The sequence below is a fragment of the Balaenoptera physalus genome, assembly GCF_965194825.1.
Source record: "Balaenoptera physalus genome assembly, chromosome: 14".
NCBI classification, from domain to species: Eukaryota; Metazoa; Chordata; class Mammalia; order Artiodactyla; family Balaenopteridae; genus Balaenoptera; species Balaenoptera physalus.
This window is the reverse complement of record NC_138893.1, coordinates 19,099,151-19,171,239: the sequence shown is the minus strand read 5'-3', so window position 1 is coordinate 19,171,239 and position 72,089 is coordinate 19,099,151.

Sequence of the window (72,089 nt, the reverse complement as noted above, 5' to 3'; positions counted from 1 at the left end):
CTACCCGAAGCCCTGACACTCACTGGTCCTTAATTAGGCCCTGATGCTCTAAGTAACTAAGGTCTTGACACTATCCCTAGGTCATTTCCTGACACTATCCCTAGATCTTAACCTAACCTTCTCTTTAGCTAATGTCGAGATTAGCTAAAGAGATTCTTTAGAACGAGATTCTTTCATCTTCTGAATATGGTTTTCTTAAAAACATAATTTGTATAGTGTTACTAACTTTAAACAAAATGTACCCAACTGCTGTGGAATATTCCTGCATAGGAGCGTGCATGGTTCACTTCTGCATCTGCTTGTGGTGGAGTTCAAGTTGCTTTCAGCTGTAGATCCTCTTATGCTAGCTAAACCTGTGATTCTGTCCCTAAATGAGGCCCTGAATTTAGGTCCGAGGCCGTGAACCTGTCCCTAACTGAGGCCTGGAGGCTCGTCCTAACGCAGGTCCTGACACTGTCCCTAACTAAGGCCCTGACACTACACCTAACTCAGTCACTGACACTGTACCTAAGAAAGGCTCTGATGCTAGTCCTAACTTAGGCCTGACACTGCCTCTAACTAAGGCCCTGCTGCCGTCAATATCTGAACACCTGACATTATCCGGAGCTAATATCCTGACCCATGTCTTACCAAGGTCCTGAAACTTTCCCAAAGTAAGCCCTGACGCTGTCCCTAAGTGAGACCTTGAGGCTGTCCCTAACAGAGGCCCTGATAATATCTTTCACGAAGACCCTAATGCTGATCCTACAGAGGCCTTTCTGCTGCTCCTAAGTCATGCCCTGATACTGTCCCTTACTCAGGCCCCAAAGATAGGCCTCACTTAGGCCCTGTTGCTGTACCTTAGTTAGGCTCTGACGCCGTCCGTACATCAAGCCCTGGCACTGGTCCTGATTAAGGCCCTCACGCTGCTGCTAACTAAGGTCCTGATGCTCTCAATGACTAAGGTCTTCTCGTTATCCCTTGGTCATTTCCTTTCACTATCTCTGGCCTGGAACCTGACTCTGTCCCGAGAGAATCTCCTGCATCTTATGCTGACTGAAACCCTAATGCTCTCCCTAACTAAGGCCCTGACTACTCCTAACTAAGGCCATGACACTGTCTCTAACAAAGGCCCAGAATCTGTCCCTAATATAGGCCCTGCTGCCAGCAATAACTAAAATCCTGACACTCTCCTGAGATAATATCCTGACCCATTTCTAACCAAGGTCTTGACACTCTCCCTAAGAAAGCCCTGTCGCTGTCTTTAAGTGAAGACCTGAGGCTGTCCGTAACTCAGGCCCTGAAGCTTTCCCTAACTGAGGCCTTGACGCTGTGACTAACTAGGGCTCTGGTCATCTTTAACTAAGAGCCTAAAGCTGATCCAACAAAGGCACTGATGCTGCTCCTAAGTCACTCCCTGACAGTCTCCCCAGCTGAGGGCCTGACATTAGGCCTCACTCAGACCCTGTCGCTCTCCCTAAGTCAGGCCCTGATACTGTCCCTACCTGAAGCCCTAACACTGGTTCTGAATAAGGCCCTGATATTCTCCGTAACAAAGGTCTTCACACTATCCTTAGGTCATTTCCTGACAAGATTCCTCGCCTCTACCCCAACCCTGTCCCGAGCTAATATCCTACCTCTTATGCTAACTAAAGACCTTATGCTGTGCCTGCCTCAGGCACTGAATTTAGTCCCAAGACCGCTAGACTGTCCCTCACTAGGCTCCATGCCCTTATCGTCACAATGTTCCGTGACCACTGTCATCACAATGCTCCACGCCCTTATCATCAAAATGCCCCATGACCCCTGTCATCACAATGCTCCATGACCCCTGTCATCACAATGCTCCATAGAGCTTTTCATCACAATCCTCCATGACCACTTTCATCACAATGCTCCATGACCATTTTCATCACAATGCTCCATGACCACTTTCATCACAATGCCCCATGAACTCTGTCATCACAATGCTCCATGGCCCTTGTCATCACAATTCTCCATGACCCCTGTCATCACAATTCTCCATGGCCCATGTCATCACAGTGCTCCATGGCGCTTGTCATCACAATGATCCAGAGCCTTAGTTCCTGAGTTGGGAGTAGTATCATTGCCTCAATTAGGGAAAATGTCAGTGACTGAGTTGGGAGTAGTGTGAGGGTCCTTGTTAGGGACACTGTCAGTGCCTGAGTTAGGTGTAGTGTCAGGGTTTTAGTTACGTACACTGTCATTGCCTGAGTTGGGAATAGTGTCAGGGCCTTAGTTAGGGACTGTGTCATTGCCTGAGTTAGGAGTAGTGTCAGGGCCTTAGTTAGGAGTAGCATCAGTGCCTTCGTTAGGTATTGTATCAGCGCCTCACTTAGGAATAGATTCAGGGCCTTATTTTGGGACAGTGTCAGTGCCTGAGTTAGGAGTTTTGTCGGCCTTATTTAGGGATCTTTTCAGGGCCTGAGTTAGGAGTAATGTCAGGGCCTTCCTGAGGTATTGTATCAGTGCCTGAGTTAGGAATAGTGTCAAGGCCTTAGTTAGGGACATTGCCAGGGCATGCTTTAGGAGTAGTGTTAGGGTGTGAGTTATGAACAGTGTCAGGGCCTTAGTTAGTGACAGTGTCAGTTCCTCAGTTAGGAGTAGAGTCAGGGCCTAAGTTAGGGACAGTGCCAGTGCTGAGTTCGTAGAAGTATCAGGGCCTTAGCTAGAGACAGTGTCAGGGCCTGAGTTAGGAGTAGTGTCAGAGGCTTTGTTAGGGACAGTGTCAGTGCCTGAGTTAAGAGTAGCGTCACAGCTTTAGTTAGGGCCAGTGTCAGGGCCTTAGTTAAGACCAGTGTCAGGGCCTATGATAGGAATCAGATCAGGGCCTGTGTTACGAGTAGCGTCAGGGCCTTAGTTAAGGACAGTGTCAGGGCCTGAGTCCTGACTTATTCCTAACTTTCCTCACTAAGGATTTTTGACACTACTGCTAATTCAGGTCCTGATAATATCCCTTACTAAGGCCCTGACGCTTTCCCTGGCTAAGGCCCTGAACGTCTCCTAAGTCAGGCCCTGATACTGTCCCTAACAATGGCCCTGACACTACACCTAACTTAGGCCCCGAAATGATACCTAACAAAGGCTCTGTTGCCAGTCCAAACTAAAGCCCTAAAATTGGTCTTAAATAAGGCCTTGACACTAATCCTAACTCAGGCCCTAACACTGTCCCTAGCTAAGGCCCTGACAGTACGCCTAACTCAGGCCCTCATACGATTCCTAACAATGGCTCTGATGCTAGTCCAAACTAAGGCCCTGAAATTGGTCCTAAATAGGGCCTTGACACGAATCGTAACTCAGGCCCTAGCACTGTCCCTAACTAGGTCTCTGACAGTACACCTAACTCAGACCCTGACACTGGCCCTAAGCAAGGCCCTGACACTACCCCTAACTCAGTCCCTTACACTGTACCTAACAAAGTCACTGATGTTAGGCCTAACTCAGGCCCTGAAACCGTCTGTAACTAAGGCCCTGCTGCCATCAGTATGTAAAGTCCTGACATTATCCTGAGCTAATATCCTGACCTATGTCTTTCCAAGATCGTGAAACTGTCCCAAAGTAAGCCCTGACACTGTCCCTAAGTGAAGACCTGAGGCTGTCCCTAACTCAGGCCCTGAAGCTTTCCTTAACTGAAGCCTTGAAGCTGTGACTATCTCAGGACCTGATCATGTACTTCACGAAGACCTTAATGCTGATCCAGCAAAGACGCTGATGCTGCTCCAAAGTCATGCCCTGACAGTGTGCCCAGCAAAGGGCCTGACGCTAGGCCTCACTCAGGCCCTGTCGCTCTCCCGAAGTCAGGCCCTGACACTGTCACTAACTAAGGCCCTGACTCTACTCCTAACTCAGTCCCGTACATTGTACCTAACAAAGGCTCTGATGCTAGTCGTAACTCAGGGCCTGACACTGTCTCTAACTAAGGGCTGCTGCCATCAATATCTAAAGTCCTGACATTATCCGGAGCTAATATCCTGACCCATGTCTTACCAAGGTCCTGAAACTATCCCAAAGTAAGCCCTGACGCTGTCCCTAAGTGAGGCCCTGCAGCTTTCCCTAACTAACTCAGGCCTTGATGCTGTGACTAACTCAGACCCTGGTCATGTCTTTAACTAAGACCCTAAGGCTGATCCAACAGAAGCCCTGAGGCTGCTCCTCAGTCATGCCCTGACAGTGTCCCCAGCTAAGAGTCTGATGCTAGGCCTCACTCAGACCCTATCGCTCTCCCTAAGTCAGGCTCTGATGCTGTCCCTACCTGAAGCCCTAACACGGGTTCTGAATAAGGCCCTGAGAGTCTCAGTAACAAAGGTCTTCACACTATCCTTAGGTCATTTCCTGACACTATCCCTACATGTTAAACTGACACTGTCACTAGCTAATGTCCTGCCTCTTATGCTAACTGAAGCCCTTAGGTTATGCCTGCCTCAGGCACTGAATTTAGTCCCAAGACCGTGAAACTGTCCCGAACTAAGGCCTAGATGCTCGTCCTACATCTGGCCCTGACACTGTCCCTAACTAAGGCCCTAACACTATTGCTAACCGAGGACCTGACACTGGACCTATCAGGGGCCCGCTACTCCTAACTAACGCCTTGACACTGTCCCTTACTTAGGCCCTGCTACCATCAATATCTAAAGTCCGAACATTATCCTGAGCTAATATCCCAACTCGTCTCTTACCAAGGTCCTGAAACTCTCCCTAAGGAAGCCCTGATGCTCTCCCTAAGTGAGGCCTTGAGGCTGTCCCTAACAGGGGCCCTGATAATATCTTTAACATAGACCCTGAGGCTGATCCTACCGTGGCTCTTATGTTGCTCCTAAGTCATGCCCTGACACTGTCCCTAGCTAAGGCCCGGACGCTAGGCCTCACTCAGGCCCTGTCGCTCTCCCTAAGTCAGGCTCTGACGCTGTCCCTACCCGAAGCCCTGACACTCACTGGTCCTTAATTAGGCCCTGATGCTCTAAGTAACTAAGGTCTTGACACTATCCCTAGGTCATTTCCTGACACTATCCCTAGATCTTAACCTAACCTTCTCTTTAGCTAATGTCGAGATTAGCTAAAGAGATTCTTTAGAACGAGATTCTTTCATCTTCTGAATATGGTTTTCTTAAAAACATAATTTGTATAGTGTTACTAACTTTAAACAAAATGTACTCAACTGCTGTGGAATATTCCTGCATAGGAGCGTGCATGGTTCACTTCTGCATCTGCTTGTGGTGGTGTTCAAGTTGCTTTCAGCTGTAGATCCTCTTATGCTAGCTAAACCTGTGATTCTGTCCCTAAATGAGGCCCTGAATTTAGGTCCGAGGCCGTGAACCTGTCCCTAACTGAGGCCTGGAGGCTCGTCCTAACGCAGGTCCTGACACTGTCCCTAACTAAGGCCCTGACACTACACCTAACTCAGTCACTGACACTGTACCTAAGAAAGGCTCTGATGCTAGTCCTAACTTAGGCCTGACACTGCCTCTAACTAAGGCCCTGCTGCCGTCAATATCTGAACACCTGACATTATCCGGAGCTAATATCCTGACCCATGTCTTACCAAGGTCCTGAAACTTTCCCAAAATAAGCCCTGACGCTGTCCCTAAGTGAGACCTTGAGGCTGTCCCTAACAGAGGCCCTGATAATATCTTTAACGAAGACCCTAATGCTCATCCTACAGAGGCCTTTCTGCTGCTCCTAAGTCATGCCCTGATACTGTCCCTTACTCAGGCCCCAAAGATAGGCCTCACTTAGGCCCTGTTGCTGTACCTTAGTTAGGCTCTGACGCCGTCCGTACATCAAGCCCTGGCACTGCTCCTGATTAAGGCCCTCACGCTGCTGCTAACTAAGGTCCTGATGCTCTCAATGACTAAGGTCTTCTCGTTATCCCTTGGTCATTTCCTTTCACTATCTCTGGCCTAGAACCTGACTCTGTCCCGAGAGAATCTCCTGCATCTTATGCTGACTGAAACCCTAATGCTCTCCCTAACTAAGGCCCTGACTACTCCTAACTAAGGCCATGACACTGTCTCTAACAAAGGCCCAGAATCTGTCCCTAATATAGGCCCTGCTGCCAGCAATAACTAAAATCCTGACACTCTCCTGAGATAATATCCTGACCCATTTCTAACCAAGGTCTTGACACTCTCCCTAAGAAAGCCCTGTCGCTGTCTTTAAGTGAAGACCTGAGGCTGTCCGTAACTCAGGCCCTGAAGCTTTCCCTAACTGAGGCCTTGACGCTGTGACTAACTAGGGCTCTGGTCATCTTTAACTAAGAGCCTAAAGCTGATCCAACAAAGGCACTGATGCTGCTCCTAAGTCACTCCCTGACAGTGTCCCCAGCTGAGGGCCTGACATTAGGCCTCACTCAGACCCTGTCGCTCTCCCTAAGTCAGGCCCTGATACTGTCCCTACCTGAAGCCCTAACACTGGTTCTGAATAAGGCCCTGATATTCTCCGTAACAAAGGTCTTCACACTATCCTTAGGTCATTTCCTGACAAGATTCCTCGCCTCTACCCCAACCCTGTCCCGAGCTAATATCCTACCTCTTATGCTAACTAAAGACCTTATGCTGTGCCTGCCTCAGGCACTGAATTTAGTCCCAAGACCGCTAGACTGTCCCTCACTAGGCTCCATGCCCTTATCGTCACAATGTTCCGTGACCACTGTCATCACAATGCTCCACGCCCTTATCATCAAAATGCCCCATGACCCCTGTCATCACAATGCTCCATGACCCCTGTCATCACAATGCTCCATAGCGCTTTTCATCACAATCCTCCATGACCACTTTCATCACAATGCTCCATGACCATTTTCATCACAATGCTCCATGACCACTTTCATCACAATGCCCCATGAACTCTGTCATCACAATGCTCCATGGCCCTTGTCATCACAATTCTCCATGTCCCCTGTCATCACAATTCTCCATGGCCCATGTCATCACAGTGCTCCATGGCGCTTGTCATCACAATGATCCAGAGCCTTAGTTCCTGAGTTGGGAGTAGTATCATTGCCTCAATTAGGGAAAATGTCAGTGACTGAGTTGGGAGTAGTGTGAGGGCCCTTGTTAGGGACACTGTCAGTGCCTGAGTTAGGTGTAGTGTCAGGGTTTTAGTTACGTACACTGTCAGTGCCTGAGTTGGGAATAGTGTCAGGGCCTTAGTTAGGGACTGTGTCATTGCCTGAGTTAGGAGTAGTGTCAGGGCCTTAGTTAGGAGTAGCATCAGTGTCTTCGTTAGGTATTGTATCAGCGCCTCAGTCAGGAATAGATTCAGGGCCTTATTTTGGGACAGTGTCAGTGCCTGAGTTAAGAGTTTTGTCGGCGTTATTTAGGGACCTTTTCAGGGCCTGAGTTAGGAGTAATGTCAGGGCCTTCCTGAGGTATTGTATCAGTGCCTGAGTTAGGAATAGTGTCAAGGCCTTAGTTAGGGACATTGCCAGGGCATGCTTTAGGAGTAGTGTTAGGGTGTGAGTTATGAACAGTGTCAGGGCCTTAGTTAGTGACAGTGTCAGTTCCTCAGTTAGGAGTAGAGTCAGGGCCTAAGTTAGGGACAGTGCCAGTGCTGAGTTCGTAGAAGTATCAGGGCCTTAGCTAGAGACAGTGTCAGGGCCTGAGTTAGGAGTAGTGTCAGAGGCTTTGTTAGGGACAGTGTCAGTGCCTGAGTTAAGAGTAGCGTCACAGCTTTAGTTAGGGCCAGTGTCAGGGCCTTAGTTAAGACCAGTGTCAGGGCCTATGAGAGGAATCAGATCAGGGCCTGTGTTACGAGTAGTGTCAGGGCCTTAGTTAAGGACAGTGTCAGGGCCTGAGTCCTGACTTATTCCTAACTTTCCTCACTAAGGATTTTTGACACTACTGCTAATTCAGGTCCTGATAATATCCCTTACTAAGGCCCTGACGCTTTCCCTGGCTAAGGCCCTGAACGTCTCCTAAGTCAGGCCCTGATACTGTCCCTAACAATGGCCCTGACACTACACCTAACTTAGGCCCCGAAATGATACCTAACAAAGGCTCTGTTGCTAGTCCAAACTAAAGCCCTAAAATTGGTCTTAAATAAGGCCTTGACACTAATCCTAACTCAGGCCCTAACACTGTCCCTAGCTAAGGCCCTGACAGTACGCCTAACTCAGGCCCTCATACGATTCCTAACAATGGCTCTGATGCTAGTCCAAACTAAGGCCCTGAAATTGGTCCTAAATAGGGCCTTGACACGAATCGTAACTCAGGCCCTAGCACTGTCCCTAACTAGGTCTCTGACAGTACACCTAACTCAGACCCTGACACTGGCCCTAAGCAAGGCCCTGACACTACTCCTAACTCAGTCCCTTACACTGTACCTAACAAAGTCACTGATGTTAGGCCTAACTCAGGCCCTGAAACCGTCTGTAACTAAGGCCCTGCTGCCATCAGTATGTAAAGTCCTGACATTATCCTGAGCTAATATCCTGACCTATGTCTTTCCAAGGTCGTGAAACTGTCCCAAAGTAAGCCCTGACACTGTCCCTAAGTGAAGACCTGAGGCTGTCCCTAACTCAGGCCCTGAAGCTTTCCTTAACTGAAGCCTTGAAGCTGTGACTATCTCAGGCCCTGATCATGTACTTCACGAAGACCTTAATGCTGATCCAGCAAAGACGCTGATGCTGCTCCAAAGTCATGCCCTGACAGTGTGCCCAGCAAAGGGCCTGACGCTAGGCCTCACTCAGGCCCTGTCGCTCTCCCGAAGTCAGGCCCTGACACTGTCACTAACTAAGGCCCTGACTCTACTCCTAACTCAGTCCCGTACATTGTACCTAACAAAGGCTCTGATGCTAGTCGTAACTCAGGGCCTGACACTGTCTCTAACTAAGGGCTGCTGCCATCAATATCTAAAGTCCTGACATTATCCGGAGCTAATATCCTGACCCATGTCTTACCAAGGTCCTGAAACTGTCCCAAAGTAAGCCCTGACGCTGTCCCTAAGTGAGGCCCTGCAGCTTTCCCTAACTAACTCAGGCCTTGATGCTGTGACTAACTCAGACCCTGGTCATGTCTTTAACTAAGACCCTAAGGCTGATCCAACAGAAGCCCTGAGGCTGCTCCTCAGTCATGCCCTGACAGTGTCCCCAGCTAAGAGTCTGATGCTAGGCCTCACTCAGACCCTATCGCTCTCCCTAAGTCAGGCTCTGATGCTGTCCCTACCTGAAGCCCTAACACGGGTTCTGAATAAGGCCCTGAGAGTCTCAGTAACAAAGGTCTTCACACTATCCTTAGGTCATTTCCTGACACTATCCCTACATGTTAAACTGACACTGTCACTAGCTAATGTCCTGCCTCTTATGCTAACTGAAGCCCTTAGGTTGTGCCTGCCTCAGGCACTGAATTTAGTCCCAAGACCGTGAAACTGTACCGAACTAAGGCCTAGATGCTCGTCCTACATCTGGCCCTGACACTGTCCCTAACTAAGGCCCTAACACTATTGCTAACCGAGGACCTGACACTGGACCTATCAGGGGCCCGCTACTCCTAACTAACGCCTTGACACTGTCCCTTACTTAGGCCCTGCTACCATCAATATCTAAAGTCCGAACATTATCCTGAGCTAATATCCTAACTCGTCTCTTACCAAGGTCCTGAAACTCTCCCTAAGGAAGCCCTGATGCTCTCCCTAAGTGAGGCCTTGAGGCTGTCCCTAACAGAGGCCCTGATAATATCTTTAACATAGACCCTGAGGCTGATCCTACCGTGGCTCTTATGTTGCTCCTAAGTCATGCCCTGACACTGTCCCTAGCTAAGGCCCTGACGCTAGGCCTCACTCAGGCCCTGTCGCTCTCCCTAAGTCAGGCTCTGACGCTGTCCCTACCCGAAGCCCTGACACTCACTGGTCCTTAATTAGGCCCTGATGCTCTAAGTAACTAAGGTCTTGACACTATCCCTAGGTCATTTCCTGACACTATCCCTAGATCTTAACCTAACCTTCTCTTTAGCTAATGTCGAGATTAGCTAAAGAGATTCTTTAGAACGAGATTCTTTCATCTTCTGAATATGGTTTTCTTAAAAACATAATTTGTATAGTGTTACTAACTTTAAACAAAATGTACCCAACTGCTGTGGAATATTCCTGCATAGGAGCGTGCATGGTTCACTTCTGCATCTGCTTGTGGTGGAGTTCAAGTTGCTTTCAGCTGTAGATCCTCTTATGCTAGCTAAACCTGTGATTCTGTCCCTAAATGAGGCCCTGAATTTAGGTCCGAGGCCGTGAACCTGTCCCTAACTGAGGCCTGGAGGCTCGTCCTAACGCAGGTCCTGACACTGTCCCTAACTAAGGCCCTGACACTACACCTAACTCAGTCACTGACACTGTACCTAAGAAAGGCTCTGATGCTAGTCCTAACTTAGGCCTGACACTGCCTCTAACTAAGGCCCTGCTGCCGTCAATATCTGAACACCTGACATTATCCGGAGCTAATATCCTGACCCATGTCTTACCAAGGTCCTGAAACTTTCCCAAAGTAAGCCCTGACGCTGTCCCTAAGTGAGACCTTGAGGCTGTCCCTAACAGAGGCCCTGATAATATCTTTCACGAAGACCCTAATGCTGATCCTACAGAGGCCTTTCTGCTGCTCCTAAGTCATGCCCTGATACTGTCCCTTACTCAGGCCCCAAAGATAGGCCTCACTTAGGCCCTGTTGCTGTACCTTAGTTAGGCTCTGACGCCGTCCGTACATCAAGCCCTGGCACTGGTCCTGATTAAGGCCCTCACGCTGCTGCTAACTAAGGTCCTGATGCTCTCAATGACTAAGGTCTTCTCGTTATCCCTTGGTCATTTCCTTTCACTATCTCTGGCCTGGAACCTGACTCTGTCCCGAGAGAATCTCCTGCATCTTATGCTGACTGAAACCCTAATGCTCTCCCTAACTAAGGCCCTGACTACTCCTAACTAAGGCCATGACACTGTCTCTAACAAAGGCCCAGAATCTGTCCCTAATATAGGCCCTGCTGCCAGCAATAACTAAAATCCTGACACTCTCCTGAGATAATATCCTGACCCATTTCTAACCAAGGTCTTGACACTCTCCCTAAGAAAGCCCTGTCGCTGTCTTTAAGTGAAGACCTGAGGCTGTCCGTAACTCAGGCCCTGAAGCTTTCCCTAACTGAGGCCTTGACGCTGTGACTAACTAGGGCTCTGGTCATCTTTAACTAAGAGCCTAAAGCTGATCCAACAAAGGCACTGATGCTGCTCCTAAGTCACTCCCTGACAGTCTCCCCAGCTGAGGGCCTGACATTAGGCCTCACTCAGACCCTGTCGCTCTCCCTAAGTCAGGCCCTGATACTGTCCCTACCTGAAGCCCTAACACTGGTTCTGAATAAGGCCCTGATATTCTCCGTAACAAAGGTCTTCACACTATCCTTAGGTCATTTCCTGACAAGATTCCTCGCCTCTACCCCAACCCTGTCCCGAGCTAATATCCTACCTCTTATGCTAACTAAAGACCTTATGCTGTGCCTGCCTCAGGCACTGAATTTAGTCCCAAGACCGCTAGACTGTCCCTCACTAGGCTCCATGCCCTTATCGTCACAATGTTCCGTGACCACTGTCATCACAATGCTCCACGCCCTTATCATCAAAATGCCCCATGACCCCTGTCATCACAATGCTCCATGACCCCTGTCATCACAATGCTCCATAGAGCTTTTCATCACAATCCTCCATGACCACTTTCATCACAATGCTCCATGACCATTTTCATCACAATGCTCCATGACCACTTTCATCACAATGCCCCATGAACTCTGTCATCACAATGCTCCATGGCCCTTGTCATCACAATTCTCCATGACCCCTGTCATCACAATTCTCCATGGCCCATGTCATCACAGTGCTCCATGGCGCTTGTCATCACAATGATCCAGAGCCTTAGTTCCTGAGTTGGGAGTAGTATCATTGCCTCAATTAGGGAAAATGTCAGTGACTGAGTTGGGAGTAGTGTGAGGGTCCTTGTTAGGGACACTGTCAGTGCCTGAGTTAGGTGTAGTGTCAGGGTTTTAGTTACGTACACTGTCAGTGCCTGAGTTGGGAATAGTGTCAGGGCCTTAGTTAGGGACTGTGTCATTGCCTGAGTTAGGAGTAGTGTCAGGGCCTTAGTTAGGAGTAGCATCAGTGCCTTCGTTAGGTATTGTATCAGCGCCTCACTTAGGAATAGATTCAGGGCCTTATTTTGGGACAGTGTCAGTGCCTGAGTTAGGAGTTTTGTCGGCCTTATTTAGGGATCTTTTCAGGGCCTGAGTTAGGAGTAATGTCAGGGCCTTCCTGAGGTATTGTATCAGTGCCTGAGTTAGGAATAGTGTCAAGGCCTTAGTTAGGGACATTGCCAGGGCATGCTTTAGGAGTAGTGTTAGGGTGTGAGTTATGAACAGTGTCAGGGCCTTAGTTAGTGACAGTGTCAGTTCCTCAGTTAGGAGTAGAGTCAGGGCCTAAGTTAGGGACAGTGCCAGTGCTGAGTTCGTAGAAGTATCAGGGCCTTAGCTAGAGACAGTGTCAGGGCCTGAGTTAGGAGTAGTGTCAGAGGCTTTGTTAGGGACAGTGTCAGTGCCTGAGTTAAGAGTAGCGTCACAGCTTTAGTTAGGGCCAGTGTCAGGGCCTTAGTTAAGACCAGTGTCAGGGCCTATGATAGGAATCAGATCAGGGCCTGTGTTACGAGTAGTGTCAGGGCCTTAGTTAAGGACAGTGTCAGGGCCTGAGTCCTGACTTATTCCTAACTTTCCTCACTAAGGATTTTTGACACTACTGCTAATTCAGGTCCTGATAATATCCCTTACTAAGGCCCTGACGCTTTCCCTGGCTAAGGCCCTGAACGTCTCCTAAGTCAGGCCCTGATACTGTCCCTAACAATGGCCCTGACACTACACCTAACTTAGGCCCCGAAATGATACCTAACAAAGGCTCTGTTGCTAGTCCAAACTAAAGCCCTAAAATTGGTCTTAAATAAGGCCTTGACACTAATCCTAACTCAGGCCCTAACACTGTCCCTAGCTAAGGCCCTGACAGTACGCCTAACTCAGGCCCTCATACGATTCCTAACAATGGCTCTGATGCTAGTCCAAACTAAGGCCCTGAAATTGGTCCTAAATAGGGCCTTGACACGAATCGTAACTCAGGCCCTAGCACTGTCCCTAACTAGGTCTCTGACAGTACACCTAACTCAGACCCTGACACTGGCCCTAAGCAAGGCCCTGACACTACTCCTAACTCAGTCCCTTACACTGTACCTAACAAAGTCACTGATGTTAGGCCTAACTCAGGCCCTGAAACCGTCTGTAACTAAGGCCCTGCTGCCATCAGTATGTAAAGTCCTGACATTATCCTGAGCTAATATCCTGACCTATGTCTTTCCAAGATCGTGAAACTGTCCCAAAGTAAGCCCTGACACTGTCCCTAAGTGAAGACCTGAGGCTGTCCCTAACTCAGGCCCTGAAGCTTTCCTTAACTGAAGCCTTGAAGCTGTGACTATCTCAGGACCTGATCATGTACTTCACGAAGACCTTAATGCTGATCCAGCAAAGACGCTGATGCTGCTCCAAAGTCATGCCCTGACAGTGTGCCCAGCAAAGGGCCTGACGCTAGGCCTCACTCAGGCCCTGTCGCTCTCCCGAAGTCAGGCCCTGACACTGTCACTAACTAAGGCCCTGACTCTACTCCTAACTCAGTCCCGTACATTGTACCTAACAAAGGCTCTGATGCTAGTCGTAACTCAGGGCCTGACACTGTCTCTAACTAAGGGCTGCTGCCATCAATATCTAAAGTCCTGACATTATCCGGAGCTAATATCCTGACCCATGTCTTACCAAGGTCCTGAAACTGTCCCAAAGTAAGCCCTGACGCTGTCCCTAAGTGAGGCCCTGCAGCTTTCCCTAACTAACTCAGGCCTTGATGCTGTGACTAACTCAGACCCTGGTCATGTCTTTAACTAAGACCCTAAGGCTGATCCAACAGAAGCCCTGAGGCTGCTCCTCAGTCATGCCCTGACAGTGTCCCCAGCTAAGAGTCTGATGCTAGGCCTCACTCAGACCCTATCGCTCTCCCTAAGTCAGGCTCTGATGCTGTCCCTACCTGAAGCCCTAACACGGGTTCTGAATAAGGCCCTGAGAGTCTCAGTAACAAAGGTCTTCACACTATCCTTAGGTCATTTCCTGACACTATCCCTACATGTTAAACTGACACTGTCACTAGCTAATGTCCTGCCTCTTATGCTAACTGAAGCCCTTAGGTTGTGCCTGCCTCAGGCACTGAATTTAGTCCCAAGACCGTGAAACTGTCCCGAACTAAGGCCTAGATGCTCGTCCTACATCTGGCCCTGACACTGTCCCTAACTAAGGCCCTAACACTATTGCTAACCGAGGACCTGACACTGGACCTATCAGGGGCCCGCTACTCCTAACTAACGCCTTGACACTGTCCCTTACTTAGGCCCTGCTACCATCAATATCTAAAGTCCGAACATTATCCTGAGCTAATATCCCAACTCGTCTCTTACCAAGGTCCTGAAACTCTCCCTAAGGAAGCCCTGATGCTCTCCCTAAGTGAGGCCTTGAGGCTGTCCCTAACAGGGGCCCTGATAATATCTTTAACATAGACCCTGAGGCTGATCCTACCGTGGCTCTTATGTTGCTCCTAAGTCATGCCCTGACACTGTCCCTAGCTAAGGCCCGGACGCTAGGCCTCACTCAGGCCCTGTCGCTCTCCCTAAGTCAGGCTCTGACGCTGTCCCTACCCGAAGCCCTGACACTCACTGGTCCTTAATTAGGCCCTGATGCTCTAAGTAACTAAGGTCTTGACACTATCCCTAGGTCATTTCCTGACACTATCCCTAGATCTTAACCTAACCTTCTCTTTAGCTAATGTCGAGATTAGCTAAAGAGATTCTTTAGAACGAGATTCTTTCATCTTCTGAATATGGTTTTCTTAAAAACATAATTTGTATAGTGTTACTAACTTTAAACAAAATGTACTCAACTGCTGTGGAATATTCCTGCATAGGAGCGTGCATGGTTCACTTCTGCATCTGCTTGTGGTGGTGTTCAAGTTGCTTTCAGCTGTAGATCCTCTTATGCTAGCTAAACCTGTGATTCTGTCCCTAAATGAGGCCCTGAATTTAGGTCCGAGGCCGTGAACCTGTCCCTAACTGAGGCCTGGAGGCTCGTCCTAACGCAGGTCCTGACACTGTCCCTAACTAAGGCCCTGACACTACACCTAACTCAGTCACTGACACTGTACCTAAGAAAGGCTCTGATGCTAGTCCTAACTTAGGCCTGACACTGCCTCTAACTAAGGCCCTGCTGCCGTCAATATCTGAACACCTGACATTATCCGGAGCTAATATCCTGACCCATGTCTTACCAAGGTCCTGAAACTTTCCCAAAATAAGCCCTGACGCTGTCCCTAAGTGAGACCTTGAGGCTGTCCCTAACAGAGGCCCTGATAATATCTTTAACGAAGACCCTAATGCTCATCCTACAGAGGCCTTTCTGCTGCTCCTAAGTCATGCCCTGATACTGTCCCTTACTCAGGCCCCAAAATAGGCCTCACTTAGGCCCTGTTGCTGTACCTTAGTTAGGCTCTGACGCCGTCCGTACATCAAGCCCTGGCACTGCTCCTGATTAAGGCCCTCACGCTGCTGCTAACTAAGGTCCTGATGCTCTCAATGACTAAGGTCTTCTCGTTATCCTTGGTCATTTCCTTTCACTATCTCTGGCCTAGAACCTGACTCTGTCCCGAGAGAATCTCCTGCATCTTATGCTGACTGAAACCCTAATGCTCTCCCTAACTAAGGCCCTGACCTACTCCTAACTAAGGCCATGACACTGTCTCTAACAAAGGCCCAGAATCTGTCCCTAATATAGGCCCTGCTGCCAGCAATAACTAAAATCCTGACACTCTCCTGAGATAATATCCTGACCCATTTCTAACCAAGGTCTTGACACTCTCCCTAAGAAAGCCCTGTCGCTGTCTTTAAGTGAAGACCTGAGGCTGTCCGTAACTCAGGCCCTGAAGCTTTCCCTAACTGAGGCCTTGACGCTGTGACTAACTAGGGCTCTGGTCATCTTTAACTAAGAGCCTAAAGCTGATCCAACAAAGGCACTGATGCTGCTCCTAAGTCACTCCCTGACAGTCTCCCCAGCTGAGGGCCTGACATTAGGCCTCACTCAGACCCTGTCGCTCTCCCTAAGTCAGGCCCTGATACTGTCCCTACCTGAAGCCCTAACACTGGTTCTGAATAAGGCCCTGATATTCTCCGTAACAAAGGTCTTCACACTATCCTTAGGTCATTTCCTGACAAGATTCCTCGCCTCTACCCCAACCCTGTCCCGAGCTAATATCCTACCTCTTATGCTAACTAAAGACCTTATGCTGTGCCTGCCTCAGGCACTGAATTTAGTCCCAAGACCGCTAGACTGTCCCTCACTAGGCTCCATGCCCTTATCGTCACAATGTTCCGTGACCACTGTCATCACAATGCTCCACGCCCTTATCATCAAAATGCCCCATGACCCCTGTCATCACAATGCTCCATGACCCCTGTCATCACAATGCTCCATAGCGCTTTTCATCACAATCCTCCATGACCACTTTCATCACAATGCTCCATGACCATTTTCATCACAATGCTCCATGACCACTTTCATCACAATGCCCCATGAACTCTGTCATCACAATGCTCCATGGCCCTTGTCATCACAATTCTCCATGTCCCCTGTCATCACAATTCTCCATGGCCCATGTCATCACAGTGCTCCATGGCGCTTGTCATCACAATGATCCAGAGCCTTAGTTCCTGAGTTGGGAGTAGTATCATTGCCTCAATTAGGGAAAATGTCAGTGACTGAGTTGGGAGTAGTGTGAGGGCCCTTGTTAGGGACACTGTCAGTGCCTGAGTTAGGTGTAGTGTCAGGGTTTTAGTTACGTACACTGTCAGTGCCTGAGTTGGGAATAGTGTCAGGGCCTTAGTTAGGGACTGTGTCATTGCCTGAGTTAGGAGTAGTGTCAGGGCCTTAGTTAGGAGTAGCATCAGTGTCTTCGTTAGGTATTGTATCAGCGCCTCAGTCAGGAATAGATTCAGGGCCTTATTTTGGGACAGTGTCAGTGCCTGAGTTAAGAGTTTTGTCGGCGTTATTTAGGGACCTTTTCAGGGCCTGAGTTAGGAGTAATGTCAGGGCCTTCCTGAGGTATTGTATCAGTGCCTGAGTTAGGAATAGTGTCAAGGCCTTAGTTAGGGACATTGCCAGGGCATGCTTTAGGAGTAGTGTTAGGGTGTGAGTTATGAACAGTGTCAGGGCCTTAGTTAGTGACAGTGTCAGTTCCTCAGTTAGGAGTAGAGTCAGGGCCTAAGTTAGGGACAGTGCCAGTGCTGAGTTCGTAGAAGTATCAGGGCCTTAGCTAGAGACAGTGTCAGGGCCTGAGTTAGGAGTAGTGTCAGAGGCTTTGTTAGGGACAGTGTCAGTGCCTGAGTTAAGAGTAGCGTCACAGCTTTAGTTAGGGCCAGTGTCAGGGCCTTAGTTAAGACCAGTGTCAGGGCCTATGAGAGGAATCAGATCAGGGCCTGTGTTACGAGTAGTGTCAGGGCCTTAGTTAAGGACAGTGTCAGGGCCTGAGTCCTGACTTATTCCTAACTTTCCTCACTAAGGATTTTTGACACTACTGCTAATTCAGGTCCTGATAATATCCCTTACTAAGGCCCTGACGCTTTCCCTGGCTAAGGCCCTGAACGTCTCCTAAGTCAGGCCCTGATACTGTCCCTAACAATGGCCCTGACACTACACCTAACTTAGGCCCCGAAATGATACCTAACAAAGGCTCTGTTGCTAGTCCAAACTAAAGCCCTAAAATTGGTCTTAAATAAGGCCTTGACACTAATCCTAACTCAGGCCCTAACACTGTCCCTAGCTAAGGCCCTGACAGTACGCCTAACTCAGGCCCTCATACGATTCCTAACAATGGCTCTGATGCTAGTCCAAACTAAGGCCCTGAAATTGGTCCTAAATAGGGCCTTGACACGAATCGTAACTCAGGCCCTAGCACTGTCCCTAACTAGGTCTCTGACAGTACACCTAACTCAGACCCTGACACTGGCCCTAAGCAAGGCCCTGACACTACTCCTAACTCAGTCCCTTACACTGTACCTAACAAAGTCACTGATGTTAGGCCTAACTCAGGCCCTGAAACCGTCTGTAACTAAGGCCCTGCTGCCATCAGTATGTAAAGTCCTGACATTATCCTGAGCTAATATCCTGACCTATGTCTTTCCAAGGTCGTGAAACTGTCCCAAAGTAAGCCCTGACACTGTCCCTAAGTGAAGACCTGAGGCTGTCCCTAACTCAGGCCCTGAAGCTTTCCTTAACTGAAGCCTTGAAGCTGTGACTATCTCAGGACCTGATCATGTACTTCACGAAGACCTTAATGCTGATCCAGCAAAGACGCTGATGCTGCTCCAAAGTCATGCCCTGACAGTGTGCCCAGCAAAGGGCCTGACGCTAGGCCTCACTCAGGCCCTGTCGCTCTCCCGAAGTCAGGCCCTGACACTGTCACTAACTAAGGCCCTGACTCTACTCCTAACTCAGTCCCGTACATTGTACCTAACAAAGGCTCTGATGCTAGTCGTAACTCAGGGCCTGACACTGTCTCTAACTAAGGGCTGCTGCCATCAATATCTAAAGTCCTGACATTATCCGGAGCTAATATCCTGACCCATGTCTTACCAAGGTCCTGAAACTGTCCCAAAGTAAGCCCTGACGCTGTCCCTAAGTGAGGCCCTGCAGCTTTCCCTAACTAACTCAGGCCTTGATGCTGTGACTAACTCAGACCCTGGTCATGTCTTTAACTAAGACCCTAAGGCTGATCCAACAGAAGCCCTGAGGCTGCTCCTCAGTCATGCCCTGACAGTGTCCCCAGCTAAGAGTCTGATGCTAGGCCTCACTCAGACCCTATCGCTCTCCCTAAGTCAGGCTCTGATGCTGTCCCTACCTGAAGCCCTAACACGGGTTCTGAATAAGGCCCTGAGAGTCTCAGTAACAAAGGTCTTCACACTATCCTTAGGTCATTTCCTGACACTATCCCTACATGTTAAACTGACACTGTCACTAGCTAATGTCCTGCCTCTTATGCTAACTGAAGCCCTTAGGTTGTGCCTGCCTCAGGCACTGAATTTAGTCCCAAGACCGTGAAACTGTACCGAACTAAGGCCTAGATGCTCGTCCTACATCTGGCCCTGACACTGTCCCTAACTAAGGCCCTAACACTATTGCTAACCGAGGACCTGACACTGGACCTATCAGGGGCCCGCTACTCCTAACTAACGCCTTGACACTGTCCCTTACTTAGGCCCTGCTACCATCAATATCTAAAGTCCGAACATTATCCTGAGCTAATATCCTAACTCGTCTCTTACCAAGGTCCTGAAACTCTCCCTAAGGAAGCCCTGATGCTCTCCCTAAGTGAGGCCTTGAGGCTGTCCCTAACAGAGGCCCTGATAATATCTTTAACATAGACCCTGAGGCTGATCCTACCGTGGCTCTTATGTTGCTCCTAAGTCATGCCCTGACACTGTCCCTAGCTAAGGCCCTGACGCTAGGCCTCACTCAGGCCCTGTCGCTCTCCCTAAGTCAGGCTCTGACGCTGTCCCTACCCGAAGCCCTGACACTCACTGGTCCTTAATTAGGCCCTGATGCTCTAAGTAACTAAGGTCTTGACACTATCCCTAGGTCATTTCCTGACACTATCCCTAGATCTTAACCTAACCTTCTCTTTAGCTAATGTCGAGATTAGCTAAAGAGATTCTTTAGAACGAGATTCTTTCATCTTCTGAATATGGTTTTCTTAAAAACATAATTTGTATAGTGTTACTAACTTTAAACAAAATGTACCCAACTGCTGTGGAATATTCCTGCATAGGAGCGTGCATGGTTCACTTCTGCATCTGCTTGTGGTGGAGTTCAAGTTGCTTTCAGCTGTAGATCCTCTTATGCTAGCTAAACCTGTGATTCTGTCCCTAAATGAGGCCCTGAATTTAGGTCCGAGGCCGTGAACCTGTCCCTAACTGAGGCCTGGAGGCTCGTCCTAACGCAGGTCCTGACACTGTCCCTAACTAAGGCCCTGACACTACACCTAACTCAGTCACTGACACTGTACCTAAGAAAGGCTCTGATGCTAGTCCTAACTTAGGCCTGACACTGCCTCTAACTAAGGCCCTGCTGCCGTCAATATCTGAACACCTGACATTATCCGGAGCTAATATCCTGACCCATGTCTTACCAAGGTCCTGAAACTTTCCCAAAGTAAGCCCTGACGCTGTCCCTAAGTGAGACCTTGAGGCTGTCCCTAACAGAGGCCCTGATAATATCTTTCACGAAGACCCTAATGCTGATCCTACAGAGGCCTTTCTGCTGCTCCTAAGTCATGCCCTGATACTGTCCCTTACTCAGGCCCCAAAGATAGGCCTCACTTAGGCCCTGTTGCTGTACCTTAGTTAGGCTCTGACGCCGTCCGTACATCAAGCCCTGGCACTGGTCCTGATTAAGGCCCTCACGCTGCTGCTAACTAAGGTCCTGATGCTCTCAATGACTAAGGTCTTCTCGTTATCCCTTGGTCATTTCCTTTCACTATCTCTGGCCTGGAACCTGACTCTGTCCCGAGAGAATCTCCTGCATCTTATGCTGACTGAAACCCTAATGCTCTCCCTAACTAAGGCCCTGACTACTCCTAACTAAGGCCATGACACTGTCTCTAACAAAGGCCCAGAATCTGTCCCTAATATAGGCCCTGCTGCCAGCAATAACTAAAATCCTGACACTCTCCTGAGATAATATCCTGACCCATTTCTAACCAAGGTCTTGACACTCTCCCTAAGAAAGCCCTGTCGCTGTCTTTAAGTGAAGACCTGAGGCTGTCCGTAACTCAGGCCCTGAAGCTTTCCCTAACTGAGGCCTTGACGCTGTGACTAACTAGGGCTCTGGTCATCTTTAACTAAGAGCCTAAAGCTGATCCAACAAAGGCACTGATGCTGCTCCTAAGTCACTCCCTGACAGTGTCCCCAGCTGAGGGCCTGACATTAGGCCTCACTCAGACCCTGTCGCTCTCCCTAAGTCAGGCCCTGATACTGTCCCTACCTGAAGCCCTAACACTGGTTCTGAATAAGGCCCTGATATTCTCCGTAACAAAGGTCTTCACACTATCCTTAGGTCATTTCCTGACAAGATTCCTCGCCTCTACCCCAACCCTGTCCCGAGCTAATATCCTACCTCTTATGCTAACTAAAGACCTTATGCTGTGCCTGCCTCAGGCACTGAATTTAGTCCCAAGACCGCTAGACTGTCCCTCACTAGGCTCCATGCCCTTATCGTCACAATGTTCCGTGACCACTGTCATCACAATGCTCCACGCCCTTATCATCAAAATGCCCCATGACCCCTGTCATCACAATGCTCCATGACCCCTGTCATCACAATGCTCCATAGAGCTTTTCATCACAATCCTCCATGACCACTTTCATCACAATGCTCCATGACCATTTTCATCACAATGCTCCATGACCACTTTCATCACAATGCCCCATGAACTCTGTCATCACAATGCTCCATGGCCCTTGTCATCACAATTCTCCATGACCCCTGTCATCACAATTCTCCATGGCCCATGTCATCACAGTGCTCCATGGCGCTTGTCATCACAATGATCCAGAGCCTTAGTTCCTGAGTTGGGAGTAGTATCATTGCCTCAATTAGGGAAAATGTCAGTGACTGAGTTGGGAGTAGTGTGAGGGTCCTTGTTAGGGACACTGTCAGTGCCTGAGTTAGGTGTAGTGTCAGGGTTTTAGTTACGTACACTGTCAGTGCCTGAGTTGGGAATAGTGTCAGGGCCTTAGTTAGGGACTGTGTCATTGCCTGAGTTAGGAGTAGTGTCAGGGCCTTAGTTAGGAGTAGCATCAGTGTCTTCGTTAGGTATTGTATCAGCGCCTCAGTCAGGAATAGATTCAGGGCCTTATTTTGGGACAGTGTCAGTGCCTGAGTTAAGAGTTTTGTCGGCGTTATTTAGGGACCTTTTCAGGGCCTGAGTTAGGAGTAATGTCAGGGCCTTCCTGAGGTATTGTATCAGTGCCTGAGTTAGGAATAGTGTCAAGGCCTTAGTTAGGGACATTGCCAGGGCATGCTTTAGGAGTAGTGTTAGGGTGTGAGTTATGAACAGTGTCAGGGCCTTAGTTAGTGACAGTGTCAGTTCCTCAGTTAGGAGTAGAGTCAGGGCCTAAGTTAGGGACAGTGCCAGTGCTGAGTTCGTAGAAGTATCAGGGCCTTAGCTAGAGACAGTGTCAGGGCCTGAGTTAGGAGTAGTGTCAGAGGCTTTGTTAGGGACAGTGTCAGTGCCTGAGTTAAGAGTAGCGTCACAGCTTTAGTTAGGGCCAGTGTCAGGGCCTTAGTTAAGACCAGTGTCAGGGCCTATGAGAGGAATCAGATCAGGGCCTGTGTTACGAGTAGTGTCAGGGCCTTAGTTAAGGACAGTGTCAGGGCCTGAGTCCTGACTTATTCCTAACTTTCCTCACTAAGGATTTTTGACACTACTGCTAATTCAGGTCCTGATAATATCCCTTACTAAGGCCCTGACGCTTTCCCTGGCTAAGGCCCTGAACGTCTCCTAAGTCAGGCCCTGATACTGTCCCTAACAATGGCCCTGACACTACACCTAACTTAGGCCCCGAAATGATACCTAACAAAGGCTCTGTTGCTAGTCCAAACTAAAGCCCTAAAATTGGTCTTAAATAAGGCCTTGACACTAATCCTAACTCAGGCCCTAACACTGTCCCTAGCTAAGGCCCTGACAGTACGCCTAACTCAGGCCCTCATACGATTCCTAACAATGGCTCTGATGCTAGTCCAAACTAAGGCCCTGAAATTGGTCCTAAATAGGGCCTTGACACGAATCGTAACTCAGGCCCTAGCACTGTCCCTAACTAGGTCTCTGACAGTACACCTAACTCAGACCCTGACACTGGCCCTAAGCAAGGCCCTGACACTACTCCTAACTCAGTCCCTTACACTGTACCTAACAAAGTCACTGATGTTAGGCCTAACTCAGGCCCTGAAACCGTCTGTAACTAAGGCCCTGCTGCCATCAGTATGTAAAGTCCTGACATTATCCTGAGCTAATATCCTGACCTATGTCTTTCCAAGGTCGTGAAACTGTCCCAAAGTAAGCCCTGACACTGTCCCTAAGTGAAGACCTGAGGCTGTCCCTAACTCAGGCCCTGAAGCTTTCCTTAACTGAAGCCTTGAAGCTGTGACTATCTCAGGACCTGATCATGTACTTCACGAAGACCTTAATGCTGATCCAGCAAAGACGCTGATGCTGCTCCAAAGTCATGCCCTGACAGTGTGCCCAGCAAAGGGCCTGACGCTAGGCCTCACTCAGGCCCTGTCGCTCTCCCGAAGTCAGGCCCTGACACTGTCACTAACTAAGGCCCTGACTCTACTCCTAACTCAGTCCCGTACATTGTACCTAACAAAGGCTCTGATGCTAGTCGTAACTCAGGGCCTGACACTGTCTCTAACTAAGGGCTGCTGCCATCAATATCTAAAGTCCTGACATTATCCGGAGCTAATATCCTGACCCATGTCTTACCAAGGTCCTGAAACTGTCCCAAAGTAAGCCCTGACGCTGTCCCTAAGTGAGGCCCTGCAGCTTTCCCTAACTAACTCAGGCCTTGATGCTGTGACTAACTCAGACCCTGGTCATGTCTTTAACTAAGACCCTAAGGCTGATCCAACAGAAGCCCTGAGGCTGCTCCTCAGTCATGCCCTGACAGTGTCCCCAGCTAAGAGTCTGATGCTAGGCCTCACTCAGACCCTATCGCTCTCCCTAAGTCAGGCTCTGATGCTGTCCCTACCTGAAGCCCTAACACGGGTTCTGAATAAGGCCCTGAGAGTCTCAGTAACAAAGGTCTTCACACTATCCTTAGGTCATTTCCTGACACTATCCCTACATGTTAAACTGACACTGTCACTAGCTAATGTCCTGCCTCTTATGCTAACTGAAGCCCTTAGGTTGTGCCTGCCTCAGGCACTGAATTTAGTCCCAAGACCGTGAAACTGTACCGAACTAAGGCCTAGATGCTCGTCCTACATCTGGCCCTGACACTGTCCCTAACTAAGGCCCTAACACTATTGCTAACCGAGGACCTGACACTGGACCTATCAGGGGCCCGCTACTCCTAACTAACGCCTTGACACTGTCCCTTACTTAGGCCCTGCTACCATCAATATCTAAAGTCCGAACATTATCCTGAGCTAATATCCTAACTCGTCTCTTACCAAGGTCCTGAAACTCTCCCTAAGGAAGCCCTGATGCTCTCCCTAAGTGAGGCCTTGAGGCTGTCCCTAACAGAGGCCCTGATAATATCTTTAACATAGACCCTGAGGCTGATCCTACCGTGGCTCTTATGTTGCTCCTAAGTCATGCCCTGACACTGTCCCTAGCTAAGGCCCTGACGCTAGGCCTCACTCAGGCCCTGTCGCTCTCCCTAAGTCAGGCTCTGACGCTGTCCCTACCCGAAGCCCTGACACTCACTGGTCCTTAATTAGGCCCTGATGCTCTAAGTAACTAAGGTCTTGACACTATCCCTAGGTCATTTCCTGACACTATCCCTAGATCTTAACCTAACCTTCTCTTTAGCTAATGTCGAGATTAGCTAAAGAGATTCTTTAGAACGAGATTCTTTCATCTTCTGAATATGGTTTTCTTAAAAACATAATTTGTATAGTGTTACTAACTTTAAACAAAATGTACCCAACTGCTGTGGAATATTCCTGCATAGGAGCGTGCATGGTTCACTTCTGCATCTGCTTGTGGTGGAGTTCAAGTTGCTTTCAGCTGTAGATCCTCTTATGCTAGCTAAACCTGTGATTCTGTCCCTAAATGAGGCCCTGAATTTAGGTCCGAGGCCGTGAACCTGTCCCTAACTGAGGCCTGGAGGCTCGTCCTAACGCAGGTCCTGACACTGTCCCTAACTAAGGCCCTGACACTACACCTAACTCAGTCACTGACACTGTACCTAAGAAAGGCTCTGATGCTAGTCCTAACTTAGGCCTGACACTGCCTCTAACTAAGGCCCTGCTGCCGTCAATATCTGAACACCTGACATTATCCGGAGCTAATATCCTGACCCATGTCTTACCAAGGTCCTGAAACTTTCCCAAAGTAAGCCCTGACGCTGTCCCTAAGTGAGACCTTGAGGCTGTCCCTAACAGAGGCCCTGATAATATCTTTCACGAAGACCCTAATGCTGATCCTACAGAGGCCTTTCTGCTGCTCCTAAGTCATGCCCTGATACTGTCCCTTACTCAGGCCCCAAAGATAGGCCTCACTTAGGCCCTGTTGCTGTACCTTAGTTAGGCTCTGACGCCGTCCGTACATCAAGCCCTGGCACTGGTCCTGATTAAGGCCCTCACGCTGCTGCTAACTAAGGTCCTGATGCTCTCAATGACTAAGGTCTTCTCGTTATCCCTTGGTCATTTCCTTTCACTATCTCTGGCCTGGAACCTGACTCTGTCCCGAGAGAATCTCCTGCATCTTATGCTGACTGAAACCCTAATGCTCTCCCTAACTAAGGCCCTGACTACTCCTAACTAAGGCCATGACACTGTCTCTAACAAAGGCCCAGAATCTGTCCCTAATATAGGCCCTGCTGCCAGCAATAACTAAAATCCTGACACTCTCCTGAGATAATATCCTGACCCATTTCTAACCAAGGTCTTGACACTCTCCCTAAGAAAGCCCTGTCGCTGTCTTTAAGTGAAGACCTGAGGCTGTCCGTAACTCAGGCCCTGAAGCTTTCCCTAACTGAGGCCTTGACGCTGTGACTAACTAGGGCTCTGGTCATCTTTAACTAAGAGCCTAAAGCTGATCCAACAAAGGCACTGATGCTGCTCCTAAGTCACTCCCTGACAGTGTCCCCAGCTGAGGGCCTGACATTAGGCCTCACTCAGACCCTGTCGCTCTCCCTAAGTCAGGCCCTGATACTGTCCCTACCTGAAGCCCTAACACTGGTTCTGAATAAGGCCCTGATATTCTCCGTAACAAAGGTCTTCACACTATCCTTAGGTCATTTCCTGACAAGATTCCTCGCCTCTACCCCAACCCTGTCCCGAGCTAATATCCTACCTCTTATGCTAACTAAAGACCTTATGCTGTGCCTGCCTCAGGCACTGAATTTAGTCCCAAGACCGCTAGACTGTCCCTCACTAGGCTCCATGCCCTTATCGTCACAATGTTCCGTGACCACTGTCATCACAATGCTCCACGCCCTTATCATCAAAATGCCCCATGACCCCTGTCATCACAATGCTCCATGACCCCTGTCATCACAATGCTCCATAGAGCTTTTCATCACAATCCTCCATGACCACTTTCATCACAATGCTCCATGACCATTTTCATCACAATGCTCCATGACCACTTTCATCACAATGCCCCATGAACTCTGTCATCACAATGCTCCATGGCCCTTGTCATCACAATTCTCCATGACCCCTGTCATCACAATTCTCCATGGCCCATGTCATCACAGTGCTCCATGGCGCTTGTCATCACAATGATCCAGAGCCTTAGTTCCTGAGTTGGGAGTAGTATCATTGCCTCAATTAGGGAAAATGTCAGTGACTGAGTTGGGAGTAGTGTGAGGGTCCTTGTTAGGGACACTGTCAGTGCCTGAGTTAGGTGTAGTGTCAGGGTTTTAGTTACGTACACTGTCAGTGCCTGAGTTGGGAATAGTGTCAGGGCCTTAGTTAGGGACTGTGTCATTGCCTGAGTTAGGAGTAGTGTCAGGGCCTTAGTTAGGAGTAGCATCAGTGCCTTCGTTAGGTATTGTATCAGCGCCTCACTTAGGAATAGATTCAGGGCCTTATTTTGGGACAGTGTCAGTGCCTGAGTTAGGAGTTTTGTCGGCCTTATTTAGGGATCTTTTCAGGGCCTGAGTTAGGAGTAATGTCAGGGCCTTCCTGAGGTATTGTATCAGTGCCTGAGTTAGGAATAGTGTCAAGGCCTTAGTTAGGGACATTGCCAGGGCATGCTTTAGGAGTAGTGTTAGGGTGTGAGTTATGAACAGTGTCAGGGCCTTAGTTAGTGACAGTGTCAGTTCCTCAGTTAGGAGTAGAGTCAGGGCCTAAGTTAGGGACAGTGCCAGTGCTGAGTTCGTAGAAGTATCAGGGCCTTAGCTAGAGACAGTGTCAGGGCCTGAGTTAGGAGTAGTGTCAGAGGCTTTGTTAGGGACAGTGTCAGTGCCTGAGTTAAGAGTAGCGTCACAGCTTTAGTTAGGGCCAGTGTCAGGGCCTTAGTTAAGACCAGTGTCAGGGCCTATGATAGGAATCAGATCAGGGCCTGTGTTACGAGTAGTGTCAGGGCCTTAGTTAAGGACAGTGTCAGGGCCTGAGTCCTGACTTATTCCTAACTTTCCTCACTAAGGATTTTTGACACTACTGCTAATTCAGGTCCTGATAATATCCCTTACTAAGGCCCTGACGCTTTCCCTGGCTAAGGCCCTGAACGTCTCCTAAGTCAGGCCCTGATACTGTCCCTAACAATGGCCCTGACACTACACCTAACTTAGGCCCCGAAATGATACCTAACAAAGGCTCTGTTGCTAGTCCAAACTAAAGCCCTAAAATTGGTCTTAAATAAGGCCTTGACACTAATCCTAACTCAGGCCCTAACACTGTCCCTAGCTAAGGCCCTGACAGTACGCCTAACTCAGGCCCTCATACGATTCCTAACAATGGCTCTGATGCTAGTCCAAACTAAGGCCCTGAAATTGGTCCTAAATAGGGCCTTGACACGAATCGTAACTCAGGCCCTAGCACTGTCCCTAACTAGGTCTCTGACAGTACACCTAACTCAGACCCTGACACTGGCCCTAAGCAAGGCCCTGACACTACTCCTAACTCAGTCCCTTACACTGTACCTAACAAAGTCACTGATGTTAGGCCTAACTCAGGCCCTGAAACCGTCTGTAACTAAGGCCCTGCTGCCATCAGTATGTAAAGTCCTGACATTATCCTGAGCTAATATCCTGACCTATGTCTTTCCAAGGACGTGAAACTGTCCCAAAGTAAGCCCTGACGCTGTCCCTAAGTGAGGCCCTGCACCTTTCCCTAACTAACTCAGGCCTTGATGCTGTGACTAACTCAGACCCTGATCATGCCTTTAACTAAGACCCTAAGGCTGATCCAACAGAAGCCCTGAGGCTGCTCCTAAGTCATGCCCTGACAGTGTCCCCAGCTAAGAGTCTGATGCTAGGCCTCACTCAGACCCTATCGCTCTCCCTAAGTCAGGCTCTGATGCTGTCCCTACCTGAAGCCCTAACACGGGTTCTGAATAAGGCCCTGAGAGTCTCAGTAAAAAAGGTCTTCACACTATCCTTAGGTCATTTCCTGACACTATCCCTACATGTTAAACTGACACTGTCACTAGCTAATGTCCTGCCTCTTATGCTAACTGAAGCCCTTAGGTTGTGCCTGCCTCAGGCACTGAATTTAGTCCCAAGACCGTGAAACTGTCCCGATCTAAGGCCTAGATGCTCGTCCTACATCTGGCCCTGACACTGTCCCTAACTAAGGCCCTAACACTATTGCTAACTGAGGACCTGACATTGGACCTATCAGGGGCCCGCTACTCCTAACTAACGCCTTGACACTGTCCCTTACTTAGGCCCTGCTACCATCAATATCTAAAGTCCGAACATTATCCTGAGCTAATATCCTAACTCATCTCTTACCAGGGTCCTGAAACTCTCCCTAAGGAAGCCCTGATGCTCTCCCTAAGTGAGGCCTTGAGGCTGTCCCTAACAGAGGCCCTGATAATATCTTTAACATAGCCCCTGAGGCTGATCCAACCGTGGCTCTTATGTTGCTCCTAAGTCATGCCCTGACACTGTCCCTAGCTAAGGCCCTGACGCTAGGCCTCACTCAGGCCCTGTCGCTCTCCCTAAGTCAGGCTCTGACGCTGTCCCTACCCGAAGCCCTGACACTCACTGGTCCTTAATTAGGCCCTGATGCTCTAAGTAACTAAGGTCTTGACACTATCCCTAGGTCATTTCCTGACACTATCCCTAGATCTGAACCTAACCTTCTCTTTAGCTAATGTCGAGATTAGCTAAAGAGATTCTTTAGAACGAGATTCTTTCATCTTCTGAATATGGTTTTCTTAAAAACATAATTTGTATAGTGTTACTAACTTTAAACAAAATGTACCCAACTGCTGTGGAATATTCCTGCATAGGAGCGTGCATGGTTCACTTCTGCATCTGCTTGTGGTGGTGTTCAAGTTGCTTTCAGCTGTAGATCCTCTTATGCTAGCTAAACCTGTGATTCTGTCCCTAAATGAGGCCCTGAATTTAGGTCCGAGGCCGTGAACCTGTCCCTAACTGAGGCCTGGAGGCTCGTCCTAACGCAGGTCCTGACACTGTCCCTAACTAAGGCCCTGACACTACACCTAACTCAGTCACTGACACTGTACCTAAGAAAGGCTCTGATGCTAGTCCTAACTTAGGCCTGACACTGCCTCTAACTAAGGCCCTGCTGCCGTCAATATCTGAACACCTGACATTATCCGGAGCTAATATCCTGACCCATGTCTTACCAAGGTCCTGAAACTTTCCCAAAGTAAGCCCTGACGCTGTCCCTAAGTGAGACCTTGAGGCTGTCCCTAACAGAGGCCCTGATAATATCTTTCACGAAGACCCTAATGCTGATCCTACAGAGGCCTTTCTGCTGCTCCTAAGTCATGCCCTGATACTGTCCCTTACTCAGGCCCCAAAGATAGGCCTCACTTAGGCCCTGTTGCTGTACCTTAGTTAGGCTCTGACGCTGTCCGTACATCAAGCCCTGGCACTGCTCCTGATTAAGGCCCTCACGCTGCTGCTAACTAAGGTCCTGATGCTCTCAATGACTAAGGTCTTCTCGTTATCCCTTGGTCATTTCCTTTCACTATCTCTGGCCTGGAACCTGACTCTGTCCCGAGAGAATCTCCTGCATCTTATGCTGACTGAAACCCTAATGCTCTCCCTAACTAAGGCCCTGACTACTCCTAACTAAGGCCATGACACTGTCTCTAACAAAGGCCCAGAATCTGTCCCTAATATAGGCCCTGCTGCCAGCAATAACTAAAATCCTGACACTCTCCTGAGATAATATCCTGACCCATTTCTAACCAAGGTCTTGACACTCTCCCTAAGAAAGCCCTGTCGCTGTCTTTAAGTGAAGACCTGAGGCTGTCCGTAACTAAGGCCCTGAAGCTTTCCCTAACTGAGGCCTTGACGCTGTGACTAACTAGGGCTCTGGTCATCTTTAACTAAGAGCCTAAAGCTGATCCAACAAAGGCACTGATGCTGCTCCTAAGTCACTCCCTGACAGTGTCCCCAGCTGAGGGCCTGACATTAGGCCTCACTCAGACCCTGTCGCTCTCCCTAAGTCAGGCCCTGATACTGTCCCTACCTGAAGCCCTAACACTGGTTCTGAATAAGGCCCTGATATTCTCCGTAACAAAGGTCTTCACACTATCCTTAGGTCATTTCCTGACAAGATTCCTCGCCTCTACCCCAACCCTGTCCCGAGCTAATATCCTACCTCTTATGCTAACTAAAGACCTTATGCTGTGCCTGCCTCAGGCACTGAATTTAGTCCCAAGACCGCTAGACTGTCCCTCACTAGGCTCCATGCCCTTATCGTCACAATGTTCCGTGACCACTGTCATCACAATGCTCCACGCCCTTATCATCAAAATGCCCCATGACCCCTGTCATCACAATGCTCCATGACCCCTGTCATCACAATGCTCCATAGAGCTTTTCATCACAATCCTCCATGACCACTTTCATCACAATGCTCCATGACCATTTTCATCACAATGCTCCATGACCACTTTCATCACAATGCCCCATGAACTCTGTCATCACAATGCTCCATGGCCCTTGTCATCACAATTCTCCATGACCCCTGTCATCACAATTCTCCATGGCCCATGTCATCACAGTGCTCCATGGCGCTTGTCATCACAATGATCCAGAGCCTTAGTTCCTGAGTTGGGAGTAGTATCATTGCCTCAATTAGGGAAAATGTCAGTGACTGAGTTGGGAGTAGTGTGAGGGCCCTTGTTAGGGACACTGTCAGTGCCTGAGTTAGGTGTAGTGTCAGGGTTTTAGTTACGTACACTGTCAGTGCCTGAGTTGGGAATAGTGTCAGGGCCTTAGTTAGGGACTGTGTCATTGCCTGAGTTAGGAGTAGTGTCAGGGCCTTAGTTAGGAGTAGCATCAGTGTCTTCGTTAGGTATTGTATCAGCGCCTCAGTCAGGAATAGATTCAGGGCGTTATTTTGGGACAGTGTCAGTGCCTGAGTTAAGAGTTTTGTCGGCGTTATTTAGGGACCTTTTCAGGGCCTGAGTTAGGAGTAATGTCAGGGCCTTCCTGAGGTATTGTATCAGTGCCTGAGTTAGGAATAGTGTCAAGGCCTTAGTTAGGGACATTGCCAGGGCATGCTTTAGGAGTAGTGTTAGGGTGTGAGTTATGAACAGTGTCAGGGCCTTAGTTAGTGACAGTGTCAGTTCCTCAGTTAGGAGTAGAGTCAGGGCCTAAGTTAGGGACAGTGCCAGTGCTGAGTTCGTAGAAGTATCAGGGCCTTAGCTAGAGACAGTGTCAGGGCCTGAGTTAGGAGTAGTGTCAGAGGCTTTGTTAGGGACAGTGTCAGTGCCTGAGTTAAGAGTAGCGTCACAGCTTTAGTTAGGGCCAGTGTCAGGGCCTTAGTTAAGACCAGTGTCAGGGCCTATGAGAGGAATCAGATCAGGGCCTGTGTTACGAGTAGTGTCAGGGCCTTAGTTAAGGACAGTGTCAGGGCCTGAGTCCTGACTTATTCCTAACTTTCCTCACTAAGGATTTTTGACACTACTGCTAATTCAGGTCCTGATAATATCCCTTACTAAGGCCCTGACGCTTTCCCTGGCTAAGGCCCTGAACGTCTCCTAAGTCAGGCCCTGATACTGTCCCTAACAATGGCCCTGACACTACACCTAACTTAGGCCCCGAAATGATACCTAACAAAGGCTCTGTTGCTAGTCCAAACTAAAGCCCTAAAATTGGTCTTAAATAAGGCCTTGACACTAATCCTAACTCAGGCCCTAACACTGTCCCTAGCTAAGGCCCTGACAGTACGCCTAACTCAGGCCCTCATACGATTCCTAACAATGGCTCTGATGCTAGTCCAAACTAAGGCCCTGAAATTGGTCCTAAATAGGGCCTTGACACGAATCGTAACTCAGGCCCTAGCACTGTCCCTAACTAGGTCTCTGACAGTACACCTAACTCAGACCCTGACACTGGCCCTAAGCAAGGCCCTGACACTACTCCTAACTCAGTCCCTTACACTGTACCTAACAAAGTCACTGATGTTAGGCCTAACTCAGGCCCTGAAACCGTCTGTAACTAAGGCCCTGCTGCCATCAGTATGTAAAGTCCTGACATTATCCTGAGCTAATATCCTGACCTATGTCTTTCCAAGGTCGTGAAACTGTCCCAAAGTAAGCCCTGACACTGTCCCTAAGTGAAGACCTGAGGCTGTCCCTAACTCAGGCCCTGAAGCTTTCCTTAACTGAAGCCTTGAAGCTGTGACTATCTCAGGACCTGATCATGTACTTCACGAAGACCTTAATGCTGATCCAGCAAAGACGCTGATGCTGCTCCAAAGTCATGCCCTGACAGTGTGCCCAGCAAAGGGCCTGACGCTAGGCCTCACTCAGGCCCTGTCGCTCTCCCGAAGTCAGGCCCTGACACTGTCACTAACTAAGGCCCTGACTCTACTCCTAACTCAGTCCCGTACATTGTACCTAACAAAGGCTCTGATGCTAGTCGTAACTCAGGGCCTGACACTGTCTCTAACTAAGGGCTGCTGCCATCAATATCTAAAGTCCTGACATTATCCGGAGCTAATATCCTGACCCATGTCTTACCAAGGTCCTGAAACTGTCCCAAAGTAAGCCCTGACGCTGTCCCTAAGTGAGGCCCTGCAGCTTTCCCTAACTAACTCAGGCCTTGATGCTGTGACTAACTCAGACCCTGGTCATGTCTTTAACTAAGACCCTAAGGCTGATCCAACAGAAGCCCTGAGGCTGCTCCTCAGTCATGCCCTGACAGTGTCCCCAGCTAAGAGTCTGATGCTAGGCCTCACTCAGACCCTATCGCTCTCCCTAAGTCAGGCTCTGATGCTGTCCCTACCTGAAGCCCTAACACGGGTTCTGAATAAGGCCCTGAGAGTCTCAGTAACAAAGGTCTTCACACTATCCTTAGGTCATTTCCTGACACTATCCCTACATGTTAAACTGACACTGTCACTAGCTAATGTCCTGCCTCTTATGCTAACTGAAGCCCTTAGGTTGTGCCTGCCTCAGGCACTGAATTTAGTCCCAAGACCGTGAAACTGTACCGAACTAAGGCCTAGATGCTCGTCCTACATCTGGCCCTGACACTGTCCCTAACTAAGGCCCTAACACTATTGCTAACCGAGGACCTGACACTGGACCTATCAGGGGCCCGCTACTCCTAACTAACGCCTTGACACTGTCCCTTACTTAGGCCCTGCTACCATCAATATCTAAAGTCCGAACATTATCCTGAGCTAATATCCTAACTCGTCTCTTACCAAGGTCCTGAAACTCTCCCTAAGGAAGCCCTGATGCTCTCCCTAAGTGAGGCCTTGAGGCTGTCCCTAACAGAGGCCCTGATAATATCTTTAACATAGACCCTGAGGCTGATCCTACCGTGGCTCTTATGTTGCTCCTAAGTCATGCCCTGACACTGTCCCTAGCTAAGGCCCTGACGCTAGGCCTCACTCAGGCCCTGTCGCTCTCCCTAAGTCAGGCTCTGACGCTGTCCCTACCCGAAGCCCTGACACTCACTGGTCCTTAATTAGGCCCTGATGCTCTAAGTAACTAAGGTCTTGACACTATCCCTAGGTCATTTCCTGACACTATCCCTAGATCTTAACCTAACCTTCTCTTTAGCTAATGTCGAGATTAGCTAAAGAGATTCTTTAGAACGAGATTCTTTCATCTTCTGAATATGGTTTTCTTAAAAACATAATTTGTATAGTGTTACTAACTTTAAACAAAATGTACCCAACTGCTGTGGAATATTCCTGCATAGGAGCGTGCATGGTTCACTTCTGCATCTGCTTGTGGTGGAGTTCAAGTTGCTTTCAGCTGTAGATCCTCTTATGCTAGCTAAACCTGTGATTCTGTCCCTAAATGAGGCCCTGAATTTAGGTCCGAGGCCGTGAACCTGTCCCTAACTGAGGCCTGGAGGCTCGTCCTAACGCAGGTCCTGACACTGTCCCTAACTAAGGCCCTGACACTACACCTAACTCAGTCACTGACACTGTACCTAAGAAAGGCTCTGATGCTAGTCCTAACTTAGGCCTGACACTGCCTCTAACTAAGGCCCTGCTGCCGTCAATATCTGAACACCTGACATTATCCGGAGCTAATATCCTGACCCATGTCTTACCAAGGTCCTGAAACTTTCCCAAAGTAAGCCCTGACGCTGTCCCTAAGTGAGACCTTGAGGCTGTCCCTAACAGAGGCCCTGATAATATCTTTCACGAAGACCCTAATGCTGATCCTACAGAGGCCTTTCTGCTGCTCCTAAGTCATGCCCTGATACTGTCCCTTACTCAGGCCCCAAAGATAGGCCTCACTTAGGCCCTGTTGCTGTACCTTAGTTAGGCTCTGACGCCGTCCGTACATCAAGCCCTGGCACTGGTCCTGATTAAGGCCCTCACGCTGCTGCTAACTAAGGTCCTGATGCTCTCAATGACTAAGGTCTTCTCGTTATCCCTTGGTCATTTCCTTTCACTATCTCTGGCCTGGAACCTGACTCTGTCCCGAGAGAATCTCCTGCATCTTATGCTGACTGAAACCCTAATGCTCTCCCTAACTAAGGCCCTGACTACTCCTAACTAAGGCCATGACACTGTCTCTAACAAAGGCCCAGAATCTGTCCCTAATATAGGCCCTGCTGCCAGCAATAACTAAAATCCTGACACTCTCCTGAGATAATATCCTGACCCATTTCTAACCAAGGTCTTGACACTCTCCCTAAGAAAGCCCTGTCGCTGTCTTTAAGTGAAGACCTGAGGCTGTCCGTAACTCAGGCCCTGAAGCTTTCCCTAACTGAGGCCTTGACGCTGTGACTAACTAGGGCTCTGGTCATCTTTAACTAAGAGCCTAAAGCTGATCCAACAAAGGCACTGATGCTGCTCCTAAGTCACTCCCTGACAGTGTCCCCAGCTGAGGGCCTGACATTAGGCCTCACTCAGACCCTGTCGCTCTCCCTAAGTCAGGCCCTGATACTGTCCCTACCTGAAGCCCTAACACTGGTTCTGAATAAGGCCCTGATATTCTCCGTAACAAAGGTCTTCACACTATCCTTAGGTCATTTCCTGACAAGATTCCTCGCCTCTACCCCAACCCTGTCCCGAGCTAATATCCTACCTCTTATGCTAACTAAAGACCTTATGCTGTGCCTGCCTCAGGCACTGAATTTAGTCCCAAGACCGCTAGACTGTCCCTCACTAGGCTCCATGCCCTTATCGTCACAATGTTCCGTGACCACTGTCATCACAATGCTCCACGCCCTTATCATCAAAATGCCCCATGACCCCTGTCATCACAATGCTCCATGACCCCTGTCATCACAATGCTCCATAGAGCTTTTCATCACAATCCTCCATGACCACTTTCATCACAATGCTCCATGACCATTTTCATCACAATGCTCCATGACCACTTTCATCACAATGCCCCATGAACTCTGTCATCACAATGCTCCATGGCCCTTGTCATCACAATTCTCCATGACCCCTGTCATCACAATTCTCCATGGCCCATGTCATCACAGTGCTCCATGGCGCTTGTCATCACAATGATCCAGAGCCTTAGTTCCTGAGTTGGGAGTAGTATCATTGCCTCAATTAGGGAAAATGTCAGTGACTGAGTTGGGAGTAGTGTGAGGGTCCTTGTTAGGGACACTGTCAGTGCCTGAGTTAGGTGTAGTGTCAGGGTTTTAGTTACGTACACTGTCAGTGCCTGAGTTGGGAATAGTGTCAGGGCCTTAGTTAGGGACTGTGTCATTGCCTGAGTTAGGAGTAGTGTCAGGGCCTTAGTTAGGAGTAGCATCAGTGCCTTCGTTAGGTATTGTATCAGCGCCTCACTTAGGAATAGATTCAGGGCCTTATTTTGGGACAGTGTCAGTGCCTGAGTTAGGAGTTTTGTCGGCCTTATTTAGGGATCTTTTCAGGGCCTGAGTTAGGAGTAATGTCAGGGCCTTCCTGAGGTATTGTATCAGTGCCTGAGTTAGGAATAGTGTCAAGGCCTTAGTTAGGGACATTGCCAGGGCATGCTTTAGGAGTAGTGTTAGGGTGTGAGTTATGAACAGTGTCAGGGCCTTAGTTAGTGACAGTGTCAGTTCCTCAGTTAGGAGTAGAGTCAGGGCCTAAGTTAGGGACAGTGCCAGTGCTGAGTTCGTAGAAGTATCAGGGCCTTAGCTAGAGACAGTGTCAGGGCCTGAGTTAGGAGTAGTGTCAGAGGCTTTGTTAGGGACAGTGTCAGTGCCTGAGTTAAGAGTAGCGTCACAGCTTTAGTTAGGGCCAGTGTCAGGGCCTTAGTTAAGACCAGTGTCAGGGCCTATGATAGGAATCAGATCAGGGCCTGTGTTACGAGTAGTGTCAGGGCCTTAGTTAAGGACAGTGTCAGGGCCTGAGTCCTGACTTATTCCTAACTTTCCTCACTAAGGATTTTTGACACTACTGCTAATTCAGGTCCTGATAATATCCCTTACTAAGGCCCTGACGCTTTCCCTGGCTAAGGCCCTGAACGTCTCCTAAGTCAGGCCCTGATACTGTCCCTAACAATGGCCCTGACACTACACCTAACTTAGGCCCCGAAATGATACCTAACAAAGGCTCTGTTGCTAGTCCAAACTAAAGCCCTAAAATTGGTCTTAAATAAGGCCTTGACACTAATCCTAACTCAGGCCCTAACACTGTCCCTAGCTAAGGCCCTGACAGTACGCCTAACTCAGGCCCTCATACGATTCCTAACAATGGCTCTGATGCTAGTCCAAACTAAGGCCCTGAAATTGGTCCTAAATAGGGCCTTGACACGAATCGTAACTCAGGCCCTAGCACTGTCCCTAACTAGGTCTCTGACAGTACACCTAACTCAGACCCTGACACTGGCCCTAAGCAAGGCCCTGACACTACTCCTAACTCAGTCCCTTACACTGTACCTAACAAAGTCACTGATGTTAGGCCTAACTCAGGCCCTGAAACCGTCTGTAACTAAGGCCCTGCTGCCATCAGTATGTAAAGTCCTGACATTATCCTGAGCTAATATCCTGACCTATGTCTTTCCAAGGTCGTGAAACTGTCCCAAAGTAAGCCCTGACACTGTCCCTAAGTGAAGACCTGAGGCTGTCCCTAACTCAGGCCCTGAAGCTTTCCTTAACTGAAGCCTTGAAGCTGTGACTATCTCAGGACCTGATCATGTACTTCACGAAGACCTTAATGCTGATCCAGCAAAGACGCTGATGCTGCTCCAAAGTCATGCCCTGACAGTGTGCCCAGCAAAGGGCCTGACGCTAGGCCTCACTCAGGCCCTGTCGCTCTCCCGAAGTCAGGCCCTGACACTGTCACTAACTAAGGCCCTGACTCTACTCCTAACTCAGTCCCGTACATTGTACCTAACAAAGGCTCTGATGCTAGTCGTAACTCAGGGCCTGACACTGTCTCTAACTAAGGGCTGCTGCCATCAATATCTAAAGTCCTGACATTATCCGGAGCTAATATCCTGACCCATGTCTTACCAAGGTCCTGAAACTGTCCCAAAGTAAGCCCTGACGCTGTCCCTAAGTGAGGCCCTGCAGCTTTCCCTAACTAACTCAGGCCTTGATGCTGTGACTAACTCAGACCCTGGTCATGTCTTTAACTAAGACCCTAAGGCTGATCCAACAGAAGCCCTGAGGCTGCTCCTCAGTCATGCCCTGACAGTGTCCCCAGCTAAGAGTCTGATGCTAGGCCTCACTCAGACCCTATCGCTCTCCCTAAGTCAGGCTCTGATGCTGTCCCTACCTGAAGCCCTAACACGGGTTCTGAATAAGGCCCTGAGAGTCTCAGTAACAAAGGTCTTCACACTATCCTTAGGTCATTTCCTGACACTATCCCTACATGTTAAACTGACACTGTCACTAGCTAATGTCCTGCCTCTTATGCTAACTGAAGCCCTTAGGTTGTGCCTGCCTCAGGCACTGAATTTAGTCCCAAGACCGTGAAACTGTCCCGAACTAAGGCCTAGATGCTCGTCCTACATCTGGCCCTGACACTGTCCCTAACTAAGGCCCTAACACTATTGCTAACCGAGGACCTGACACTGGACCTATCAGGGGCCCGCTACTCCTAACTAACGCCTTGACACTGTCCCTTACTTAGGCCCTGCTACCATCAATATCTAAAGTCCGAACATTATCCTGAGCTAATATCCTAACTCATCTCTTACCAAGGTCCTGAAACTCTCCCTAAGGAAGCCCTGATGCTCTCCCTAAGTGAGGCCTTGAGGCTGTCCCTAACAGAGGCCCTGATAATATCTTTAACATAGACCCTGAGGCTGATCCTACCGTGGCTCTTATGTTGCTCCTAAGTCATGCCCTGACACTGTCCCTAGCTAAGGCCCTGACGCGAGGCCTCACTCAGGCCCTGTCGCTCTCCCTAAGTCAGGCTCTGACGCTGTCCCTACCCGAAGCCCTGACACTCACTGGTCCTTAATTAGGCCCTGATGCTCTAAGTAACTAAGGTCTTGACACTATCCCTAGGTCATTTCCTGACACTATCCCTAGATCTTAACCTAACCTTCTCTTTAGCTAATGTCGAGATTAGCTAAAGAGATTCTTTAGAACGAGATTCTTTCATCTTCTGAATATGGTTTTCTTAAAAACATAATTTGTATAGTGTTACTAACTTTAAACAAAATGTACTCAACTGCTGTGGAATATTCCTTCATAGGAGCGTGCATGGTTCACTTCTGCATCTGCTTGTGGTGGTGTTCAAGTTGCTTTCAGCTGTAGATCCTCTTATGCTAGCTAAATCTGTGATTCTGTCCCTAAATGAGGCCCTGAATTTAGGTCCGAGGCCGTGAACCTGTCCCTAACTGAGGCCTGGAGGCTCGTCCTAACGCAGGTCCTGACACTGTCCCTAACTAAGGCCCTGACACTACACCTAACTCAGTCACTGACACTGTACCTAGCAAAGGCTCTGATGCTAGTCCTAACTTAGGCCTGACACTGCCTCTAACTACGGCCCTGCTGCCGTCAATATCTGAACACCTGACATTATCCGGAGCTAATATCCTGACCCATGTCTTACCAAGGTCCTGAAACTTTCCCAAAGTAATCCCTGACGCTGTCCCTAAGTGAGACCTTGAGGCTGTCCCTAACAGAGGCCCTGATAATATCTTTCACGAAGACCCTAATGCTGATCCTACAGAGGCCTTTCTGCTGCTCCTAAGTCATGCCCTGATACTCTCCCTTACTCAGGCCCCAAAGATAGGCCTCACTTAGGCCCCGTTGCTGTACCTTAGTTAGGCTCTGACGCCGTCCGTACATCAAGCCCTGGCACTGGTCCTGATTATGGCCCTCAGGCTGCTGCTAACTAAGGCCCTGATGCTCTCAATGACTAAGGTCTTCTCGTTATCCCTTGGTCATTTCCTTTCACTATCTCTGGCCTGGAACCTGACTCTGTCCCGAGATAATCTCCTGCATCTTATGCTGACTGAAACCCTAATGCTCTCCCTAACTAAGGCCCTGACTACTCCTAACTAAGGCCATGACACTGTCGCTAACAAAGGCCCAGAATCTGTCCCTAATATAGGCCCTGCTGCCAGCAATAACTAAAATCCTGACACTCTCCTGAGATAATATCCTGACCCATTTCTAACCAAGGTCTTGACACTCTCCCTAAGAAAGCCCTGTCGCTGTCTTTAAGTGAAGACCTGAGGCTGTCCGTAACTCAGGCCCTGAAGCTTTCCCTAACTGAGGCCTTGACGCTGTGACTAACTAGGGCTCTGGTCATCTTTAACTAAGAGCCTAAAGCTGATCCAACAAAGGCACTGATGCTGCTCCTAAGTCACTCCCTGACAGTGTCCCCAGCTGAGGGCCTGACATTAGGCCTCACTCAGACCCTGTCTCTCTCCCTAAGTCAGGCCCTGATACTGTCACTACCTGAAGCCCTAACACTGGTTCTGAATAAGGCCCTCATATTCTCAGTAACAAAGGTCTTCACACTATCCTTAGGTCATTTCCTGACACGAATCCTAGCCTTCACCCTAACCCTGTCCCGAGCTAATATCCTACCTCTTATGCTAACTAAAGACCTTATGCTGTGCCTACCTCAGGCACTTAATCTGGTCCCAAGACCGCTAGACTGTCTCTCACTAGGCTCCATGCCCTTATCGTCACAATGTTCCATGACCACTGTCATCACAATGCTCCACGCCCTTATCATCAAAATGCCCCAAGACCCCTGTCATCACAATGCTCCATGACCCCCGTCATCACAATGCTCCATAGCGCTTTTCATCACAATCCTCCATGACCACTTTCATCACAATGCCCCATGAACTCTGTCATCACAATGCTACATACCATTGTCATCATAATGCTCCATACCCCATGTCATCACATTGGCCCATGACCCTTGTCTCAAAATGTTCCATGCTCTTGTGATCACAATGCTCCATGCCCCCTGTCATCACAATGCTCCATCATCCCGTTCATCACAATGCTCCATTACCTTTGTCATCACAATGCTCCATGTCCCCTGTCATTCACAAAGCCAAATGACACCTGTCATCACAATGCTTCATGGCCCTTGTCCTCACAATGCCCCATGACACCTGTCATCAAATTGCTCCATGTCCCCGTTTATCACAATGCTCTAAATTACCCCTGTAATCACAGTGCTCCATAACCATTTTCCTCACAATGCTCCATGCCCCTTTTCATCACAATGAGCCATGAAAACTTTCATCAGAATGCTCCATTACCCCTGTCTCATGTCCCCTTTCATCACAATGCATCACAATTACCACTGTAATCACAGTGCTCCATAACTCCTTTCATCACAGTGCTCCATGCCTCCTGTCATCACAATGCTCCATGACCCCTTTCATCACAATGCTCCATTAATCCTTTCATCGCACTGCTCTATGACTTTTGTCATCACAATGCTCGATGCCCTTCTCATCACAATGCTCCATGGCCTTTGTCATCACAATGCTCCATGTTCAATGTAATCACAGTGCTCCACGACCTCTATCATCACAATGTTCCATGAGACATTTCATCACAAAGCTCCATGACACTTGTCATCACGATGCTCCATGGCGCTTTGCATCACAATGCTCCATGACCACATTCAGCACAGGGTTCCATGACCCTTTTCATCACAATATTCCATTGCCCTTGCCATCACAATGCCCCATGGCGCTTGTCATCACAATGCTCCATGACCCCTTGTCATCACAATGCCCCATGGCCCCTTTCATCACAATGCTCCCAGACGTCTTTCATCACAATGCTCCATGACCACTTTCATCACAATGCTCCATATGCCCTGTTCATCACAATGCTCCATGACCCCTTTTCATCACAATGCTCCATGACCATTTTCATCACAAGGCTCCATGCCCTTATCATCACAGTGCTCCATGAACCGTTTCATCACAATGCTCCATGGCCCTTCTCATCACAATGCCCCATGACCCCTTCCATCACAATGCTCCATGACCCCTTTCATCAAAATGCGCCATGAACATTGTCATAACAAAGCTCCATGACCACGTTCATCACAATGCTCCATGACCCCTTTCCTTACAATGCTCCATGGCTCTTGTCATCACAAAGCTCCATGGTGCTTGTCAGCACAAGGCTCCATGACCACTGTAATCACAATGAGCCATGACCTCTTTGATAACAATTCTCCATTACCCCTTTCCTCACAATGATCCTTGGCGATTGTCATCACAATGCTCCATGATCCCTGTAATCATAATGATCCTTGACCCCTTTCATGACAATGCTCCATTACCCCACTAATCACAATGATCCATGGTGATTGTCATCACAATGTTCCATAACCCTTGTCATCACAATGCTCCAGGTCGTTGTAATCACAATGTTCCATGACCCCTTTCACCACAAAGCTCCAAGGTCCCTGTCATCACAATGCCCCATGACTCCTATCATCACAATGCTCCATGGCACTTGTCATCACAATGCTCCATGACCACTTTCATCACAATGCCCCATGAACTCTGTCATCACAATGCTCCATGGCCCTTGTCATCACAATTCTCCATGACCCCGGTCATCACAATTCTCCATGGTCTTGTCATCACAATGCTCCATGCACTTGTCACCACAATTCTCCATGACCCTTGTCGTCACAATGCTCCATGGCGCTTGTCATCACAATGATCCAGAGCCTTAGTTCCTGAGTTGGGAGTAGTATCATTGCCTCAATTAGGGAAAATGTCAGTGACTGAGTTGGGAGTAGTGTGAGGGCCCTTGTTAGGGACACTGTCAGTGCCTGAGTTAGGTGTAGTGTCAGGGTTTTAGTTACGTACACTGTCAGTGCCTGAGTTGGGAATAGTGTCAGGGCCTTAGTTATGGACTGTGTCATTGCCTGAGTTAGGAGTAGTGTCAGGGCCTTAGTTAGGAGTAGCATCAGTGTCTTCGTTAGGTATTGTATCAGCGCCTCAGTTAGGAATAGATTCAGGGCCTTATTTTGGGACAGTGTCAGTGCCTGAGTTAAGAGTTTTGTCGGCGTTAGTTAGGGACCTTTTCAGGGCCTGAGTTAGGAGTAATGTCAGGGCCTTCCTTAGGTATTGTATCAGTGCCTGAGTTAGGAATAGTGTCAAGGCCTTAGTTAGGGACATTGCCAGGGCATGATTTAGGAGTAGTGTTAGGGTGTGAGTTATGAAAAGTGTCAGGGACTTAGTTAGTGATAGTGTCAGTTCCTGAGTTAGGAGTAGAGTCAGGGCCTAAGTTAGGGACAGTGCCAGTGCTGAGTTCGCAGTAGTATCAGGGCCTTAGTTAGAGACTGTGTCAGGGCCTGAGTTACGAATAGTGTCAGAGGCTTTGTTAGGGACAGTGTCAGTGCCTGAGTTAAGAGTTGCGTCACAGCTTTAGTTAGGGCCAGTGTCAGGGCCTTAGTTAAGACCAGTGTCAGGGCCTATGAGAGGAATCAGATCAGGGCCTGTGTTACGAGTAGCGTCAGGGCCTTAGTTAAGGACAGTGTCAGGGCCTGAGTCCTGACTTATTCCTAACTTTCCTCACTAAGGATTTTTGACACTACTGCTAATTCAGGTCCTGATAATATCCCTTACTAAGGCCCTGAACATTTCCCTGGCTAAGGCCCTGAACTTCTCCTAAGTCAGGCCCTGATACTGCCCCTAACAATGGCCCTGACACTACACCTAACTTAGGCCCCGAAATGATACCTAACAAAGGCTCTGTTGCTAGTCGACACTAAACCCTAAAATTGGTCTTAAATAAGGCCTTGACACTAATCCTAACTCAGGCCCTAATACTGTCCCTAGCTAAGGCCCTGACAGTACGCCTAACTCAGGCCCTCATACGATTCCTAACAATGGCTCTGATGCTAGTCCAAACTAAGGCCCTGAAATTGGTCCTAAATAAGGCCTTGACACGAATCGTAACTCAGGCCCTAGCACTGTCCCTAACTAGGTCTCTGACAGTACACCTAACGCAGACCCTGACACTGGCCCTAAGCAAGGCCCTGACTCTACTCCTAACTCAGTCCCGTACATTGTACCTAACAAAGGCTCTGATGCTAGTCGTAACTCAGGGCCTGACACTGTCTCTAACTAAGGGCTGCTGCCATCAATATCTAAAGTCCTGACATTATCCGGAGCTAATATCCTGACCCATGTCTTACCAAAGTCCTGAAACTGTCCCAAAGTAAGCCCTGACGCTGTCCCTACGTGAGGCCCTGCAGCTTTCCCTAACTAACTCAGGCCTTGATGCTGTGACTAACTCAGACCCTGGTCATGTCTTTAACTAAGACCCTAAGGCTGATCCAACAGAAGCCCTGAGGCTGCTCCTCAGTCATGCCCTGACAGTGTCCCCAGCTAAGAGTCTGATGCTATGCCTCACTCAGACCCTATCGCTCTCCCTAAGTCAGGCTCTGATGCTGTCCCTACCTGAAGCCCTAACACGGGTTCTGAATAAGGCCCTGAGAGTCTCAGTAACAAAGGTCTTCACACTATCCTTAGGGCATTTCCTGACACTATCCCTACATGTTAAACTGACACTGTCACTAGCTAATGTCCTGCCTCTTATGCTAACTGAAGCCCTTAGGTTGTGCCTGCCTCAGGCACTGAATTTAGTCCCAAGACCGTGAAACTGTCCCGAACTAAGGCCTAGATGCTCGTCCTACATCTGGCCCTGACACTGTCCCTAACTAAGGCCCTAACACTATTGCTAACCGAGGACCTGACACTGGACCTATCAGGGGCCCGCTACTCCTAACTAACGCCTTGACACTGTCCCTTACTTAGGCCCTGCTACCATCAATATCTAAAGTCCGAACATTATCCTGAGCTAATATCCTAACTCGTCTCTTACCAAGGTCCTGAAACTCTCCCTAAGGAAGCCCTGATGCTCTCCCTAAGTGAGGCCTTGAGGCTGTCCCTAACAGAGGCCCTGATAATATCTTTAACATAGACCCTGAGGCTGATCCTACCGTGGCTCTTATGTTGCTCCTAAGTCATGCCCTGACACTGTCCCTAGCTAAGGCCCTGACGCTAGGCCTCACTCAGGCCCTGTCGCTCTCCCTAAGTCAGGCTCTGACGCTGTCCCTACCCGAAGCCCTGACACTCACTGGTCCTTATTTAGGCCTTGATGCTCTAAGTAACTAAGGTCTTGACACTATCCCTAGGTCATTTCCTGACACTATCCCTAGATCTTAACCTAACCTTCTCTTTAGCTAATGTCGAGATTAGCTAAAGAGATTCTTTAGAACGAGATTCTTTCATCTTCTGAATATGGTTTTCTTAAAAACATAATTTGTATAGTGTTACTAACTTTAAACAAAATGTACCCAACTGCTGTGGAATATTCCTGCATAGGAGCGTGCATGGTTCACTTCTGCATCTGCTTGTGGTGGAGTTCAAGTTGCTTTCAGCTGTAGATCCTCTTATGCTAGCTAAACCTGTGATTCTGTCCCTAAATGAGGCCCTGAATTTAGGTCCGAGGCCGTGAACCTGTCCCTAACTGAGGCCTGGAGGCTCGTCCTAACGCAGGTCCTGACACTGTCCCTAACTAAGGCCCTGACACTACACCTAACTCAGTCACTGACACTGTACCTAAGAAAGGCTCTGATGCTGTCCTAACTTAGGCCTGACACTGCCTCTAACTAAGGCCCTGCTGCCGTCAATATCTGAACACCTGACATTATCCGGAGCTAATATCCTGACCCATGTCTTACCAAGGTCCTGAAACTTTCCCAAAGTAAGCCCTGACGCTGTCCCTAAGTGAGACCTTGAGGCTGTCCCTAACAGAGGCCCTGATAATATCTTTCACGAAGACCATAATGCTGATCCTACAGAGGCCTTTCTGCTGCTCCTAAGTCATGCCCTGATACTGTCCCTTACTCAGGCCCCAAAGATAGGCCTCACTTAGGCCCTGTTGCTGTACCTTAGTTAGGCTCTGACGCCGTCCGTACATCAAGCCCTGGCACTGGTCCTGATTAAGGCCCTCACGCTGCTGCTAACTAAGACCCTGATGCTCTCAATGACTAAGGTCTTCTCGTTATCCCTTGGTCATTTCCTTTCACTATCTCTGGCCTGGAACCTGACTCTGTCCCGAGAGAATCTCCTGCATCTTATGCTGACTGAAACCCTAATGCTCTCCCTAACTAAGGCCCTGACTACTCCTAACTAAGGCCATGACACTGTCTCTAACAAAGGCCCAGAATCTGTCCCTAATATAGGCCCTGCTGCCAGCAATAACTAAAATCCTGACACTCTCCTGAGATAATATCCTGACCCATTTCTAACCAAGGTCTTGACACTCTCCCTAAGAAAGCCCTGTCGCTGTCTTTAAGTGAAGACCTGAGGCTGCCCGTGAATCAGGCCCTGAAGCTTTCCCTAACTGAGGCCTTGACGCTGTGACTAACTAGGGCTCTGGTCATCTTTAACTAAGAGCCTAAAGCTGATCCAACAAAGGCACTGATGCTGCTCCTAAGTCACTCCCTGACAGTGTCCCCAGCTGAGGGCCTGACATTAGGCCTCACTCAGACCCTGTCGCTCTCCCTAAGTCAGGCCCTGATACTGTCCCTACCTGAAGCCCTAACACTGGTTCTGAATAAGGCCCTGATATTCTCCGTAACAAAGGTCTTCACACTATCCTTAGGTCATTTCCTGACAAGATTCCTCGCCTCTACCCCAACCCTGTCCCGAGCTAATATCCTACCTCTTATGCTAACTAAAGACCTTATGCTGTGCCTGCCTCAGGCACTGAATTTAGTCCCAAGACCGCTAGACTGTCCCTCACTAGGCTCCATGCCCTTATCGTCACAATGTTCCGTGACCACTGTCATCACAATGCTCCACGCCCTTATCATCAAAATGCCCCATGACCCCTGTCATCACAATGCTCCATGACCCCTGTCATCACAATGCTCCATAGAGCTTTTCATCACAATCCTCCATGACCACTTTCATCACAATGCTCCATGACCATTTTCATCACAATGCTCCATGACCACTTTCATCACAATGCCCCATGAACTCTGTCATCACAATGCTCCATGGCCCTTGTCATCACAATTCTCCATGACCCCTGTCATCACAATTCTCCATGGCCCATGTCATCACAGTGCTCCATGGCGCTTGTCATCACAATGATCCAGAGCCTTAGTTCCTGAGTTGGGAGTAGTATCATTGCCTCAATTAGGGAAAATGTCAGTGACTGAGTTGGGAGTAGTGTGAGGGTCCTTGTTAGGGACACTGTCAGTGCCTGAGTTAGGTGTAGTGTCAGGGTTTTAGTTACGTACACTGTCAGTGCCTGAGTTGGGAATAGTGTCAGGGCCTTAGTTAGGGACTGTGTCATTGCCTGAGTTAGGAGTAGTGTCAGGGCCTTAGTTAGGAGTAGCATCAGTGCCTTCGTTAGGTATTGTATCAGCGCCTCACTTAGGAATAGATTCAGGGCCTTATTTTGGGACAGTGTCAGTGCCTGAGTTAGGAGTTTTGTCGGCCTTATTTAGGGATCTTTTCAGGGCCTGAGTTAGGAGTAATGTCAGGGCCTTCCTGAGGTATTGTATCAGTGCCTGAGTTAGGAATAGTGTCAAGGCCTTAGTTAGGGACATTGCCAGGGCATGCTTTAGGAGTAGTGTTAGGGTGTGAGTTATGAACAGTGTCAGGGCCTTAGTTAGTGACAGTGTCAGTTCCTCAGTTAGGAGTAGAGTCAGGGCCTAAGTTAGGGACAGTGCCAGTGCTGAGTTCGTAGAAGTATCAGGGCCTTAGCTAGAGACAGTGTCAGGGCCTGAGTTAGGAGTAGTGTCAGAGGCTTTGTTAGGGACAGTGTCAGTGCCTGAGTTAAGAGTAGCGTCACAGCTTTAGTTAGGGCCAGTGTCAGGGCCTTAGTTAAGACCAGTGTCAGGGCCTATGATAGGAATCAGATCAGGGCCTGTGTTACGAGTAGTGTCAGGGCCTTAGTTAAGGACCGTGTCAGGGCCTGAGTCCTGACTTATTCCTAACTTTCCTCACTAAGGATTTTTGACACTACTGCTAATTCAGGTCCTGATAATATCCCTTACTAAGGCCCTGACGCTTTCCCTGGCTAAGGCCCTGAACGTCTCCTAAGTCAGGCCCTGATACTGTCCCTAACAATGGCCCTGACACTACACCTAACTTAGGCCCCGAAATGATACCTAACAAAGGCTCTGTTGCTAGTCCAAACTAAAGCCCTAAAATTGGTCTTAAATAAGGCCTTGACACTAATCCTAACTCAGGCCCTAACACTGTCCCTAGCTAAGGCCCTGACAGTACGCCTAACTCAGGCCCTCATACGATTCCTAACAATGGCTCTGATGCTAGTCCAAACTAAGGCCCTGAAATTGGTCCTAAATAGGGCCTTGACACGAATCGTAACTCAGGCCCTAGCACTGTCCCTAACTAGGTCTCTGACAGTACACCTAACTCAGACCCTGACACTGGCCCTAAGCAAGGCCCTGACACTACTCCTAACTCAGTCCCTTACACTGTACCTATCAAAGTCACTGATGTTAGGCCTAACTCAGGCCCTGAAACCGTCTGTAACTAAGGCCCTGCTGCCATCAGTATGTAAAGTCCTGACATTATCCTGAGCTAATATCCTGACCTATGTCTTTCCAAGGTCGTGAAACTGTCCCAAAGTAAGCCCTGACGCTGTCCCTAAGTGAAGACCTGAGGCTGTCCCTAACTCAGGCCCTGAAGCTTTCCTTAACTGAAGCCTTGAAGCTGTGACTATCTCAGGCCCTGATCATGTACTTCACGAAGACCTTAATGCTGATCCAGCAAAGACGCTGATGCTGCTCCAAAGTCATGCCCTGACAGTGTGCCCAGCAAAGGGCCTGACGCTAGGCCTCACTCAGGCCCTGTCGCTCTCCCGAAGTCAGGCCCTGACACTGTCACTAACTAAGGCCCTGACTCTACTCCTAACTCAGTCCCGTACATTGTACCTAACAAAGGCTCTGATGCTAGTCGTAACTCAGGGCCTGACACTGTCTCTAACTAAGGGCTGCTGCCATCAATATCTAAAGTCCTGACATTATCCGGAGCTAATATCCTGACCCATGTCTTACCAAGGTCCTGAAACTGTCCCAAAGTAAGCCCTGACGCTGTCCCTAAGTGAGGCCCTGCACCTTTACCTAACTAACTCAGGCCTTGATGCTGTGACTAACTCAGACCCTGATCATGCCTTTAACTAAGACCCTAAGGCTGATCCAACAGAAGCCCTGAGGCTGCTCCTAAGTCATGCCCTGACAGTGTCCCCAGCTAAGGGTCTGATGCTAGGCCTCACTCAGACCCTATCGCTCTCCCTAAGTCAGGCTCTGATGCTGTCCCTACCTGAAGCCCTAACACGGGTTCTGAATAAGGCCCTGAGAGTCTCAGTAACAAAGGTCTTCACACTATCCTTAGGTCATTTCCTGACACTATCCCTACATGTTAAACTGACACTGTCACTAGCTAATGTCCTGCCTCTTATGCTAACTGAAGCCCTTAGGTTGTTCCTGCCTCAGGCACTGAATTTAGTCCCAAGACCGTGAAACTGTCCCGATCTAAGGCCTAGATGCTCGTCCTACATCTGGCCCTGACACTGTCCCTAACTAAGGCCCTAACACTATTGCTAACTGAGGACCTGACATTGGACCTATCAGGGGCCCGCTACTCCTAACTAACGCCTTGACACTGTCCCTTACTTAGGCCCTGCTACCATCAATATCTAAAGTCCGAACATTATCCTGAGCTAATATCCTAACTCATCTCTTACCAAGGTCCTGAAACTCTCCCTAAGGAAGCCCTGATGCTCTCCCTAAGTGAGGCCTTGAGGCTGTCCCTAACAGAGGCCCTGATAATATCTTTAACATAGCCCCTGAGGCTGATCCAACTGTGGCTCTTATGTTGCTCCTAAGTCATGCCCTGACACTGTCCCTAGCTAAGGCCCTGACGCTAGGCCTCACTCAGGCCCTGTCGCTCTCCCTAAGTCAGGCTCTGACGCTGTCCCTACCCGAAGCCCTGACACTCACTGGTCCTTAATTAGGCCCTGATGCTCTAAGTAACTAAGGTCTTGACACTATCCCTAGGTCATTTCCTGACACTATCCCTAGATCTTAACCTAACCTTCTCTTTAGCTAATGTCGAGATTAGCTAAAGAGATTCTTTAGAACGAGATTCTTTCATCTTCTGAATATGGTTTTCTTAAAAACATAATTTGTATAGTGTTACTAACTTTAAACAAAATGTACCCAACTGCTGTGGAATATTCCTGCATAGGAGCGTGCATGGTTCACTTCTGCATCTGCTTGTGGTGGAGTTCAAGTTGCTTTCAGCTGTAGATCCTCTTATGCTAGCTAAACCTGTGATTCTGTCCCTAAATGAGGCCCTGAATTTAGGTCCGAGGCCGTGAACCTGTCCCTAACTGAGGCCTGGAGGCTCGTCCTAACGCAGGTCCTGACACTGTCCCTAACTAAGGCCCTGACACTACACCTAACTCAGTCACTGACACTGTACCTAGCAAAGGCTCTGATGCTAGTCCTAACTTAGGCCTGACACTGCCTCTAACTAAGGCCCTGCTGCCGTCAATATCTGAACACCTGACATTATCCGGAGCTAATATCCTGACCCATGTCTTACCAAGGTCCTGAAACTTTCCCAAAGTAAGCCCTGACGCTGTCCCTAAGTGAGACCTTGAGGCTGTCCCTAACAGAGGCCCTGATAATATCTTTCACGAAGACCCTAATGCTGATCCTACAGAGGCCTTTCTGCTGCTCCTAAGTCATGCCCTGATACTGTCCCTTACTCAGGCCCCAAAGATAGGCCTCACTTAGGCCCTGTTGCTGTACCTTAGTTAGGCTCTGACGCCGTCCGTACATCAAGCCCTGGCACTGGTCCTGATTAAGGCCCTCACGCTGCTGCTAACTAAGGCCCTGATGCTCTCAATGACTAAGGTCTTCTCGTTATCCCTTGGTCATTTCCTTTCACTATCTCTGGCCTGGAACCTGACTCTGTCCCGAGAGAATCTCCTGCATCTTATGCTGACTGAAACCCTAATGCTCTCCCTAACTAAGGCCCTGACTACTCCTAACTAAGGCCATGACACTGTCTCTAACAAAGGCCCAGAATCTGTCCCTAATATAGGCCCTGCTGCCAGCAATAACTAAAATCCTGACACTCTCCTGAGATAATATCCTGACCCATTTCTAACCAAGGTCTTGACACTCTCCCTAAGAAAGCCCTGTCGCTGTCTTTAAGTGAAGACCTGAGGCTGCCCGTGAATCAGGCCCTGAAGCTTTCCCTAACTGAGGCCTTGACGCTGTGACTAACTAGGGCTCTGGTCATCTTTAACTAAGAGCCTAAAGCTGATCCAACAAAGGCACTGATGCTGCTCCTAAGTCACTCCCTGACAGTGTCCCCAGCTGAGGGCCTGACATTAGGCCTCACTCAGACCCTGTCGCTCTCCCTAAGTCAGGCCCTGATACTGTCCCTACCTGAAGCCCTAACACTGGTTCTGAATAAGGCCCTGATATTCTCCGTAACAAAGGTCTTCACACTATCCTTAGGTCATTTCCTGACAAGATTCCTCGCCTCTACCCCAACCCTGTCCCGAGCTAATATCCTACCTCTTATGCTAACTAAAGACCTTATGCTGTGCCTGCCTCAGGCACTGAATTTAGTCCCAAGACCGCTAGACTGTCCCTCACTAGGCTCCATGCCCTTATCGTCACAATGTTCCGTGACCACTGTCATCACAATGCTCCACGCCCTTATCATCAAAATGCCCCATGACCCCTGTCATCACAATGCTCCATGACCCCTGTCATCACAATGCTCCATAGAGCTTTTCATCACAATCCTCCATGACCACTTTCATCACAATGCTCCATGACCATTTTCATCACAATGCTCCATGACCACTTTCATCACAATGCCCCATGAACTCTGTCATCACAATGCTCCATGGCCCTTGTCATCACAATTCTCCATGACCCCTGTCATCACAATTCTCCATGGCCCATGTCATCACAGTGCTCCATGGCGCTTGTCATCACAATGATCCAGAGCCTTAGTTCCTGAGTTGGGAGTAGTATCATTGCCTCAATTAGGGAAAATGTCAGTGACTGAGTTGGGAGTAGTGTGAGGGTCCTTGTTAGGGACACTGTCAGTGCCTGAGTTAGGTGTAGTGTCAGGGTTTTAGTTACGTACACTGTCAGTGCCTGAGTTGGGAATAGTGTCAGGGCCTTAGTTAGGGACTGTGTCATTGCCTGAGTTAGGAGTAGTGTCAGGGCCTTAGTTAGGAGTAGCATCAGTGCCTTCGTTAGGTATTGTATCAGCGCCTCACTTAGGAATAGATTCAGGGCCTTATTTTGGGACAGTGTCAGTGCCTGAGTTAGGAGTTTTGTCGGCCTTATTTAGGGATCTTTTCAGGGCCTGAGTTAGGAGTAATGTCAGGGCCTTCCTGAGGTATTGTATCAGTGCCTGAGTTAGGAATAGTGTCAAGGCCTTAGTTAGGGACATTGCCAGGGCATGCTTTAGGAGTAGTGTTAGGGTGTGAGTTATGAACAGTGTCAGGGCCTTAGTTAGTGACAGTGTCAGTTCCTCAGTTAGGAGTAGAGTCAGGGCCTAAGTTAGGGACAGTGCCAGTGCTGAGTTCGTAGAAGTATCAGGGCCTTAGCTAGAGACAGTGTCAGGGCCTGAGTTAGGAGTAGTGTCAGAGGCTTTGTTAGGGACAGTGTCAGTGCCTGAGTTAAGAGTAGCGTCACAGCTTTAGTTAGGGCCAGTGTCAGGGCCTTAGTTAAGACCAGTGTCAGGGCCTATGATAGGAATCAGATCAGGGCCTGTGTTACGAGTAGTGTCAGGGCCTTAGTTAAGGACCGTGTCAGGGCCTGAGTCCTGACTTATTCCTAACTTTCCTCACTAAGGATTTTTGACACTACTGCTAATTCAGGTCCTGATAATATCCCTTACTAAGGCCCTGACGCTTTCCCTGGCTAAGGCCCTGAACGTCTCCTAAGTCAGGCCCTGATACTGTCCCTAACAATGGCCCTGACACTACACCTAACTTAGGCCCCGAAATGATACCTAACAAAGGCTCTGTTGCTAGTCCAAACTAAAGCCCTAAAATTGGTCTTAAATAAGGCCTTGACACTAATCCTAACTCAGGCCCTAACACTGTCCCTAGCTAAGGCCCTGACAGTACGCCTAACTCAGGCCCTCATACGATTCCTAACAATGGCTCTGATGCTAGTCCAAACTAAGGCCCTGAAATTGGTCCTAAATAGGGCCTTGACACGAATCGTAACTCAGGCCCTAGCACTGTCCCTAACTAGGTCTCTGACAGTACACCTAACTCAGACCCTGACACTGGCCCTAAGCAAGGCCCTGACACTACTCCTAACTCAGTCCCTTACACTGTACCTAACAAAGTAACTGATGTTAGGCCTAACTCAGGCCCTGAAACCGTCTGTAACTAAGGCCCTGCTGCCATCAGTATGTAAAGTCCTGACATTATCCTGAGCTAATATCCTGACCTATGTCTTTCCAAGGTCGTGAAACTGTCCCAAAGTAAGCCCTGACGCTGTCCCTAAGTGAAGACCTGAGGCTGTCCCTAACTCAGGCCCTGAAGCTTTCCTTAACTGAAGCCTTGAAGCTGTGACTATCTCAGGCCCTGATCATGTACTTCACGAAGACCTTAATGCTGATCCAGCAAAGACGCTGATGCTGCTCCAAAGTCATGCCCTGACAGTGTGCCCAGCAAAGGGCCTGACGCTAGGCCTCACTCAGGCCCTGTCGCTCTCCCGAAGTCAGGCCCTGACACTGTCACTAACTAAGGCCCTGACTCTACTCCTAACTCAGTCCCGTACATTGTACCTAACAAAGGCTCTGATGCTAGTCGTAACTCAGGGCCTGACACTGTCTCTAACTAAGGGCTGCTGCCATCAATATCTAAAGTCCTGACATTATCCGGAGCTAATATCCTGACCCATGTCTTACCAAGGTCCTGAAACTGTCCCAAAGTAAGCCCTGACGCTGTCCCTAAGTGAGGCCCTGCACCTTTACCTAACTAACTCAGGCCTTGATGCTGTGACTAACTCAGACCCTGATCATGCCTTTAACTAAGACCCTAAGGCTGATCCAACAGAAGCCCTGAGGCTGCTCCTAAGTCATGCCCTGACAGTGTCCCCAGCTAAGGGTCTGATGCTAGGCCTCACTCAGACCCTATCGCTCTCCCTAAGTCAGGCTCTGATGCTGTCCCTACCTGAAGCCCTAACACGGGTTCTGAATAAGGCCCTGAGAGTCTCAGTAACAAAGGTCTTCACACTATCCTTAGGTCATTTCCTGACACTATCCCTACATGTTAAACTGACACTGTCACTAGCTAATGTCCTGCCTCTTATGCTAACTGAAGCCCTTAGGTTGTTCCTGCCTCAGGCACTGAATTTAGTCCCAAGACCGTGAAACTGTCCCGATCTAAGGCCTAGATGCTCGTCCTACATCTGGCCCTGACACTGTCCCTAACTAAGGCCCTAACACTATTGCTAACTGAGGACCTGACATTGGACCTATCAGGGGCCCGCTACTCCTAACTAACGCCTTGACACTGTCCCTTACTTAGGCCCTGCTACCATCAATATCTAAAGTCCGAACATTATCCTGAGCTAATATCCTAACTCATCTCTTACCAAGGTCCTGAAACTCTCCCTAAGGAAGCCCTGATGCTCTCCCTAAGTGAGGCCTTGAGGCTGTCCCTAACAGAGGCCCTGATAATATCTTTAACATAGCCCCTGAGGCTGATCCAACCGTGGCTCTTATGTTGCTCCTAAGTCATGCCCTGACACTGTCCCTAGCTAAGGCCCTGACGCTAGGCCTCACTCAGGCCCTGTCGCTCTCCCTAAGTCAGGCTCTGACGCTGTCCCTACCCGAAGCCCTGACACTCACTGGTCCTTAATTAGGCCCTGATGCTCTAAATAACTAAGGTCTTGACACTATCCCTAGGTCATTTCCTGACACTATCCCTAGATCTTAACCTAACCTTCTCTTTAGCTAATGTCGAGATTAGCTAAAGAGATTCTTTAGAACGAGATTCTTTCATCTTCTGAATATGGTTTTCTTAAAAACATAATTTGTATAGTGTTACTAACTTTAAACAAAATGTACCCAACTGCTGTGGAATATTCCTGCATAGGAGCGTGCATGGTTCACTTCTGCATCTGCTTGTGGTGGTGTTCAAGTTGCTTTCAGCTGTAGATCCTCTTATGCTAGCTAAACCTGTGATTCTGTCCCTAAATGAGGCCCTGAATTTAGGTCCGAGGCCATGAACCTGTCCCTAACTGAGGCCTGGAGGCTCGTCCTAACGCAGGTCCTGACACTGTCCCTAACTAAGGCCCTGACACTACACCTAACTCAGTCACTGACACTGTACCTAAGAAAGGCTCTGATGCTAGTCCTAACTTAGGCCTGACACTGCCTCTAACTAAGGCCCTGCTGCCGTCAATATCTGAACACCTGACATTATCCGGAGCTAATATCCTGACCCATGTCTTACCAAGGTCCTGAAACTTTCCCAAAGTAAGCCCTGACGCTGTCCCTAAGTGAGACCTTGAGGCTGTCCCTAACAGAGGCCCTGATAATATCTTTCACGAAGACCCTAATGCTGATCCTACAGAGGCCTTTCTGCTGCTCCTAAGTCATGCCCTGATACTGTCCCTTACTCAGGCCCCAAAGATAGGCCTCACTTAGGCCCTGTTGCTGTACCTTAGTTAGGCTCTGACGCCGTCCGTACATCAAGCCCTGGCACTGCTCCTGATTAAGGCCCTCACGCTGCTGCTAACTAAGGTCCTGATGCTCTCAGTGACTAAGGTCTTCTCGTTATCCCTTGGTCATTTCCTTTCACTATCTCTGGCCTAGAACCTGACTCTGTCCCGAGAGAATCTCCTGCATCTTATGCTGACTGAAACCCTAATGCTCTCCCTAACTAAGGCCCTGACTACTCCTAACTAAGGCCATGACACTGTCTCTAACAAAGGCCCAGAATCTGTCCCTAATATAGGCCCTGCTGCCAGCAATAACTAAAATCCTGACACTCTCCTGAGATAATATCCTGACCCATTTCTAACCAAGGTCTTGACACTCTCCCTAAGAAAGCCCTGTCGCTGTCTTTAAGTGAAGACCTGAGGCTGTCCGTAACTCAGGCCCTGAAGCTTTCCCTAACTGAGGCCTTGACGCTGTGACTAACTAGGGCTCTGGTCATCTTTAACTAAGAGCCTAAAGCTGATCCAACAAAGGCACTGATGCTGCTCCTAAGTCACTCCCTGACAGTGTCCCCAGCTGAGGGCCTGACATTAGGCCTCACTCAGACCCTGTCGCTCTCCCTAAGTCAGGCCCTGATACTGTCCCTACCTGAAGCCCTAACACTGGTTCTGAATAAGGCCCTGATATTCTCCGTAACAAAGGTCTTCACACTATCCTTAGGTCATTTCCTGACAAGATTCCTCGCCTCTACCCCAACCCTGTCCCGAGCTAATATCCTACCTCTTATGCTAACTAAAGACCTTATGCTGTGCCTGCCTCAGGCACTGAATTTAGTCCCAAGACCGCTAGACTGTCCCTCACTAGGCTCCATGCCCTTATCGTCACAATGTTCCGTGACCACTGTCATCACAATGCTCCACGCCCTTATCATCAAAATGCCCCATGACCCCTGTCATCACAATGCTCCATGACCCCTGTCATCACAATGCTCCATAGAGCTTTTCATCACAATCCTCCATGACCACTTTCATCACAATGCTCCATGACCATTTTCATCACAATGCTCCATGACCACTTTCATCACAATGCCCCATGAACTCTGTCATCACAATGCTCCATGGCCCTTGTCATCACAATTCTCCATGACCCCTGTCATCACAATTCTCCATGGCCCATGTCATCACAGTGCTCCATGGCGCTTGTCATCACAATGATCCAGAGCCTTAGTTCCTGAGTTGGGAGTAGTATCATTGCCTCAATTAGGGAAAATGTCAGTGACTGAGTTGGGAGTAGTGTGAGGGTCCTTGTTAGGGACACTGTCAGTGCCTGAGTTAGGTGTAGTGTCAGGGTTTTAGTTACGTACACTGTCAGTGCCTGAGTTGGGAATAGTGTCAGGGCCTTAGTTAGGGACTGTGTCATTGCCTGAGTTAGGAGTAGTGTCAGGGCCTTAGTTAGGAGTAGCATCAGTGCCTTCGTTAGGTATTGTATCAGCGCCTCACTTAGGAATAGATTCAGGGCCTTATTTTGGGACAGTGTCAGTGCCTGAGTTAGGAGTTTTGTCGGCCTTATTTAGGGATCTTTTCAGGGCCTGAGTTAGGAGTAATGTCAGGGCCTTCCTGAGGTATTGTATCAGTGCCTGAGTTAGGAATAGTGTCAAGGCCTTAGTTAGGGACATTGCCAGGGCATGCTTTAGGAGTAGTGTTAGGGTGTGAGTTATGAACAGTGTCAGGGCCTTAGTTAGTGACAGTGTCAGTTCCTCAGTTAGGAGTAGAGTCAGGGCCTAAGTTAGGGACAGTGCCAGTGCTGAGTTCGTAGAAGTATCAGGGCCTTAGCTAGAGACAGTGTCAGGGCCTGAGTTAGGAGTAGTGTCAGAGGCTTTGTTAGGGACAGTGTCAGTGCCTGAGTTAAGAGTAGCGTCACAGCTTTAGTTAGGGCCAGTGTCAGGGCCTTAGTTAAGACCAGTGTCAGGGCCTATGATAGGAATCAGATCAGGGCCTGTGTTACGAGTAGTGTCAGGGCCTTAGTTAAGGACAGTGTCAGGGCCTGAGTCCTGACTTATTCCTAACTTTCCTCACTAAGGATTTTTGACACTACTGCTAATTCAGGTCCTGATAATATCCCTTACTAAGGCCCTGACGCTTTCCCTGGCTAAGGCCCTGAACGTCTCCTAAGTCAGGCCCTGATACTGTCCCTAACAATGGCCCTGACACTACACCTAACTTAGGCCCCGAAATGATACCTAACAAAGGCTCTGTTGCTAGTCCAAACTAAAGCCCTAAAATTGGTCTTAAATAAGGCCTTGACACTAATCCTAACTCAGGCCCTAACACTGTCCCTAGCTAAGGCCCTGACAGTACGCCTAACTCAGGCCCTCATACGATTCCTAACAATGGCTCTGATGCTAGTCCAAACTAAGGCCCTGAAATTGGTCCTAAATAGGGCCTTGACACGAATCGTAACTCAGGCCCTAGCACTGTCCCTAACTAGGTCTCTGACAGTACACCTAACTCAGACCCTGACACTGGCCCTAAGCAAGGCCCTGACACTACTCCTAACTCAGTCCCTTACACTGTACCTAACAAAGTCACTGATGTTAGGCCTAACTCAGGCCCTGAAACCGTCTGTAACTAAGGCCCTGCTGCCATCAGTATGTAAAGTCCTGACATTATCCTGAGCTAATATCCTGACCTATGTCTTTCCAAGGACGTGAAACTGTCCCAAAGTAAGCCCTGACGCTGTCCCTAAGTGAGGCCCTGCACCTTTCCCTAACTAACTCAGGCCTTGATGCTGTGACTAACTCAGACCCTGATCATGCCTTTAACTAAGACCCTAAGGCTGATCCAACAGAAGCCCTGAGGCTGCTCCTAAGTCATGCCCTGACAGTGTCCCCAGCTAAGAGTCTGATGCTAGGCCTCACTCAGACCCTATCGCTCTCCCTAAGTCAGGCTCTGATGCTGTCCCTACCTGAAGCCCTAACACGGGTTCTGAATAAGGCCCTGAGAGTCTCAGTAAAAAAGGTCTTCACACTATCCTTAGGTCATTTCCTGACACTATCCCTACATGTTAAACTGACACTGTCACTAGCTAATGTCCTGCCTCTTATGCTAACTGAAGCCCTTAGGTTGTGCCTGCCTCAGGCACTGAATTTAGTCCCAAGACCGTGAAACTGTCCCGATCTAAGGCCTAGATGCTCGTCCTACATCTGGCCCTGACACTGTCCCTAACTAAGGCCCTAACACTATTGCTAACTGAGGACCTGACATTGGACCTATCAGGGGCCCGCTACTCCTAACTAACGCCTTGACACTGTCCCTTACTTAGGCCCTGCTACCATCAATATCTAAAGTCCGAACATTATCCTGAGCTAATATCCTAACTCATCTCTTACCAGGGTCCTGAAACTCTCCCTAAGGAAGCCCTGATGCTCTCCCTAAGTGAGGCCTTGAGGCTGTCCCTAACAGAGGCCCTGATAATATCTTTAACATAGCCCCTGAGGCTGATCCAACCGTGGCTCTTATGTTGCTCCTAAGTCATGCCCTGACACTGTCCCTAGCTAAGGCCCTGACGCTAGGCCTCACTCAGGCCCTGTCGCTCTCCCTAAGTCAGGCTCTGACGCTGTCCCTACCCGAAGCCCTGACACTCACTGGTCCTTAATTAGGCCCTGATGCTCTAAGTAACTAAGGTCTTGACACTATCCCTAGGTCATTTCCTGACACTATCCCTAGATCTGAACCTAACCTTCTCTTTAGCTAATGTCGAGATTAGCTAAAGAGATTCTTTAGAACGAGATTCTTTCATCTTCTGAATATGGTTTTCTTAAAAACATAATTTGTATAGTGTTACTAACTTTAAACAAAATGTACCCAACTGCTGTGGAATATTCCTGCATAGGAGCGTGCATGGTTCACTTCTGCATCTGCTTGTGGTGGTGTTCAAGTTGCTTTCAGCTGTAGATCCTCTTATGCTAGCTAAACCTGTGATTCTGTCCCTAAATGAGGCCCTGAATTTAGGTCCGAGGCCGTGAACCTGTCCCTAACTGAGGCCTGGAGGCTCGTCCTAACGCAGGTCCTGACACTGTCCCTAACTAAGGCCCTGACACTACACCTAACTCAGTCACTGACACTGTACCTAAGAAAGGCTCTGATGCTAGTCCTAACTTAGGCCTGACACTGCCTCTAACTAAGGCCCTGCTGCCGTCAATATCTGAACACCTGACATTATCCGGAGCTAATATCCTGACCCATGTCTTACCAAGGTCCTGAAACTTTCCCAAAGTAAGCCCTGACGCTGTCCCTAAGTGAGACCTTGAGGCTGTCCCTAACAGAGGCCCTGATAATATCTTTCACGAAGACCCTAATGCTGATCCTACAGAGGCCTTTCTGCTGCTCCTAAGTCATGCCCTGATACTGTCCCTTACTCAGGCCCCAAAGATAGGCCTCACTTAGGCCCTGTTGCTGTACCTTAGTTAGGCTCTGACGCTGTCCGTACATCAAGCCCTGGCACTGCTCCTGATTAAGGCCCTCACGCTGCTGCTAACTAAGGTCCTGATGCTCTCAATGACTAAGGTCTTCTCGTTATCCCTTGGTCATTTCCTTTCACTATCTCTGGCCTGGAACCTGACTCTGTCCCGAGAGAATCTCCTGCATCTTATGCTGACTGAAACCCTAATGCTCTCCCTAACTAAGGCCCTGACTACTCCTAACTAAGGCCATGACACTGTCTCTAACAAAGGCCCAGAATCTGTCCCTAATATAGGCCCTGCTGCCAGCAATAACTAAAATCCTGACACTCTCCTGAGATAATATCCTGACCCATTTCTAACCAAGGTCTTGACACTCTCCCTAAGAAAGCCCTGTCGCTGTCTTTAAGTGAAGACCTGAGGCTGTCCGTAACTAAGGCCCTGAAGCTTTCCCTAACTGAGGCCTTGACGCTGTGACTAACTAGGGCTCTGGTCATCTTTAACTAAGAGCCTAAAGCTGATCCAACAAAGGCACTGATGCTGCTCCTAAGTCACTCCCTGACAGTGTCCCCAGCTGAGGGCCTGACATTAGGCCTCACTCAGACCCTGTCGCTCTCCCTAAGTCAGGCCCTGATACTGTCCCTACCTGAAGCCCTAACACTGGTTCTGAATAAGGCCCTGATATTCTCCGTAACAAAGGTCTTCACACTATCCTTAGGTCATTTCCTGACAAGATTCCTCGCCTCTACCCCAACCCTGTCCCGAGCTAATATCCTACCTCTTATGCTAACTAAAGACCTTATGCTGTGCCTGCCTCAGGCACTGAATTTAGTCCCAAGACCGCTAGACTGTCCCTCACTAGGCTCCATGCCCTTATCGTCACAATGTTCCGTGACCACTGTCATCACAATGCTCCACGCCCTTATCATCAAAATGCCCCATGACCCCTGTCATCACAATGCTCCATGACCCCTGTCATCACAATGCTCCATAGAGCTTTTCATCACAATCCTCCATGACCACTTTCATCACAATGCTCCATGACCATTTTCATCACAATGCTCCATGACCACTTTCATCACAATGCCCCATGAACTCTGTCATCACAATGCTCCATGGCCCTTGTCATCACAATTCTCCATGACCCCTGTCATCACAATTCTCCATGGCCCATGTCATCACAGTGCTCCATGGCGCTTGTCATCACAATGATCCAGAGCCTTAGTTCCTGAGTTGGGAGTAGTATCATTGCCTCAATTAGGGAAAATGTCAGTGACTGAGTTGGGAGTAGTGTGAGGGTCCTTGTTAGGGACACTGTCAGTGCCTGAGTTAGGTGTAGTGTCAGGGTTTTAGTTACGTACACTGTCAGTGCCTGAGTTGGGAATAGTGTCAGGGCCTTAGTTAGGGACTGTGTCATTGCCTGAGTTAGGAGTAGTGTCAGGGCCTTAGTTAGGAGTAGCATCAGTGCCTTCGTTAGGTATTGTATCAGCGCCTCACTTAGGAATAGATTCAGGGCCTTATTTTGGGACAGTGTCAGTGCCTGAGTTAGGAGTTTTGTCGGCCTTATTTAGGGATCTTTTCAGGGCCTGAGTTAGGAGTAATGTCAGGGCCTTCCTGAGGTATTGTATCAGTGCCTGAGTTAGGAATAGTGTCAAGGCCTTAGTTAGGGACATTGCCAGGGCATGCTTTAGGAGTAGTGTTAGGGTGTGAGTTATGAACAGTGTCAGGGCCTTAGTTAGTGACAGTGTCAGTTCCTCAGTTAGGAGTAGAGTCAGGGCCTAAGTTAGGGACAGTGCCAGTGCTGAGTTCGTAGAAGTATCAGGGCCTTAGCTAGAGACAGTGTCAGGGCCTGAGTTAGGAGTAGTGTCAGAGGCTTTGTTAGGGACAGTGTCAGTGCCTGAGTTAAGAGTAGCGTCACAGCTTTAGTTAGGGCCAGTGTCAGGGCCTTAGTTAAGACCAGTGTCAGGGCCTATGATAGGAATCAGATCAGGGCCTGTGTTACGAGTAGTGTCAGGGCCTTAGTTAAGGACAGTGTCAGGGCCTGAGTCCTGACTTATTCCTAACTTTCCTCACTAAGGATTTTTGACACTACTGCTAATTCAGGTCCTGATAATATCCCTTACTAAGGCCCTGACGCTTTCCCTGGCTAAGGCCCTGAACGTCTCCTAAGTCAGGCCCTGATACTGTCCCTAACAATGGCCCTGACACTACACCTAACTTAGGCCCCGAAATGATACCTAACAAAGGCTCTGTTGCTAGTCCAAACTAAAGCCCTAAAATTGGTCTTAAATAAGGCCTTGACACTAATCCTAACTCAGGCCCTAACACTGTCCCTAGCTAAGGCCCTGACAGTACGCCTAACTCAGGCCCTCATACGATTCCTAACAATGGCTCTGATGCTAGTCCAAACTAAGGCCCTGAAATTGGTCCTAAATAGGGCCTTGACACGAATCGTAACTCAGGCCCTAGCACTGTCCCTAACTAGGTCTCTGACAGTACACCTAACTCAGACCCTGACACTGGCCCTAAGCAAGGCCCTGACACTACTCCTAACTCAGTCCCTTACACTGTACCTAACAAAGTCACTGATGTTAGGCCTAACTCAGGCCCTGAAACCGTCTGTAACTAAGGCCCTGCTGCCATCAGTATGTAAAGTCCTGACATTATCCTGAGCTAATCTCCTGACCTATGTCTTTCCAAGGTCGTGAAACTGTCCCAAAGTAAGCCCTGACGCTGTCCCTAAGTGAAGACCTGAGGCTGTCCCTAACTCAGGCCCTGAAGCTTTCCTTAACTGAAGCCTTGAAGCTGTGACTATCTCAGGCCCTGATCATGTACTTCACGAAGACCTTAATGCTGATCCAGCAAAGACGCTGATGCTGCTCCAAAGTCATGCCCTGACAGTGTGCCCAGCAAAGGGCCTGACGCTAGGCCTCACTCAGGCCCTGTCGCTCTCCCGAAGTCAGGCCCTGACACTGTCACTAACTAAAGCCCTGACTCTACTCCTAACTCAGTCCCGTACATTGTACCTAACAAAGGCTCTGATGCTAGTCGTAACTCAGGGCCTGACACTGTCTCTAACTAAGGGCTGCTGCCATCAATATCTAAACTCCTGACATTATCCGGAGCTAATATCCTGACCCATGTCTTACCAAGGTCCTGAAACTGTCCCAAAGTAAGCCCTGACGCTGTCCCTAAGTGAGGCCCTGCACCTTTCCCTAACTAACTCAGGCCTTGATGCTGTGACTAACTCAGACCCTGGTCATGTCTTTAACTAAGACCCTAAGGCTGATCCAACAGAAGCCCTGAGGCTGCTCCTCAGTCATGCCCTGACAGTGTCCCCAGCTAAGAGTCTGATGCTAGGCCTCACTCAGACCCTATCGCTCTCCCTAAGTCAGGCTCTGATGCTGTCCCTACCTGAAGCCCTAACACGGGTTCTGAATAAGGCCCTGAGAGTCTCAGTAACAAAGGTCTTCACACTATCCTTAGGTCATTTCCTGACACTATCCCTACATGTTAAACTGACACTGTCACTAGCTAATGTCCTGCCTCTTATGCTAACTGAAGCCCTTAGGTTGTGCCTGCCTCAGGCACTGAATTTAGTCCCAAGACCGTGAAACTGTCCCGAACTAAGGCCTAGATGCTCGTCCTACATCTGGCCCTGACACTGTCCCTAACTAAGGCCCTAACACTATTGCTAACCGAGGACCTGACACTGGACCTATCAGGGGCCCGCTACTCCTAACTAACGCCTTGACACTGTCCCTTACTTAGGCCCTGCTACCATCAATATCTAAAGTCCGAACATTATCCTGAGCTAATATCCTAACTCGTCTCTTACCAAGGTCCTGAAACTCTCCCTAAGGAAGCCCTGATGCTCTCCCTAAGTGAGGCCTTGAGGCTGTCCCTAACAGAGGCCCTGATAATATCTTTAACATAGACCCTGAGGCTGATCCTACCGTGGCTCTTATGTTGCTCCTAAGTCATGCCCTGACACTGTCCCTAGCTAAGGCCCTGACGCTAGGCCTCACTCAGGCCCTGTCGCTCTCCCTAAGTCAGGCTCTGACGCTGTCCCTACCCGAAGCCCTGACACTCACTGGTCCTTAATTAGGCCCTGATGCTCTAAGTAACTAAGGTCTTGACACTATCCCTAGGTCATTTCCTGACACTATCCCTAGATCTTAACCTAACCTTCTCTTTAGCTAATGTCGAGATTAGCTAAAGAGATTCTTTAGAACGAGATTCTTTCATCTTCTGAATATGGTTTTCTTAAAAACATAATTTGTATAGTGTTACTAACTTTAAACAAAATGTACCCAACTGCTGTGGAATATTCCTGCATAGGAGCGTGCATGGTTCACTTCTGCATCTGCTTGTGGTGGAGTTGAAGTTGCTTTCAGCTGTAGATCCTCTTATGCTAGCTAAACCTGTGATTCTGTCCCTAAATGAGGCCCTGAATTTAGGTCCGAGGCCGTGAACCTGTCCCTAACTGAGGCCTGGAGGCTCGTCCTAACGCAGGTCCTGACACTGTCCCTAACTAAGGCCCTGACATTACACCTAACTCAGTCACTGACACTGTACCTAAGAAAGGCTCTGATGCTAGTCCTAACTTAGGCCTGACACTGCCTCTAACTAAGGCCCTGCTGCCGTCAATATCTGAACACCTGACATTATCCGGAGCTAATATCCTGACCCATGTCTTACCAAGGTCCTGAAACTTTCCCAAAGTAAGCCCTGACGCTGTCCCTAAGTGAGACCTTGAGGCTGTCCCTAACAGAGGCCCTGATAATATCTTTCACGAAGACCCTAATGTTGATCCTACAGAGGCCTTTCTGCTGCTCCTAAGTCATGCCCTGATACTGTCCCTTACTCAGGCCCCAAAGATAGGCCTCACTTAGGCCCTGTTGCTGTACCTTAGTTAGGCTCTGACGCCGTCCGTACATCAAGCCCTGGCACTGGTCCTGATTAAGGCCCTCACGCTGCTGCTAACTAAGGCCCTGATGCTCTCAATGACTAAAGTCTTCTCGTTATCCCTTGGTCATTTCCTTTCACTATCTCTGGCCTGGAACCTGACTCTGTCCCGAGAGAATCTCCTGCATCTTATGCTGACTGAAACCCTAATGCTCTCCCTAACTAAGGCCCTGACTACTCCTAACTAAGGCCATGACACTGTCTCTAACAAAGGCCCAGAATCTGTCCCTAATATAGGCCCTGCTGCCAGCAATAACTAAAATCCTGACACTCTCCTGAGATAATATCCTGACCCATTTCTAACCAAGGTCTTGACACTCTCCCTAAGAAAGCCCTGTCGCTGTCTTTAAGTGAAGACCTGAGGCTGTCCGTAACTCAGGCCCTGAAGCTTTCCCTAACTGAGGCCTTGACGCTGTGACTAACTAGGGCTCTGGTCATCTTTAACTAAGAGCCTAAAGCTGATCCAACAAAGGCACTGATGCTGCTCCTAAGTCACTCCCTGACAGTGTCCCCAGCTGAGGGCCTGACATTAGGCCTCACTCAGACCCTGTCGCTCTCCCTAAGTCAGGCCCTGATACTGTCCCTACCTGAAGCCCTAACACTGGTTCTGAATAAGGCCCTGATATTCTCCGTAACAAAGGTCTTCACACTATCCTTAGGTCATTTCCTGACAAGATTCCTCGCCTCTACCCCAACCCTGTCCCGAGCTAATATCCTACCTCTTATGCTATCTAAAGACCTTATGCTGTGCCTGCCTCAGGCACTGAATTTAGTCCCAAGACCGCTAGACTGTCCCTCACTAGGCTCCATGCCCTTATCGTCACAATGTTCCGTGACCACTGTCATCACAATGCTCCACGCCCTTATCATCAAAATGCCCCATGACCCCTGTCATCACAATGCTCCATGACCCCTGTCATCACAATGCTCCATAGAGCTTTTCATCACAATCCTCCATGACCACTTTCATCACAATGCTCCATGACCATTTTCATCACAATGCTCCATGACCACTTTCATCACAATGCCCCATGAACTCTGTCATCACAATGCTCCATGGCCCTTGTCATCACAATTCTCCATGACCCCTGTCATCACAATTCTCCATGGCCCATGTCATCACAGTGCTCCATGGCGCTTGTCATCACAATGATCCAGAGCCTTAGTTCCTGAGTTGGGAGTAGTATCATTGCCTCAATTAGGGAAAATGTCAGTGACTGAGTTGGGAGTAGTGTGAGGGTCCTTGTTAGGGACACTGTCAGTGCCTGAGTTAGGTGTAGTGTCAGGGTTTTAGTTACGTACACTGTCAGTGCCTGAGTTGGGAATAGTGTCAGGGCCTTAGTTAGGGACTGTGTCATTGCCTGAGTTAGGAGTAGTGTCAGGGCCTTAGTTAGGAGTAGCATCAGTGCCTTCGTTAGGTATTGTATCAGCGCCTCACTTAGGAATAGATTCAGGGCCTTATTTTGGGACAGTGTCAGTGCCTGAGTTAGGAGTTTTGTCGGCCTTATTTAGGGATCTTTTCAGGGCCTGAGTTAGGAGTAATGTCAGGGCCTTCCTGAGGTATTGTATCAGTGCCTGAGTTAGGAATAGTGTCAAGGCCTTAGTTAGGGACATTGCCAGGGCATGCTTTAGGAGTAGTGTTAGGGTGTGAGTTATGAACAGTGTCAGGGCCTTAGTTAGTGACAGTGTCAGTTCCTCAGTTAGGAGTAGAGTCAGGGCCTAAGTTAGGGACAGTGCCAGTGCTGAGTTCGTAGAAGTATCAGGGCCTTAGCTAGAGACAGTGTCAGGGCCTGAGTTAGGAGTAGTGTCAGAGGCTTTGTTAGGGACAGTGTCAGTGCCTGAGTTAAGAGTAGCGTCACAGCTTTAGTTAGGGCCAGTGTCAGGGCCTTAGTTAAGACCAGTGTCAGGGCCTATGATAGGAATCAGATCAGGGCCTGTGTTACGAGTAGTGTCAGGGCCTTAGTTAAGGACAGTGTCAGGGCCTGAGTCCTGACTTATTCCTAACTTTCCTCACTAAGGATTTTTGACACTACTGCTAATTCAGGTCCTGATAATATCCCTTACTAAGGCCCTGACGCTTTCCCTGGCTAAGGCCCTGAACGTCTCCTAAGTCAGGCCCTGATACTGTCCCTAACAATGGCCCTGACACTACACCTAACTTAGGCCCCGAAATGATACCTAACAAAGGCTCTGTTGCTAGTCCAAACTAAAGCCCTAAAATTGGTCTTAAATAAGGCCTTGACACTAATCCTAACTCAGGCCCTAACACTGTCCCTAGCTAAGGCCCTGACAGTACGCCTAACTCAGGCCCTCATACGATTCCTAACAATGGCTCTGATGCTAGTCCAAACTAAGGCCCTGAAATTGGTCCTAAATAGGGCCTTGACACGAATCGTAACTCAGGCCCTAGCACTGTCCCTAACTAGGTCTCTGACAGTACACCTAACTCAGACCCTGACACTGGCCCTAAGCAAGGCCCTGACACTACTCCTAACTCAGTCCCTTACACTGTACCTAACAAAGTCACTGATGCTAGGCCTAACTCAGGCCCTGAAACCTTCTGTAACTAAGGCTCTGCTGCCATCAGTATGTAAAGTCCTGACATTATCCTGAGCTAATATCCTGACCTATGTCTTTCCAAGGTCCTGAAACTGTCCCAAAGTAAGCCCTGACGCTGTCCGTAAGTGAAGACCTGAGGCTGTCCCTAACTCAGGCCCTGAAGCTTTCCTTAACTGAAGCCTTGAAGCTGTGACTAACTCAGGCCCTGATCATATATTTCACGAAGACCTTAATGCTGATCCAGCAAAGACGCTGATGCTGCTCCAAAGTCATGCACTGACAGTGTGCCCAGCAAAGGGCCTGACGCTAGGCCTCACTCAGGCCCTGTCGCTCTCCCGAAGTCAGGCCCTGACACTGTCACTAACTAAGGCCCTGACTCTACTCCTAACTCAGTCCCGTACTTTGGACCTAACAAAGGCTCTGATGCTAGTCGTAACTCAGGGCCTGACACTGTCTCTAACTAAGGGCTGCTGCCATCAATATCTAAAGTCCTGACATTATCCGGAGCTAATATCCTGACCCATGTCTTACCAAGGTCCTGAAACTGTCCCAAAGTAAGCCCTGACGCTGTCCCTAAGTGAGGCCCTGCAGCTTTCCCTAACTAACTCAGGCCTTGATGCTGTGACTAACTCAGACCCTGGTCATGTCTTTAACTAAGACCCTAAGGCTGATCCAACAGAAGCCCTGTGGCTGCTCCTAAGTCATGCCCTGACAGTGTCCCCAGCTAAGGGTCTGATGCTAGGCCTCACTCAGACCCTATCGCTCTCCCTAAGTCAGGCTCTGATGCTGTCCCTACCTGAAGCCCTAACACGGGTTCTGAATAAGGCCCTGAGAGTCTCAGTAACAAAGGTCTTCACACTATCCTTAGGTCATTTCCTGACACTATCCCTACATGTTAAACTGACACTGTCACTAGCTAATGTTCTGCCTCTTATGCTAACTGAAGCCCTTAGGTTGTGCCTGCCTCAGGCACTGAATTTAGTCCCAAGACCGAGAAACTGTCCCGAACTAAGGCCTAGATGCTCGTCCTACATCTGGCCCTGACACTGTCCCTAACTAAGGCCCTAACACTATTGCTAACTGAGGACCTGACACTGGACCTATCAGGGGCCCGCTACTCCTAACTAACGCCTTGACACTGTCCCTTACTTAGGCCCTGCTACCATCAATATCTAAAGTCCTGACATTATCCTGAGCTAATATCCTAACTCATCTCTTACCAAGGTCCTGAATCTCTCCCTAAGGAAGCCCTGATGCTCTCCCTAAGTGAGGCCTTGAGGCTGTCCCTAACAGAGGCCCTGATAATATCTTTAACGAAGACCCTAATGCTGATCCTACAGAGGCCTTTCTGCTGCTCCTAAGTCATGCCCTGATACTGTCCCTTACTCAGGCCCCAAAGATAGGCCTCACTTAGGCCCTGTTGCTGTACCTTAGTTAGGCTCTGACGCCGTCCGTACATCAAGCCCTGGCACTGGTCCTGATTAAGGCCCTCACGCTGCTGCTAACTAATTCCCTGATGCTCTCAAAGACTAAGGTCTTCTCGTTATCCCTTGGTCATTTCCTTTCACTATCTCTGGCCTGGAACCTGACTCTGTCCCGAGAGAATCTCCTGCATCTTATGCTGACTGAAACCCTAATGCTCTCCCTAACTAAGGCCCTGACTACTCCTAACTAAGGCCATGACACTGTCTCTAACAAAGGCCCAGAATCTGTCCCTAATATAGGCCCTGCTGCCAGCAATAACTAAAATCCTGACACTCTCCTGAGATAATATCCTGACCCATTTCTAACCAAGGTCTTGACACTCTCCCTACGAAAGCCCTGTCGCTGTCTTTAAGTGAAGACCTGAGGCTGCCCGTGAATCAGGCCCTGAAGCTTTCCCTAACTGAGGCCTTGACGCTGTGACTAACTAGGGCTCTGGTCATCTTTAACTAAGAGCCTAAAGCTGATCCAACAAAGGCACTGATGCTGCTCCTAAGTCACTCCCTGACAGTGTCCCCAGCTGAGGGCCTGACATTAGGCCTCACTCAGACCCTGTTGCTCTCCCTAAGTCAGGCCCTGATACTGTCCCTACCTGAAGCCCTAACACTGGTTCTGAATAAGGCCCTGATATTCTCAGTAACAAAGGTCTTCACACTATCCTTAGGTCATTTCCTGACACGATTCCTAGCCTTCACCCTAACCCTGTCCCGAGCTAATATCCTACCTCTTATGCTAACTAAAGACCTTATGCTGTGCCTACCTCAGGCACTGAATTTAGTCCCAACACCGCAAGACTGACCCTCACTAGGCTCCATGCCCTTATCGTCACAATGTTCCGTGACGACTGTCATCACAATGCTCCACGCCCTTATCATCAAAATGCCCCATGACACCTGTCATCACAATGCTCCATGACCCCTGTCATCACAATGCTCCATAGCGCTTTTCATCACAATCCTCCATGACCACTTTCATCACAATGCTCCATGACCATTTTCATCACAATGCTCCATGACCACTTTCATCACAAAGCCCCATGAACTCTGTCATCGCAATGCCCCATGGCCCTTTTCATCGCAATTCTCCATGACCCCTGTCATCACAATTCTCCATGGCCCTTGTCATCACAATGCTCCATGCACTTGTCATCACAATTCTCCATGACCCTTGTCGTCACAATGCTCCATGGCGCTTGTCATCACAATGATCCAGAGCCTTATTTCCTGAGTTGGGAGTAGTATCATTGCCTCACTTAGGGAAAATGTCAGTGACTGAATTGGGAGTAGTGTGAGGGCCCTTGTTAGGGACACTGTCCGTGCCTGAGTTAGGTGTAGTGTCAGGGTTTTAGTTACGTACACTGTCAGTGCCTGAGTTGGGAATAGTGTCAGGGCCTTAGTTACGGACTGTGTCATTGCCTGAGTTAGGAGTAGTGTCAGGGCCTTAGTTAGGAGTAGCATCAGTGCCTTCCTTAGGTATTGTATCAGCGCCTCAGTTAGGAATAGATTCAGGGCCTTATTTTGGGACAGTGTCAGTGCCTGAGTTAGGAGTTTTGCCGGCCTTCGTTAGGGACCTATTCAGGGCCTGAGTTAGGAGTAATGTCAGGGCCTTCCTTAGGTATTGTATCAGTGCCTGAGTTAGAAATAGTGTCAAGGCCTTAGTTACGCATATTGCCAGGGCATGATTTAGGAGTAGTGTTAGGGTGTGAGTTATGAACAGTGTCAGGGCCTTATTTAGTGACAGTGTCAGTTCCTGAGTTAGGAGTATAGTCAGGGCCTATGTTAGGGACAGTGCCAGTGCTGAGTTCGTAGTAGTATCAGGGCCTTAGCTAGAGACAGTGTCAGGGCCTGAGTTAGGAGTAGTTTCAGAGGCTTTGTTAGGGCCAGTGTCAGGGCCTTAGTTAAGACCAGTGTCAGGGCCTATGATAGGAATCAGATCAGGGCCTGTGTTACGAGTAGTGTCAGGGCCTTAGTTAAGGACAGTGTCAGGGCCTGAGTCCTGACTTATTCCTAACTTTCCTCACTAAGGATTTTTGACACTACTGCTAATTTAGGTCCAGATAATATCCCTTAATAAGGCCCTGACCCTTTCCCTGGCTAAGGCCCTGAACTTCTCCTAAGTCAGGCCCTGATACTGTCCCTAACAATGGCCCTGACACTACACCTAACTTAGGCCCCGAAATGATACCTAACAAAGGCTCTGTTGCTAGTCCAAACTAAAGCCCTAAAATTGGTCTTAAATAAGGCCTTGACACTAATCCTAACTCAGGCCCTAACACTGTCCCTAGCTAAGGCCCTGACAGTACGCCTAACTCAGGCCCTCATACGATTCCTAACAATGGCTCTGATGCTAGTCCAAACTAAGGCCCTGAAATTGGTCCTAAATAGGGCCTTGACACGAATCGTAACTCAGGCCCTAGCACTGTCCCTAACTACGTCTCTGACAGTACACCTAACTCAGACCCTGACACTGGCCCTAAGCAAGGCCCTGACACTACTCCTAACTCAGTCCCTTACACTGTACCTAACAAAGTCACTGATGTTAGGCCTAACTCAGGCCCTGAAACCGTCTGTAACTAAGGCCCTGCTGCCATCAGTATGTAAAGTCCTGACATTATCCTGAGCTAATATCCTGACCTATGTCTTTCCAAGGTCGTGAAACTGTCCCAAAGTAAGCCCTGACGCTGTCCCTAAGTGAAGACCTGAGGCTGTCCCTAACTCAGGCCCTGAAGCTTTCCTTAACTGAAGCCTTGAAGCTGTGACTATCTCAGGCCCTGATCATGTACTTCACGAAGACCTTAATGCTGATCCAGCAAAGACGCTGATGCTGCTCCAAAGTCATGCCCTGACAGTGTGCCCAGCAAAGGGCCTGACGCTAGGCCTCACTCAGGCCCTGTCGCTCTCCCGAAGTCAGGCCCTGACACTGTCACTAACTAAGGCCCTGACTCTACTCCTAACTCAGTCCCGTACATTGTACCTAACAAAGGCTCTGATGCTAGTCGTAACTC